Source organism: Chlorocebus sabaeus, chromosome 8, assembly GCF_047675955.1.
Source record: "Chlorocebus sabaeus isolate Y175 chromosome 8, mChlSab1.0.hap1, whole genome shotgun sequence".
NCBI classification, from domain to species: Eukaryota; Metazoa; Chordata; class Mammalia; order Primates; family Cercopithecidae; genus Chlorocebus; species Chlorocebus sabaeus.
In genome coordinates, this window is record NC_132911.1 from 146286123 (window position 1) to 146356283 (window position 70161).

The 70161-nt window shown below is 55.6% G+C and overlaps 2 protein-coding genes and 1 long non-coding RNA gene across 10 annotated transcripts in view; 1 reads left to right on the plus strand and 2 right to left on the minus strand.

Moving 5' to 3' along the window:
* Positions 1-17580: 17580 nt before the first annotated feature.
* On the minus strand, positions 17581-21074 carry ARC (activity regulated cytoskeleton associated protein). Its single transcript, XM_008001679.3, has 3 exons — positions 19011-21074; positions 18639-18783; positions 17581-18388 (listed from the first exon to the last, which is right to left on the minus strand). The coding sequence occupies exon 1, from the start codon at positions 20805-20807 to the stop codon at positions 19617-19619; it is 1191 nt and encodes a 396-aa protein (XP_007999870.1). The 5' UTR covers positions 20808-21074; the 3' UTR covers positions 17581-18388; positions 18639-18783; positions 19011-19616.
* A 22938-nt stretch (positions 21075-44012) lies between these two features.
* LOC140712341 (uncharacterized) lies at positions 44013-49171 on the plus strand. Its single transcript, XR_012093871.1, has 2 exons — positions 44013-44691; positions 48948-49171. It is a non-coding gene; the product is annotated as an uncharacterized lncRNA (long non-coding RNA).
* Positions 49172-50611: 1440 nt separating this feature from the next.
* Positions 50612-70161, minus strand: part of JRK (Jrk helix-turn-helix protein) — a 27443-nt gene continuing 7893 nt past the window's right edge. The window contains exons 1-3 of one of the 8 annotated variants that reach the window (XR_012093777.1): positions 65353-67014; positions 58090-58129; positions 50612-54624 (exon numbers count right to left, since the gene is read on the minus strand). Coding sequence is in view for 4 of the 8 variants with exons in the window: in XM_073018436.1 (XP_072874537.1) it covers positions 66907-66996 (90 nt within the window). In the remaining 4 variants the exon portion in view is untranslated. Of the gene's footprint in view, positions 58130-65352; positions 67015-70161 lie in introns of those variants that run through there. The other 7 variants (XR_012093775.1, XR_012093776.1, XR_012093774.1 and 4 more) reach the window with 7 other exon arrangements.

Genomic DNA, 70161 nt, shown 5'->3' on the forward strand with positions numbered 1-70161 from the left:
ATTATTTTAATGACTTTCCTTTTTCTTTGACACACGGAGCCAAGGACCGCCTTGGCACAAGCTGCAAGTTGCCAGCCACAGGAAGGAGCATGACGGGAGCCGTGGTGGGGAGGAAGGAGGTATTTCCTCTCATAGTGGCCTATGCACGCGCTTGGCCTCCCTAGAAGTTGACAGTCACATGACAATTCCTTCATTTCTTCCCTTAGCTGCCTCTCTGTGGCTGGGGTTGTACCCACCTATCAGCCAGGCACCTATGAAAGGACCAGCTCACTTACAGAGAAGCTACCTGGTCTTATCCAAACCTCAGGACAGTCCCCTATTCCCAGGGTAAGAGGTCTTCCACAGCATCTGTGGCCCAGGGCCATCTGGCTTCTTGGTTACCACCAAGGCTGGGGAGCTCACTACCTCTATAGCATGTGTATAGGCAGGGGAGGGAGGCAAGGTGTGGGCAACATAAAACCCCAGATTCCCCCTCAATGGTTGTGATCATGAAAAACATCTCCACAAAGCCACAGAGGTTTTCAGGAAACACCTTTCCAAGCCCTTCCTCGAATGGAGATGGGATAGGCATGGGCAGCCTCCCGGAGTCCCCAGGGCTAAAGTAACCCTTTTGCACAGAGGAGACAGTAGAAAGGAGACAGTAGAAAGTGTGTTTCAGAGAGGGGCAACCATTGCCCAAGTTCACCAGTGGAGGAATTGGAATGCGGGTCTGAGCACATCCAAGGGAAGAAAGGCAGGAACGGCAAACCACAGTCCCACCCAAGTCAGCAACTGCCAGGACCAGGGCCCATCGAGGCGGTGCTGGTGAAGCTTGCTGGGCTCCTGGCCCACCCTGTTCTCCCAGAGAATCCAGTCAGGTGTGGGGACCCCCAGGAGAGGCTGCCTGCACAGTGCAGTGTAGTGGGATTCATGGGGGCCATGGGGGAGGGGAGGGAGAGGTTTGGTCTGCAGTTGTACTGGGGATTCACCTTTTTTCTGCCTTCCTGGGCAGGCAGGACTGGACTGGGCTGTGCAGTATGAGTCATTTCTGGGTTTTCTACACTACTCCATTTCTGTGTCCTCCTTTCCACCAATACCATACAGTCTTCATGGCTGTAGCTATTTAAGAAGTCTTGAAATTGGGTAGACATGTTCCTTCCACTTTATTCCTCTTTTCCAAAATTGTTTTAGCTACTCTAGTTCCCTTGTCTTCCTGTACAGATTTTAAAATCACCTTGTCTGTATCTACAAAAAAAGAAAGAAAGAAAGAAAGAAGAAGAAAGAAAGAAAGAAAGAAAGAAAGAAAGAAAGAAAGAAAGAAAGAAAGAAAGAAAGAAAGAAAGAAAGAAAGAAAGAAAGAAAGAAAGAAAATCTTGCTGGGATTTTGATAGGAATTTCTTTAAACCTGAATATCACTTTGGGGAGGATTGACCTCTACAGTATGTTAAGTCCTCCAATCCATGAATATGGTATTTCCCTCCATTCGCCTCATCTTCTGTGATTTCTTTCACAAGGCTTTTGTCATGGCCATGTTTCACTAGGTTTGCACCCAAGCATTTCATTTTTATTTCAGCAGTTGTAACTGGTATTGTATTTTTGTTTCTGTTTTCCCCTTCTAGCATTTAGCAGTACAATTTGTTTGTATATGTTGATTTTGTATCCTGCAACCTTGCTGAACCTGCCCGTTAACTGTAGGAGTTTTATGTAGATTCTTTATGATTTTCTGCACAGATAATTGTGTCATCTGCAGACGCAGACAGTTTTTTGGGTTTTTTGTTTGTTTGTTTGTTTGTTTTTGAGATGGAGTCTCACTCTGTTGCCCAGGCCGGAGTGCTGTGGCGCAATCTCAGCTCACTGCAACCTCCACTCCCAGGTTCAAGCCATTCTCCTGCCTCAGCCTCCCTGCAGTAGCTGGGACTACAGGCACATGCCACCATGTCTGCTTAATTTTTTTGTATTTTTTGTAGAGACGGGGTTTCACCACGTTGGCCAGGCTGGCCTTGAACTCCTGACCTCAGGTGATCCGCCTGCCTCAGCCTCCCAAAGTGTTGGGATTACAGGAGTGAACCACCACGCCTGGCCAACACAGACAGTTTTAAATCTTCCTTCTCAATCTGTATGCCTATGATTTATTGTTCTTGCTTCATTTTAGTGGCTAGAACTTCCATTACTGTGATCAATAAGAGTTTCTGATCTCAGGAGGAGAATATGCAGTCTTTCATCAACAGCGTGATGTTTGCTGTAAGTTTTTTTTGTTTGTGTGTTTTTGTTTTGTTTTTTGTTTGTAGATGCCCTTTTGTCAAGTAGAGAATTTCTCCTCTATTTCTATTTTTTTCTAAGAATTTTTATCAAAAAATGTCGGGGCATCAATTGCTTTAATGTTATTATACAGCCTGTTCATATGGTGGGTTTCGTTGCCTGAGTTTCAGATCGCGCCAACCTTGCATCCTGAGTGAGCCGCACTTGGTCACAGTATTTGATTCCTTTTACCTGACATTGCGTTCTATCTGCAGTATTTTGTTAGGGATTTTTGCTCCTATACTCATGAGGGTTATCAGTCTGTAGTTTTCTTTCTTTCTTTCTCTTTTTTTTTTTTTTGTACTGTCTTTGGCTTTGACATTGGGGTGAGATTAGCATCATAACATGAAATAGGGTGAGTTTCCTTCCTTTTCTTTTTTCTGGAACAGATTGTGTAAAATTGGTGCTAATTCTTTAAACATTGGGTAGAATTATCCAGCGAAACCATATGGGCCTACAGATATTTTTTTTTTTTTTTTTTGGTGACTTTTAAAATTGTGAGCTGGTTTTAATTCCCTACTGGCTACTTCATGAATTAATGGGTTAAAAAACCTCGTTGAGAAGTGTCCACTTCATATTTAAATGGATCAGGATTTTAATTTTTAAAAAAGTTTTTCCTCTCACATCTCTTCCCTGGGCAGGGGTGCCTGGCGGGGCTCTGAGGAGGCAAGTGGGCTGGGAGGGGCTAGAGCAGGGCTTCCCACTGGGCTTTGGGCCGGCAAGTGGCTTCAACCCCCATCACCTGCATCCCACTTCCTCTGGTCCTCAGCTCCCTGGTCAAAGGCTGCAGCCTGCTCATCTTCCCCTGGCCTCCTGCATCCCCACCCCAGACTCCCTTGGCCAGCCCCTCGGCCCTCCTCTCAACACATTGCAGGGCAGGTGCCCTTGGCCCTGTGCATCCCCAGCCTCCCATAAGAAGGTAGCACCGATACCTGGGGGTGCCAGGCTCGTGCTTGGGCTGTGGACTCGCTTGGCTGGCCCTCAGTTCTCTGCAGAGCCTGCCTGGGAGCTCCAGGACCCTGGCACCCAGGAGCCGCTGACAGGGGCTTCCATGGGGGCTGCTGGCACCAGGACCGGGTTGCACTCACCAGCTGGGACATGAGGGTGACGGTGGCCTTAAGGGTGGGGGCATTCAATGGGTAATCACCCAGGACCGCTCGGCTTATCCTAAGCAAGCACTGTGGGTTTTTCCTGTTATCATTACTGGCCCTGTTCTTCTGGCTGACCCACAAGCTCCCAAGGGCAGGGACCCCTCGCCTGACCCCTCCTGGGGAATGTAGAGGTAGAAGATACATGAAGTCATGGCCGAAGGCTGCCCTGGGAGGGGAGCAAGTGACTTGAAGGTGCCTGGAAATGGAATTGCAGACTAGAGTACTAGGATGGAGGAGAAACTCCAGAGTGGGGGCTCCAGGAGGTGGACTGTCTAGGATCAGGAATGGGATCGTGCAGGGTGCTGGGGTGATGACCCTGACCCCAGCACTGAAGGGGAGTGAAGGCAGGGCAAGAAGCAGGGTCGTCTCTGGTACCCAAGGCCCCTCCGTGCCCAAAGGAGCGACACCAGGGCGCTATGGAGGGCAGGGCTAACAGGACAGAGGCAGGCGCTGCAGGGACTGTGAGAGGAGAGGGCGGGTGGACTGAGGACCCCACCCTGGCAGCCCCTGCCCTAGGGGAGCTCGAGGCAGCAGGAGGGCCATGAGCCTAGGTGGGGAGAAGGTTGCTAGGGTGGAAGGTGAGCAGGCACTCTGGGGTCTCTGGTCCAACAGGTGCGATCACAGGACGATGGGTTTTCTACCGAGGGGGACGAGGAGAGATCTCTGAGTCAATGGAAGACAGGGGCCCTTTGACAGTGGGTGGCCAGGATGCTAATGCCCTCTCTGGTCTGCCCAAGCTCTTTGGCCCTTCAGCTCTGCCTGGCATGGAGACCGGCCTTGGCCACCGGGATGCCTGGGACATGGCAGGCATGGCAGCCCCCGGTGGGGCGCTATGAACAGTACATCTGGGGACAGAAGCAGGCTTGTGGACAGTGCACTGTCACTGGGCAGGCCCCAAGGCATCTGAAGCAGGAAGTCCCCTACAGACCCCTGGGCACCAGCATCCAACAGAGCCAGTGTCCAGTGTCCAGGACCCAGGCACCACTGGACACCATGAACGAGGGTCCACTAATGAGGCCTGGCCCAGAGAGCCCCCCCGTTGCCCTCCCATGCTGAGGTGTAGGGGGACACTCTCTGAGCTAAAGGGTCATCCTCCAGAGCAGGGGGCTGCAAGCAGCTGGGGCCAAGCCCCTCCTGGTCCTTTGGCCTAACCCTGAGAAAGATTGGGGTTCAGTAGAACAAAAAGCGCCCCAGCCACCATGGGGAGAGGACCCCAGGACCGTTTTCCCTGACAGCCAGCTCTGGACTGTCCATCAGGGTGTCCAGGTCAACAGAGGACCAAAGCGTGGGGCTGTGTGGCCTCCTGTGTGGGGAGAGGATGCCTGAGGCAGAGGGCAGGCCCCCAGGGTCTGGCGAGAGTTGGGCCTAACTGATCAGCTCCAGCTGGCGTTTGGCTGGATAGATAGGGATGCAGACTCTGTCTTCCTCCTGGAAGGATTCAGGCTGAGCAGGCCTCAACATCTTTAATTCAAGCTCCAGGGGGCAGGGCAGCCGCCTGCCAGGGCTGCTGGGGAGATGGACCCGGGAGACAGCCATGGCCAGAGCAGGAGGAGCCACCCACAGGAGGTGGCTCAGGCTGCAGGCAGGACTTGGGAAGGGAAGGACAGGTTGTCTCAGGACAGGCCTGCAGCAGGAGCTGGGAGCTGGGGTGCCCACCCTGTCACACCCAGCCTGCCCTGCCTGCCCCTTAACCGCATTCCTAAGCTCCACACCACGGCCAGGCAGCGGGCAGTGTGGAGGCTGAGGAGGGAGGAGTGCGGCAGCCGTGGAAGCCCAGCCAGGGGCTCTCCTCACCCACACGGCTCATCCTGGCCCTCCCCAGCGAGATCAAGATCACAAAGGCAGCCCCCGCCCTCCTCTGGGGTTCGCCTGGACCCGAACCCAGCCCTGCACCCAGGAAGAAAGCTCAGCCCGGCTGGCTGGCGTCCCTGCCCCTCCCTCCTGCGGGTGGACAGCACCGCTGCCAGCTGAGGTGGCCATGATGAAAAATGAAGAGAAAGAGGTGAAACTAATTTGAATCATAGATTTTATTTAACCCAATATATCCACCCAATATATCCCAATATTTAATCCAACATTTCCCCACGCAGGAAGCATTCCAGCCTCTGGCTGGGCGCCATCAGGATGCTGTCAGGGCGGGAGTGGGGTCTGAGGGGGAAGCACGTCCTGGAGCCCGCCTGGTGGGGTGAGGCCCCTCTTTAGAGCCCCTCTCTGCAGACCACACCTCCGGCCCTCAGAGCCCTCCCACCCGCAGCCTGCCCTGCCTGCCCCTTAACCGCATTCCTAAGCTCCACACCCACGGCCAGGCAGTGTGTGGGGGCTGAGGAGGGAGGAGTGCGGCAGCCTCGGAAGCCCAGCCAGAGGCTCTCCTCGCCACCCACGCAGCTCATTGGGACTCCAGGCACGGAGCTCCCGGGGGGGCAGGAGGCCAGTGGCAGGCGGGGGCTGCTGTCAGCGTGAGGATACGCTGCTCCCGGCTGCGGCTGTGGCCTAGCGCCAACTCCACTCGGTCCCTGCCCCCACCCTCTCTCCCCTTTGCTTACCTGCAGGTGGCTTTGGTGACTGGGGAATGGCCCAAGTGCTGCCATTGCAGAGATGGGGAAACTGAGGTGAGAGGAGGGAAAGCCGAGGACTCTGCAGGGACCTGCATCCAGCATCTTCGGGGAGCCAGTCCCTGGTGTCACCGTGTGAATCTGACCATGCCATGGGCGGTAGCTCTGACCACCCCGTTTCACTGTGGGGAGGCAGAGGCCCGGCATGGGGAGGATGTGTGGCCAGCTCCCTCCCGCAGAGGTCAAAGGGGAGGTCAAAGGGGAGACAGCAGGGACAGAGCCCAGGCCATTGTGATGGAGGCAACCTGGCCAAAGATTACAGGGGTTGGGGCCCACAGCAGTGACAGCAGGGGGTGGTAGTGACAGGGCTGTGCCCTGAGTGGGGACACTGGATGCAGGGCAGGGATGGGTGTCTGACAGCTCTCCCTCCTCTGGACCCCGTGATTCCAACCACAAGACTTCAAGGACCCTTCACAAACACCCCCCTCTCCCCGCCAACAAACCTGCTCCCCTGCCCAGGCCTGAGACCCGTCTATCAAGGATGCTGCAAGGACCTCAGCCTGGTTCCCATAGCAACGCCCGGATGGTGGGGGAGGGGAGAAGAATGGAAATGCAGAGACACCAAATAAAGAACAACAACCTCATAAAATGAGCAGTCAGGGAAAGGGCCACGGAGGGATGGCCCCGACCCAGGCTGAGGAGGCCCCAGCAGGCACAGCCTCCATCACCAGTCATGTAAACAGCACTGGCAGGTGCCAGCCACTGCACAGGGCCTGAGACACAGAGGCCAAGGAGGCAGCCCCCAAGGCTGGTACACAGGGGCCTGGGAAGGGCTGCCAGACTCCAACAGTGAGTCCCTGGTTAGTCCCCTAGGTCTCAGCTCTAGAGCGGTGAGCAGACAGGCAACCCTGCCCACCTAGCACTGACCTGCCCCTCTCCATGACCGTCCCACGGGAGGGGCTGATCGCGTGAGACCTTATGTGACCCATGTGTCAGCCCTACATCAGCCCCAGGGGGAGGCACCCTTATCTTCCTGTTTCACCAGTGAGGAGGCTGAGGCTCCGAGAGGCCACACAGTCGAGTGAAGGGGAAGTGCCACAGCCAGGCGGGCCCGGGAATCTGCACCGTGCAGGGATGCTGGACAGGCGAGTCTGGCATGGAGCAGGCAGCGTGGAGGCTGTGCTGGTCCCCTACTGCCACCGAGCAAGCAACCACAAATGCAGGGGCTCAGACAGCACGCCTTTCTCGCCTCATGGCTCTGGGGGTCAGGAGCCCAGCCCTGGGGCTCACTGGGCTAAAATCGAGACGTCTGCAACCTGCGTTCCCCTGGGAGGTTTGAGGGGAGTGTCCTCTTGCAGCCACAGCAGGACCAGTCGTGGTCGCCTAGCAGCACCCGGCCTGCTTCATGCCCACACCCTGTCTGACTCGCCTCCCTCCTCATAGATCCTTCGGTCACCCTGGGCCACACAGATGATCCAGGACAACCTCCACATGTCAAGGTCCGCTGAGGAGTAGCTCGAGTTCCCTGCGCCCAGGAGCCTAACGTGAGAATGCTGACATTTTGGAGGAGCATTCTGACTACCACAGGGGGATGAGGGAGCTGCGCCAGGTGGAGGAGGGCAAAGGGCTCTGCCGCAGAGGAGACAGGCACAGCAGGAGACCGAGTCTGTCCTGGGTGGCTGGGGGTGGGTGTGGGCATGTCAGAGTGGGGCCTCAACCTCCTCCTGTGCCTGTAGTCTCGGGGAGACCGAGGATCCATGCCCAGCTGTGAAGCAAGTAATGTGTCCGGGGCTGACTTCCTTGGGACTCACCTGGATGGGAGCAAGCATCAGTGGGGCTTCCTGGAGGAGGCAGCTCAGGCTTTACCTGCAGAGGGTGGAGGATTGGGCTGCAGGGGGAGACACTGGTCAGAGGAAGCTGTGCTGAGAAAAGCCACTGGGGAGCCTGTCAGGGTCCCTTCTTGGGGCCTCAGGTGCTGTAGGAAGAGTGATTTCAGGCTGCCACGGTGAGGGGAGGGGCCGTTGGTGATGGGCTTTAAGGCCAAGCCAAGGGGACCAAAGGAGGCACGGAAGTAGGGGAGTCCCTGGGTACCGGACAGCTCCCCAGGCAGACTTGAGGGGGGCATAGGGTTTGGCAGCCCCAGAATCTCGAGCAGGTCCCAGCCTCTGCTCTGCCAGCTGCCTCTGCTGGGCAACCTCGGGCAGACCCTTTTTCCCGCCTCTGGCTGCGAAGCCTGCCTCACGACAGGCCACTTCCCACAGGTGCCTCCCTCCCCACCAGAAAGGACCTAGAACCCCCACCCACGCCCCATCTGTGCTTCATAGGGAGGCCCCGGACAGCAACGGATTCGCCTGCAGGTGCGGAAAGGAGCAAAGCCCAGTCGGGCTCCTCGCAGGCTGCAGAGGTTGGGGTGCCCCGGCCTCCTTCTTCCCGTGGAGAGGGCTCCAGGAGACGGAGGGGTCTGAGTGGACCACAAGCCTTTTGTTTCATCCAGGAATGAGGAGGCGGCTGGGCCCCATGTCCGGGGAGAACATGTGAACGGAGGAGGCTCCTGGACCAACACCCTCATCCACCACGCCCACTCCCAGGGCGTAGGTCCCATCGTCCCCAGGTCCCCTGAGTGTGGAGAGACATACTGACATTTTCCAGCAGGATTGCACCAGGCACCATGGCAAAACAGGCAAGATAATTACGGGGGATAAGAGAAGCTAAAAATAGCCTCCTTCCCAGCCCAGACTCTTGGCAGGGAAGATGCCAGATGAACTTGCAGGAGCCCAAGACCTGGGCCCCCAGGCAGGGGCAGCCTGCAGCAGCACCCCTCACCAGGGAGCATCCGGCAGCGCCAAGGCTGAAGAGAAGAGTCAGGGATGCCCAAGACATAGCAGCGACACCAGGGGTGGGGTGCAGGGAGGAGAGACAAGGGCACGGCTTCGGAGGATGAGCGGGAGCTCACAGGCAGTGGCTGTTCCCAGAAGAAGGGCTGGAGCAGCTTCATGGGTTCCAGGGGGCCATCCAGAGGTAGGCAAAGGTGGTGCCAGAGATCACCTTGAGGGCCTCAGGCCTGGCCCTCCCTCCAAGCTGGAGGAATAGTTGGGAACCGTCTGCAGGGCTCCCCCACCCCTGGTAGACACCCTGGGCTGAGTAGCTGCTGCCTCTGGGTGCAGCCGTGGAGCATCCCGCAGCACCTGTAACTGGCCCCACGTCAAGGCTGTGTACTGGGTGGTGGCTCAGAGAAAGGACAGCGGCTGGACCGACCCTGCTCTTTCTGGCTGAACCCCAGCTCCCAATGTGGCTCCTCCCAGCCCGACACTTCCCCTCAGGGTCAGAGCCAGGTGTCAGTGGGACCCAGCCATGGACATGGGAAGGGACTCAGGACCAGACAGTGGAGGAGGGGACAGGGCCAGGTGCTGGGGGAGGGGATACCCACCAGCCCCCGTTCTGTCCAGGGCTGAGCTGAGAAGGAGGCTGAGCTCAGAGGTCACTGAGGCAGGGCCTGTGCCTGAACCCCAGGGCTTGGGGAAGAAGGTGGTCAGAGGGAGGACAGAGGTGGCAGCGGGAAACAGCAGTTGAGGCCAGGCCAGGGTGGGTGCCAGGCTGGCTAGGCTGGGGGCAAGGGATGAGGGTGGGGGACCCGGGGAACCCGCCCCATCCTCCCCAGGAGCTTTGCTTTTAAGGGATTCTGGAGGGACCAGAGGGGACAGGGGAGAGTGAGAAGGGGGCAGGGGAGAGTGGGAAGGGGGCAGGGGAGAGTGGGAAGGGGGCAGAGGGAGAGGCAGGGCTGGGGGAAAGCGGGGACAGCAGCAGCCTGGGAGGGAGCTCCTCGCCCCAGCGGTGAGGCAGGGGAGGGCAGAGCCGGGCGGCCTGACAGCTGGAAATATGGGCTTTACCCAGAGGTGGTGGCCGGCCCCAGAGGGGCATGGGCCCAGGAGTTCCTCAGTCATCAATTTTAGCTTTTAAAGATGTTTTTATTCCAGGAGGGAGGTTTCCAGGAAACAAGCAAACAGAAAACAGACACAAAGGTGCCCCCGTGGAATGTTGCGTAGGATGGAGCCCTGCCCCGAGGACGGTGAGCAGGATGAGAGGAAGGGACGACCTGAAATTCCGGAGAATAGAGGTACTCTGTCAGAAAGGAGCATGATCACAGTCCCCTGCCATGGAAAGAATTTCACCCTGGTGTAATTTTCTTTTTTTTTTTTTTTTAGACAGTCTCATTCCTGTTGCTCAGGCTGGAGTGCAATGGCGAGAACAGGGCTTACTGCAGGCTCAACTTCCCAGGCTTGGGTGATTCTCCTGCCTCAGCCTCCCAAGTAGTGTAGCTGGGACTACAGGTGCATGCCACTGTACCTGCTAATTTTATTTTGTATTTTTGTAGAGATGGGGTCTCGCCATGTTGCCCAGGCTGGTCTCAAACTCCTGGGCTCAAGTGATCCTCCAGCATCAGCCTCAGTCTCAAACAGTGCTGGGATTGCAGGCGTGAGCCACCACACCTGACCTTTTTATATATATTTATGTTTTGTAGAGACAGGGTCTCACTATGTTGCCCAGGGTGGTCTCAAACTCCTGGCTTCAAGCCATCTCCCACCTCAGCCTCCCTAAGTGCTGGGATTGCAGGTGTAAGCCACTGTGCCCAGCTGGTGGCAATAAGTGAACACTGAATATTAACTTAGCCCCATGGTGACTTGGGAAGAGGCAGGGAGGGGAGGAAGTGCAGTCAGGGTAGGGGTCAGTGCGAGGCTGGCACACGCTCGCTGCTCCCATGGCAATTATAGAAATAGAGGAGCTTGGCCCAGCGGCCTTGTGGAGTGGGCAGACCCTTAGGAGATGGGGATGGGCAGGACCAGTACCCCCAGGAGGGCTGCTTTGGACTTTCTCAGTTGAAGTGCCCAGGATGTCAGTGTCTGCATCCAATGGAGGGTGGGCTGTGACCCGGAGAGAAGACCAAGGCTGGAGGGTGAGGGCACAAGGTCCTGGGGAGAGCCAACCCTGGTGTTCCAACACAAGTTCCCAGCACAGCTTCTGGGACGAGCACTCTGCAGCACCCGCGGTCTGGCTTCTGCCCCATCCTCGGACCAAGTTGCTTTCAGTAGGGTCCCCATGAGGTGGCCAGGGTCAGTACTGGGTCATTTGTGGTCATTTGGGCCAACATTGTAGTGGGTAAAAGAGAGACTGCCAACCTGGGCGGGCATAGCGATGCCCACTTAGGGCCACACAGAATGGAGACACAAGGACCCTCAAGGATGGGTCTGAGAAAGGACAGCTCAGTGCCCGCTGCCCACCAAGGCCCCACAGCTCAGCCCAGGCACACACAGACCGAGGAGGCTATCTTGTTATGCTGGTAATTTTATGCCTCTCCTGGGCCTCAGTTTCCCCACCCATACCAGGGATGCCACTGCAGCTCTGAGGCCCATCCCAGAGAGAGGTGGTGGTCGAGGGAGGGCCAGGGAACCTGTCCTGTGGCTGCTGCATCTAGGCACCCCCAGAGCCGGGGCTGGGTGGGATGCTGGCTTCATTCCTGGAAGAAATGGGCTATTGTGTGTCACCTGCTACCTACAAAAGTAGGGTGCAGCTGGGATCCCCACAGATGTGTGAGCCACCCTCAGCCACCCCTCCACCGAGAGATGGCCACCCCAAGACTCAGGTGCCCTTGTGGGAGGGACCTGGACTGCGAGCACGGCCGCTGGGGCAGGCCCTGGACTGTGTCTGGGAGGAGTGCTGGGAGGAAGCTTTCCCATCCTGTCTGTGTCTGTAATTAGGGGTCAGGGTCACTGGGTTGCCAGGGCCAGGAAACAGTGACTGACTGGAAGCAGGGGCCATGTATGGCCAATGAGAGGCTCCATGGGTAGCCAGGGCTAGGCATCCGTGAGACTGGGAAGCAGATTGCTTCTGGACGGGATAGGAAGCAGATTGCTTCTGGATAGGAGCCCTACCTTCACCCTAGGGCAGGCAAAGGAACAAAGGAACCAACTGCTCTCTGACCCTCAGCAGAACAGAGCCGTGGCAAATTCAGGGGTCCCCTTCCCATCGCCCAAAACCAGGAAGAAACCTTTAGACAAGGAACCTTGTCTAAAAGGAGGTGGCCCAGAAGGTAGAATAAGTGGAGGGCTTGGAGTCGGACACAGGAGGGTTCAACAATATCCTGTCAAAGTCATCATTTCAAGCCTCTCCTGGGCACCAGGCACGGGGAGAGGGAGTCTGGCTGGTTCCATGGCAATCATGGGAAGATCCCTTGCACCTCTCAAGCCTCAGTTTTCGTATCTGAAACATGGGGCTGTGGATGGGGGCCCCAGCATAAGGGAGCCTTGTTGTAAGGGGTGTCCTGTCATGGGGGAGCCTGTTCATATGGGGCACCTCAGCTGGTTCATATATGTGTGTCTTAGTCTGTTCTCTGCTGCTATAACAATACCACACACAAGATAATTTATAAAGAAAAGTTTCTTTGGCTCATGGTTCTGGAGTCTGAGAAGTCCAGCATTATAGTGCCAGCATCTGGTGTGGCCCTGCTTGCTGTGATCTTCCACGGCAGAAAGCAGGAGGGCAAGAGAGTGCACACAAGACAGCTCACTTTTATAACAAAGCCACTCCCACGATAACTCACCACTCCTGAGATAGTAACATTAATCCATCCATGGGAGCAGAGCCCTCAACACTGCCACAAGGCAATTATTAAATTCCAAAATGAGTTTTGGTGGGACCTTTAAACTATAGCATTCCACCTAGGACCCCCAAGGCTCCTGTTCTTCTCACATACAAAATGCACTCATTCCTTCCCAATAACCCCAAAGTCCTAATACATCCCCCCATCAACTCAAAAGTCCAAAGTCCGGTCTTTGGACAGGATTCTTCTGGGAAGGGAGTGTGTGGACACAGGTGCTCAGCACTCCAACAGCACTGAAATAGCAGAGTCAGCACCTGTCCTCCCTGTCACTTCCCCCTCCCAACCCCACCACCTGGGGGTGGCTCTACGGGGAGGGTCTGCGAACACCCAGCCTGCATCCCCACAAAAAGCCACCCTCAGCCACCCCTCTACCGAGAGATGCCACCCCAAGACTCAGGTGCCCTTGTGGGAGGGACCTGGACTGGGAGCAGGGCCACTGGGCAGGCCCTGGAGTGTGTCTGTCCTCTGGAGGAGAGCATGGCCCTCTGGACCTCACACGCTTTATAGAGAAGGGCTAGGTGGGAGCAGGGCTGGGGTGGGGAGCCCAGGACCAGGCTGCATTGAGCCCCAACATGCCCTCTAATGTCACCTGGCATGAGCCTCCTGATTCCGCCCTCGACCCTGGTACCTCAGCCCCACCGGAGCCAAGGCAGAAAGGGAAGGGCTCCTTGGCCTCTGGATGCCTGGCACTCCTCTCCATTGAACTTCCTCTTCCTCCTTATGAAGGGCCTTTCACCCTTTGTCCACCCTCTTCACTGCTTCCTCACCCAACAGCCACAGGAACCATGCAGCTCTGACCTGTCTCACCTGCCCCCGCCTGTTCCTCCCCGAGCTCCACCGAGAGAGATGGAGACAGAGGGCCAAAGAGCGGGAGAGCAACTGGACACTTGCCGTTGGCATCTTGAGGGGTGCTCCCTGGCTTCTAATTGGCCAAATTCTCTTCAGTGTTAAAATGCTGTAAAGTATAAAACATGTTATTTCTTGACAAAAATAATAATATTTCAGGTTTGATTCTTTTTTAAGTTTCTATACTAACTTGAATTCTTCCTGGAGTTAAAAGACCCTTGCCAACTAGAAAAGAGTCCAGCCACCTGGGAGGTTGGGAACAGTCCACACGACTGTGCCACCCTCACTTCCGACACCAACTATAGAAACCCAGGCTCCTGACAGCCACCTCAGATGTGATGATTCTCTAGGAGGGCCCCAGAGCCCCTGAAAGCCATTATACCTGTGATTATGGATTCCTACAGGGAAAATTTGTAAATTAAAATCAGCCTGGCAGGAGGATCACTTGAGCCCAGGAGTTCAAGACTACATTGGGAAACATAGCAAGACACCATCTCAGAAAGAGAAGAGGAGAGGAGAGGAGAGGAGAGGAGAGGAGAGGAGAGGAGAGGAGGGGAGGGGAAGGGAGGGGAGGGGAGGGGAGGGGAGGGGGAAGGAAGGGAAGAAAAGGGAGAGGAGGGTGGGGAAGGGAAGGGAGGGGAGGGTGAGGAAGGGAAGGAGGGGAGGGTGGGGAAGGGAGGGGAGGGGAGGGGAGAGGAGGGGAGGGGAGAAGTTTGCCAGTTGTGGTGGTGCACACCTGTGTTCCCAGCTACTTGCAAGGCTGATGTGGGTGGATGGCATGAATTGGGAGGTCAAGGCTGCAGTGAGCTGTGACTGTGGCCCTATACTGCAGCCTGAGTGACAGAGAGAGACCCTGTCTCAAAAACTATAAAAAATAAAACCAGAACGGAAACAGGTGCCTGGGACAGAGCCCAGGAGGGTCCAGACACAGAGCTCTCGGTTGTCCTCCCCTGGAGTCGTGGACAACGTTAGCCCCCCGCCCCTTAGTGATGTGGGTCAAGGCACACGGAGCATCGACATTCAGGGTAGCTCCTGCCTTGGGGTCTGTCACATGGTCCTGGTTGGCGCCCACATGGCTGAGCCGTCTCCATCCCTTCTGGAGGCAGAGCTGATGCCACATAGCCCAAGGCCTCCACTGAAGTCACATGAGGCCATAGGTGTGGCCCAAGGCCCCAGGTGGACAAGGACATTCTTACCAGGTCAGACGTTCGGGGCCTAGTGATGACCTCCCAGGAGCCCAGGGCAGAGGCCACACTCTCTTTGGCCGAGGTCACACTCTTCACACTCACCACCCTAAACAATTTTCAGTGTGGCTTCTCTCCACTGGTTGCCCACCTAGATCCTTCCTCCCACCTTCCCATACACATCCAGGCTTTTGGCACTGGGCAGGGGCAAAGGTACCATGGGTGGCCATGGCATTCCTGGGCTCAGCTTTACAATCGTGGCATGGCCCTCGCTGTCTCTTGTCCCTTCTGGGTAGCAGTCTGGAGTGTCAAGAAACGCAGAAGGTCTGGAATGAACAAGTGCCGCCCAGCTGCCAGCTGCATGCTTCCCTGAGAGGAGACTGTGTTCCACATTTGCAGTTCCTCTGTCACAGCACCCTTGCCTTACACTAACTCACACACTCTCCCAAGCCCGTCGCTTTCCCTGCAACCCCCCGTGGCACCACCAGCCCTCAGCAGTGACCCTGCTGGTACCGGGAGACTTAATCTCAGTTGAGCCTTGAAGGGCAACAGAGAGGGTGTCTGCCCTCTCCCCCTTGCACCAGCTCCTTGAGGCTGTCGGGATTTGATGGAAAGGCACCTGCCCCTATGGGGACCTGACATGGGCTCCCTGGCTTGGAGGCCTCCCACCAAACTGGGTCTGCGGGAAGAACATCTAGGGGCTTCCTGGGTGCTCCTACCCCCAGACTCAATTCTTCTCCCCAAACTGAGGCACAGACCTTCTCTGTGCCTCAGTTTCCCCATGCTACAGTGAGGGGGTGAGACCGAGTCGTCTATGATACCTGGATGGGCAGGAGCAATGAGGGGTAGGGAGGGGCTGATGGCAGGGAACACCCTGTTCTGGGATCTGGTCTTCAGGCTGAGAGACATCTGCACAGGGTCTGGGCCCCTCCGCTCCCAACCACCCACCTGCTCCAGCCTCCGGCCTCTTTTCTTGGGAACAGAGTGACACAGCTGAACCTCCAATTAACTGAAGGGTTCTGATAGCCTGTTCCACAATTACAGGGAGTAACTTTTTACTAAAAGGGAAAAGCATCAACAGCTTCCAGCTTTTCATGTGAGAAGTAGTACTTCCAAGACAAATGACTGCTTTCAGGCAGCACGGTGGTGCCCAGCTTCCTGTTCCTGCCAATTTCCTCTCCCGTTCTTCCAGCAGCTTTGTTATTTAAAAGAAATGCAAGGGAAGAATGGGGCGGAGGCGGCCCTTTCACCGTCGAGAGCCCTGCTCAGCGCCCTGCGCCACGGGTGACGACATTTCCTGGCAACAGGTGGCTCTCTCTGCTTAGTCTCCTCTTGTTTCCTGCTCTCCCCGGGCCCCTCACTGCTGCAGGAGCCAGCCGTGAGCTCAGTGCCAGGACCCCACAGGTGCAATGCACCCCGCCCCCCAGTGGGGCTGAGCGGGCACCACCCACCAGCTGCCCCCACAGCTTGGCCCAGGATCCCCAGGAGCAGAGCAACCCCATCAGAGGGGAGGGAACCTTCCAGCAGCAGATGACCTTGAAGGTTGTGAGGGTCAACCTGGCCGGGGTACTGTTCTCAGTACTCAATCAAATCTTAACAGAGGTGTTGCCCTGAAGGTCTGTCATGGGTGCTTTCAGGAAGAGCATCCTTGGGAACCTGGGTGGCCTGGTTCAGTCCCTTGAAAGGCCGTAAGAGCAGAGCTGAGGCTTCCCTGATGGAGAAGACATTCCACCCGCAGGTGCCTGCCTCAGCCTGTTCCCCAAGGTTCTGGCCTGCCCTGTAGATTTTGGACTGGCTCAGCAGCCCCTACGTTGAGTAAAACAATTCCTTGCAGTGAATTCGCTGTCTCCTGTTAGTCCTGCTTCTCATTGAACACTGATGGGCAGGGGCTGATCCCTACCCCAGGCCATCTCTTCCTTCCCCTTGGAATCCAGTGTCCCCACAAAGGCAGCAGAGATTGACATCCTGCAGCCCCTCAGAATCCAGTGTCACCCCAAAGGCAGGGGAGGCTGACCTCCCACAGCCCCTCGGAATCCAGTGTCCCCCCACAGAGGCAGGGGAGGCTGACGTCCTGCCGCCCCTCGGAATCCAGTGTCCCCACAGAGGCAGGGGAGGCTGACCTCCCACAGCCCCTCGGAATCTAGTGTCCCCTCAAAGACAGCAGAGCGTGACCTCCCACAGCCCCTCGGAATCCAGTGTCTCCCCAAAGGCAGCAGAGGCTGACCTCCCACAGCCCCTTGGAATCCAGTGTCCCCCCACAGAGGCAGGGGAGGCAGATGTCCCACAGCCCCTCGGAATCCAGTGTCCCCCCAAAGGCAGCAGAGGCTGACATCCTGCAGGGCATCAAGTTACCCTTGTTTCCAAGTTCTTCAGCACAGATGCTGTGAGGATGGCATGCCCTGTTTTGCAGATGAGGAAACTGAGGCTCAGAGAGACCAAGTTCATGATCTGGCAACCAGGAATGGCCAGGGTCCCCTCCCAGCTGGGGTCTGCACTGATTAGGTCCCCAGGGCTCCAGAGCCTGAGACAGCCGTGTGGGCCGAGCCCTAGTTGTAGTCCCCCCATGCACCTAGTTGTACACCCCACATGCCAGTAGGACTTACAAAGGGGCAGGCCTCAGCTCAGCACGAATAGGGCTCCCCCAGTTAGCAGTCACCCTCACTGATGGCCACCCCAGGCCTGGAGGCAGGGCTGAGCTAGGCCTAGTGGGCTGCAGTGTGGAGCCTGAAGGTGCTTCCTCTTGAGGATCCAGGACCCTAATGGAGGCTGCCCTGTTGGTGCTCCCCCGAGCCCCTGGAGACCTCGCACTACACCCATGGGGTCTCCAGGGTCACCCACTGGGCTGGAGGACCTGTGTCTGCAGCTCTACTCCGGCCCAGCCCAAGCACGCAGAAGAAGCAACATGAACACTCCAAGAAGTTTCAGTGTTTTATTAAAATCTTACAAAAAGAGTCTGTCTTTGGGGTAAGGTACACAGGGCCTGGACGGACATTTAAGGCCTGGTCTGTGCGGGGGTAAGGGGCAGGGGTCGGCCACAGCCTCATGAGGTTTCCAGGGTCTTCACAGGCTCCAGGGCTTCCCCAAAGCCTGTGCCAGCCTGTAAGGATCAGTTATGGCTTATGTGCAAAAATAAAATCTGTGGGGCTGGCAGGGTGTGGGCTGAAGATTTGTCAGAGTGGTCTGTAGGGCTGGTCCCCCAGTGGACAAGGCAGAAAGATGAACCCTGAGCCAGCGCCTGCTCAGGCTGCAGACGCTAGTGGCCCAGCAGCACCAGGGTTCTGGTGTCGGGGCAGGGCAGAATGCCTGGAGGAGCCCCAGGAGCAAAGGCTTCTGGGATCTCCTTCCTGCAGCTGGGCTCAGGGCTGCTGGGCAGGAGTAGGAGCTGTGGCCCCAGCCTTGGGGCTCATGAAAGCCTCTGGCAGAGAGGATGGCCTGGCAGCGGGCGGGGTTTCCCTGCTGGGAGGGAGGCAGGGCCCGACTCCTGCTGCAGTGGCTCTGGGGGCGGGCAGCTGGTGGCCAGCGGGGCGGGCTTCGTGGCAGGCCCTGGCCCTCACGCTGGCGCTTAGGGCTAAGCTGGGGCTCCTGCCCTCTGCTGCAGCTGACTCCTCTCTGTAGCACCCCTCTGGGCTGTCCCTGGACTTCGCCTCCCACGCAGGCAGCCTGCAAGGTGAGGGGTGTGTGATGCCCAGCACAGCAGCAAAGACTTTGTGGGAACCTTGAGACCTGAAAGAGAAGGAGAGAGGGCAATGAGGGACCATGCAGGACAGTAGCCAGGGCTCCACAGGGAGGATCTGGGGCTGGTGGATAGCGCTGGTCTTCCAGGGCAGAGGACCCCTGACCCTGTCAGGGCCTCCCAGCTTGCCTGAGCACTGGGGAGTGGCCTGGGCCCCAGGGTGTCTGGGGTCCGGGGAGGAGCTCATTTGGCCGGGACAGCTGATGGTGGGGTCTGGGTGGGAGGGTGGTGCCCTGTTACCTGTTGTCACTCTCCTGGCTCCGATGGTGCCAGCTGCTGCCTCAGCCGGATTTGAGGACTCAGCCCCTCTGGGACCCTCCGCCTGCCATGGGTGAGTCACGAGCTGAGCTCTGATTCTTCTCCAGGCGGGCGTGAATCACTGGAGCTGGGGGAGAGAAAGCGCGGGTCCATGTGGAGCTGGCTCAGCAAACTGCCCCTGCCTCCCACCTGGCCCACTCTCCCTGATGCCCCATTCCATGATGCCACCCCCACCCCATCCCTTCTAACTTGCTGGGGGCCCGAGCCTCAGTGGGCTCTCCTCAAAAACAGCCTCCGGGTCCCACTGGCTCTCAGATGCCCCACAGTGGGTGTTGCCTTGGGGCCGGGGCTCACCTGAGGGGCCAGGAAGCACCGGGACATCAGGTCTGCTGCTGCTGCCTCTGCGACTTCTGCTCTCCCCTGGGAGGAGGGGGAGGGGGCCGTGCTGCCTGAGGCTGGCCAGCTGCCCTGGGAGGCAGGGAGGGCGTCAGCTGGCTCTGCAGATGCTGGGAGAGGGCGGCGGCGCCAGAAGTCGAGGCTCCCTCAGCATTGGCTCTGCCCTAGCTTCTGCTCTGGGGTGTCCTATGAGCTTGGTGGCCGCTGGCCCCTGCTATCCGGACACTTGGTTTTCTGGATGTCCAGAGGGCCTGGGCATTGTAGCAGAATGAGGAAGCTGGGGTGTTCTGTGATGGCCTGAGAGTGTGGAGGGTGGGGTCCAGGCCGGGAAGACAGACAGAGGGAGGGTGATGGGCGGAGCCCTGCAGGGGGGAGGGCTCTTTGCTGCTGGGGTACGGTGCCCACATCTGGATGACACGAGTGTGTGAGAGTCCTCCCAGAGCCCGAGGGGGCACCCAGCTGGACCAGGGCTTCCCCTGCAGGAGTCAGCCCCGGCTCAAAAGTCCTGGTGGGCAAAGCCACAGGCTGGATGTGGTGGGCAGGCTGGGGGCTCTGGGATGCCCTCTACTCGGGCTGGGTCCGGTCACTGGCCACGGACTCGCTGTTGGGGGCAGGCGTGAGGGTCTCCGCCTCATCCTCCGCGGGGATGTGGGGGACGGCAGGCTCCGCCGCCTGCTCCAGGTCATCCTGCACCTCCATGCCCCTCTGGATGAGCTGCTCCAGGGTCTTGGGCAGCGGGTGGCGCAGGAAACGCTTGAGCTTGGGCTGCAGGGTGCCCACCACGTACTGGATGATCTCCTCCTCGTCCGCGTCCACGTAGAGCGTCTGGTACAGGTCCCGCTTGCGCCACAGGAACTGGTCCAGCGGCTCGCCCTGCTTCTGCGGCAGGTCCAGCTCACGCTGGATGGCCTCTCGGGACAGCGTGCCCTCGCTGTACTGCAGGAACTCCTTCTTGAACTCCACCCAGTTCTTCACGGAGCCCTGCTTGAACTCCCACCACTTCTTGGCCGGCCCATTCATGTGGTTCTGGATCTGGGACAGCCAGTACTCCTCAGAGCCGCCCACCTGCCGCAAGTACTCCTCCAGGTGGCTCAGGAATTCTCGAGGGTCCTCGAAGATCTGTGTGTCCACGCCAGGGCTGGGCTGCCCGTCCTCGCCGGGGACCCATGGCTGGTACTGCTGGGCCTCAGCGGGCTCCTGTCCGGGCAGCTCGCCAGCGGCCGGGGGCGGGGTGATGGCGTAGGGGCTGACGGTGTAGTCGTAGCCGTCTGCCTCGTGGCAGTAGCTCTCAGGACCCCCCACGCCCACGGAGACGGTGTGGCGGGCCGGCTCGCTGCCCACCGGGTACTTGCCACCCGTAGACTCCAGGCGGTCGGCCCAGCGCTCCAGGCGGTAGAACACCTCGCGCCACACGTGCATCTCACGCTTGACCCAGCGCTCCAGGTTGGCGATGGTCTCCTGGCAGCGGCACAGGCAGGCCTTGATGGACTTCTTCCAGCGCTGCGAGTCGCTCGTGGGCACGTAGCCGTCCAGGTTGCTCTCCAGCTTCCCCACCGACCGGTGCAGCCCCTTCAGCTCGCGCTCCACCTGCTTGGACACCTCGGTCAGCAGGTGCCGGTGCGTCCGCCGCACGTGCTCTAGCATCTCCGCCCGGCACTTCCCGATCTGCAGGATCACGTTGGGCTTGGCCGCGGGCCCGCCCCGCGGCCCAGGGTAGGCGTGGAGCCCGCCGCTTGTCCGGTGGTCCAGCTCCATCTGTGCGCAGGTGCTCGGGCAGGCGACAAACTCCTCGGGGCGGACGGAAGGAGGGCGTTGGGGTCCGGCGGTGGTGCCCGGCGGCCTGGGTCCCGTGTGGAGCTGCGGGGAGCGCCTGTCTGTCGCTGCGGGCCGGCGGCAGGGCTGGTGGAGCGCGCCCGGAGAGGCAGGTCCAGCTCTGCTGCTGCGGAGGGAGGACGCGGCGCCCGAGCTCTGCGCTGAGTCCCGGCCGCCGGCTCTTTATGCCGCCAGCGCTGCCCGTGGGCGGCCGGCTCGCCGAGCCCCGTTTCTCATTGGCCCAGCCTCAGGCTCCCCGCCAGCGCCCCGCCCGCGCCCCTGCAGGCCCCGCCCCGCGCCCACTCGGCTCCTGGGCGGCGAAGGTACTGGAGGTCCCACCCCTTGCACACATGGAGGGGCCGGGATGACTAATCCCTCCGCTCCGCACCTCCCACCCCGGGCGGCGGAGCTCATTCAGCCTGCGGGGACCGGAGGGACTGAAGCCGGGCACTGGGAGCCCCTCCCACGCCCCCTCCCGGGTGCTGGGCGGGCTGTCATCTCCTGCCTCCCAGGGTCCCAAGGTGGGCTTCCTCCCCTCCACTCGCCTCTCTTTTGGGGGGGCTGAAGGGGGCTGGCGCTGGCCACTGCTCTCCTGGGTCCTCACTGCCCCTGACCCTGTCCGCCCAGCTGTGCAGGATGTGCAGCTCAGCCCGGGAAGGACCCTCCCGATCAGCCTCCTGTGCCCAGGGACTCAGCAACTCTACACGCACACATGTGAGCTCCTAGATGCGGCTTTGAACTGCCACCACCCCTGCCTAGGCGGTCCCGAGTCCAGGTCTTGAGCTCTGTGTGAGGGACACACAGCCAGGCCTAGGTGCTCTCTGCCTGACCCTTGCGTTGGTGTGCATGGTGACACCTACCCGTGTGGCTGTGACTGGACAGGGTTGCCCTGTGCCCCCACACACAGGTCTCTGGTGAGGCCCAATACTTTTCTGTGTTCCCAGGGAAATCTGGAAGCTGCCACCTGGGGGGCTGGGGTTTGGAGGATATGGAGGGGACATTAGCCCCCAGTGAAGAGAACTGGGCCCTGAAGCCCCTGGCTATATCAAGAACCTGGCCAGAGGCTCCAAGACTTCTAAGAAGATGGAAGAGGGGAGGAGAGAGGGAGACAGGGAGGGAGGAGGAAGGAGGAAAAGGAGAGTGGGAGGGGGGAGACAAGAGCAGGGAGGAGGGAGGAGGGCCGGTGCTGGCAGCACAGTGCATCAGGAGAGGCAGAGGGAAGCCAAGCTCCATATAAGGAGTGGGGCTCCGGAAGCCGAGACTCCCTCCGGAGGGAGGCCCCTTCTGCCTCCCTGGCAACCTGGCAGGGGTAGGGACGCCCTTCCTGAGTTACTCCAGTGCTGGCTGGATAGGCATGGGTCTCAGGTCCTCTGATGTTACCCAGGCATGGGTGACACACACCATTCCCCACAGCCAGAGGGCCATGAGCACATCATCGCTGACAATCAGGACACCTTGTCCCCGCTGCCAGCTGCCCTTTCCCTCTCTCAGCCACATACATGCTGCACACTCATCTCCCCACTCACACCCCCACATACACACTCATAGCCCCCACTCTAACCCCACCCCACACACTCATGCCCTCACTCACAGCCCCCACACACACACACTCATGCCCCCCACTCACAGCTCCCACACACACACTCATACCCCCCACTCACAGCCCTCAGTTCCCCCCGTCTTATTAATACTCCCTGTGTTATTCAGGCACTCAAGGGCACACAGGTACCCACTTGCTGGAATCCCCACTCCCTTCCACCCTCTGAGGCCCCCCCACCGGCTCTCCCAGGGAGACCTCTCCCTGCCTCAGAGCCAGTCTGTCTCCTCCTTCCTTCCGCCCCTGGGGGGAATGTCTTTCTGTCAAAAACTCCCCAAAAATGGCTCTCCTGGCATTTCTAATTAAAGGTAAGTGGGCGGACAGAGAAGGGAGGGCGGAGGGGCACCACGGAGCTGGGAGCGGGGAGCCAGGCAGAGAAGCCTCCAGCACAGGGACCTTCCCACTGCTCCACTGCGGAATCCCGGGGAGAGGAGCTGGGTGGGCACATGCGGGACGGGCAGATGCCAGCAGCCTCGGGTGAGTGCAGCCGGCGGTCACCGAGGGCCACATGTCTGGGTTGGGGCCAGTCTGAGCCTGTAGGTGTTGTCTGGGTGCTGGGCACTGACCATGTATGTGTCCCTGTGAGAGCCAGCACTTCGGTGATCGGGGGCCAGCCCCGCCAGGGTTTATAAGCCCGTGTGGCCCCTGACGTCCCCGCCAGGGCACAGCTCTTAGGCCTCTGACCAGCAGTGGCCTCCAGCTGCCACCCCCACCTGAGGCATCAGCAAGCTGACAAGGAGGCAGGACTGGGGACATGTGAGCCAAGGTCACAGGAGGTGCCACTGCCTCAGTTCCCTCACCCGTGTGAAGGGAGCCAGGTCTGGAGAAGGGTGAGTGCCCAAGGTGGCCCGGTGAGCAAGGCAGAGCTGGGCAGGAGCCAGCCCCTTGGTGAGGAATCCTGGTGTCCTCTGCTCAATGCCCCATGGCCCGTCACCACCCCGGTCACCTGCTGAACAACCAGGCCAGAAGTGGCCAAGCTGAGACGGGTGGGAGAGCACAGAGCCTGCCCTGGATGGCACGAGGGCAGGCAGTGTCGGGGGTGCCACGCAGAGCCCCATCCTCCCCTCCCCATCCCCTCCAGCAGGGTCTGCAGAGGCTGTGAATGCTGGCCTGAGCTGACAGGTGACAGGCAACAGCCACAGCTGCCGGGAACACTTAATCGCTGCCCAATTATCGCCCCAGAAGCCCTCACCAAACCCCCGCACTGCAGCCTGAGGAAAGGAGGCCAGGCTGGCTCCCATCCACCTGGAGCGGGGGCCTCTCCCAACAGGGGCCTGCCCTGCCCCTCTCTCCAGCCCACCCGCACCCCCGCCCGTCCCTGACAGCCACTGGAGCCGCATGGCTCAGGGGTGCAGTTGGGGGAAGCAACAGGGGAAGGGGATGGAGGCTAAACCTGCACAAGGAGGTCAGGAGCACCTGGGGGACCCCCACTCTCAAAGCCAACCTGGTCTGCTGCTAGGTGGGTCTGACAGCTCTGAGGCCCCACCTGCCTGAGAGAAAGGGTCCTGCAGGGCAGTGTGAGGTAGCCCATGACCCCCAGGTTCTGTTCACGGTTGAGATCTCCACCAGGCTCACAAAAGCCTCAAAGGACCTCTTAGTGCTCCTTCCTGAGCCCCTGCCACCTAGGTCCCCAGAGGTGTGGGGGTACCTGCTCTGAAAGGCAGGGACCACCCTGTGCCCTGGACTCCCTTCTCCTTCTGGGGTGCCCAGCCACCTCTGCTCCTGCCTGATCAGAGCGAAGGGAGTCGGCTCTCTCCCTGCAGCCCCAGACCGTCTCAGCCCTGGCTGACCCACTCTGGCAGGGCCTTTCTGGATTGCCAGGCTCGTTCACAGGACAGATGCTGACCTTGGGCATCCTGCTGCTCCCCCAGGCTGGCCCTGCTGATCTCGGGTGCCGGAAGTTAGTGCGGCTCAGCAGGGAGAGGCAAACAGGTCCCTTCAGGCCAGAGCTCACCTCCACCCCCACTCACACACATGCGCACACACATGGGCACACGCAGAGGCACACACCTCCCCCATCTCCCCTGCCTCCAGGCTCTGTCCTCTTTGGAAAGAACCCAGACCGCCCCCAACTCTCCCTTAGCCCCCAACACCACCGTCTTCATAAAGGCCTTTCCTCACCTACCCACTGCTGGCCGCACACACCTGCCCACCCCACCCTTTGCACACATTCCAGGGCTCCTGCTGTCCTTCTGTGTGGACTGTGTGGAGTGAGGAACTGGCAGCAGGGAAGGAATGCGGCAGTCCTAGGAGTTGGTTTGGGCACCCGCCCCCCATATGTGACCACTCCCCACCCTTGTGGCCTCATCTGTCACCACCCACTGCCCGGTGGGGCTGGAAGAGAGGAACCAGGCTGCCCTATGCCCTCCAGGTGCCCACTGCTGGGCCAGGCTGCATGGCCAGACCTGGGGGCCAGTCTCTCAGCCACCTGCTCGCACCGGGTGTCCCTTGCTGTCCAGCCCAGAGCTCCACAGGCTACAGGAGCTGCTGACCTCCAACCTCGCTGGGCTCCTGGGCCCAGGTATCCTCTTTTCATGTGGCCTCTTCCTCACCAGCACAGGGCAAGGCTGTCCCAGCGGCCTGGCCTGGCTGAGTCCCTGCGCCACCCTACAAGTGGTGCCCACAGGTGAACACCTGAGTGTAAGCAGGGCCTGGCCCAGAGCAGGCACTGGCTAGGGTCTGAGGCTAGAAAGGTTCCTGTTCCATTCCTTTCTAGTCAGGAAACACTGGAGCCCCAGCTTTCCATCCATAAAGTGCGTGGCAATGCCAAGGCCTTGAGGGCTGGCGGGAGCTCCGGGGCTCCAGGAGCCTTGTCCCTGGCCTCATGTCACCTGGTCTGGCGAGGTTTCTCCCAGCTGTTCCTGCTGGAGCGTCTCATCAGCGCCACTCTGGAGCCTCAGAAGTGGTCAGGGGGGTCCTGCCCTCAGCTCCTCAGGAAAGGTTCTGGGGACTTCCTCACCCTGCCCACCTCCTCTGTCCTTCCTCACCCCGCCCTGTCACTCCTGAGGTGGCAGCACAGACCTGGTGACGAATTGCGGGAGATCTGGGTCCAGCTGGGAGATCTGGGTCCAGGCAGCTGGGAGGACACCTGTGCCCTGCTGTCTTCATCCTGAGGGCCTCCTGCAGTGGGGACGGGCCAGGGTAGGCAGACAGCAGAGCTGGGGGTGAGGGTCCCAGTCCACCTCCAAAGCATGGGCGGGGGGTGGTGCACAGCAGGTTAGGGTAGAGCCTGGGGAAAAGACCAAGGAGGCGGAAAGGACTGAGGTGGAAAGTAGAGGGGCAGAGGAGAGGCCGGGGCGCAGCTGCTCCTGCTTGGCCAGCCAGGTAGGTGCTCTCGCCTCAGCTTCCGCAGGGGTCCTTAGGGGTGGGAGGACCCACCCCAGGCTGCTGAGTGGGCAAGTGACAGAGGTGAGGTCCTCATCCATCAACCCACCTGCCTAACCCCAGCTGCTGCAGCCAGACAGCCTCTGCAAGAGCCCTGGAGGGGACCAGAGTGGAATGGGGCAGGGGTCTTGGGAGACCCCTATCAGTGATGGGAACAGTGCTTGGTGTTCCCAAGGTGGCACCAAGGGCCGGGAAAGACCCTGAGGGATGAGAGGACACCCAAGGAGTGGGCTGGCTCTGGCACTGGTGCAGAAGATGGAAGCTGATGGCCTGGGGGCCAGTTGGAGATGGGTGCAGGATAGGTGGGCCCAGGGGCCTCCTAGCCCCCCTCCCTCTGCAACCTCCCCAGCCCCCTGGGGCTGCGGGAACATTTTCTTTCTGATCCCCCCCAACCCCACCCCCCACCCCGCTCCTTCCTTCCTCTTCTCCTGTTGGCAGACTCTGTGCTGCTGCGTCCTTGTCCCTGGAACAGGCAGCCTGTTCGTTCCGGGCCCCCACACACCAGACCCTCCTCCCTCCTCCTTCCTCCTTCCTGCCTCCTGCCTCAGCGCCTCCCAGTCCAGCCTCCAAGGAAAGTTCTGTATTTTTCCAGTCAGCCTGGCCCAGCTGCACAGGCGTCCCCTTGGGGCCGGTGGGGTCACGAGAGCCCAGGCCTCCACCGACCATTGGCAGACAAGGGATGTGCACTCCTCACCAGCGCCACCCCAGCCATGCACGGAAGGGGAAATCGAGGTCCGGAGAGGGCCAGGGATTAGCCTGAGCCACACAGCAAGGAAGGCCAGAGCCAGGACAGGAAGTGTGTCTTGGGTCTCTGGGGTCTTGGGGAGACCTCCAACCTCCCAGAGGTGTCCCATGAACACTTTCATTCCCTGTGTGACTGTAGGTGAGTCCCCTAAGCCCCCACGCCCTCTCTGGCCTCAGTTTCCTCGACGAGGAAGTGCTCCGAGGAAGCTCCAGCTTTGCCCTGCCCAGTCGGTGGGTGATTCCGTCAACAAAAGTTCCCGAGACAGGCTTGGCAGGTACTAAGCCAGACAGAGGCATGACTCTGGGAGGGGGTGGAGTACAAGGAGGTGCAGAGCATCCCATAAAATAAGGGGTGGGCATCACCTTGCCCCCCACAGGCTTTGCCATCCATCAGCACCAGCAAGTCACCCCACTCAGAGCTCTGCAAAGAACACCCACAGCTCTTTTCTTCCGGGTGCTCTTGCTGGGGGGGTCAGGCTGGCCCCTCTGACTGGCACTGCCCACACTGGTACACGGGAGGAGGGCCATCTGGGCACTGCGGGAGCAGATCCTGGGTGCACACGGGGAGACAGGTGTGCTGGTGGGAACAGCAGGCGGGGCTGAGCCCAGGAGGTGCTTCACAGCGGGTTCCTCCAGCCTGGTCTGAGCACGGGACGAAGAACCATGCACCGTTCATTGTGCATCTCCACGAGGCACTGTGTGACCTCATATCAGTCACTCAGCCTCTTTGGCCCCACGTCCTTGTCCACAGGGGACAGACTGGACTGAATGGAGGCTGAGGTCCTTCTCAGCTTGGGCGGTGTGGCAGAGGGTGAGGAGGAGCCCATGGGCCCTGGATCACCAGCCTCCCTCCACCCAGAATGCCCCGTCCACGCCACTGCCCGCCACCCCCTGTTCAGCTGACAAATGTCCCAGTGTTAACACCTAAGCATGAAGAGTCAGCTTTGCTGTAAGTGTTGTCTGAACCTGAGCCCAACACCGCCACCTCCAGGAAGCCTTCCTGACCTCCTCGTTCCATGTTGATTGAGTCTCCTGCGTGCCTCGGTCTCCCCTGTGTGTGCTACCATTGGAGCCCCTGAGCACAAATGGAGTCTTCCTGCATGTCTGTGTGTGTGTGTGTGTGCATGTGTAAGTGTATGAGTGTGTGTATGTATGTGTGTGTGTATGTGTGTGTGAGTGGATGGACCAGGGTATCCTTTTCTTGCACACCTACTGGCATGTGCCCTGAGCTTGCCCTGGGCACATGGAACATGGTTCTGGCTCCATTGGAGATGCTCTGACCCCCGAGGTGTGTGAGGCCAGCAGTGGGTAGGTGAAGAAGGGCCTTTGTGAAGAGGGTGGTGTGGGGAGCCAAGGAGGAGCTGAGGGGCCATCTGAGTTCTTTCCAAAGAGGGCATAGCCTGCAGACAGGGGAGATGAGGGAGGGATAAGTCGGGCCTGTCTCACCTTGGCCAGGATGCCCACCTGGAGCTGGTGGGGAGGAGGGAGAAGGGAGGACAGTGGGTACAGAGGGGGCAGGCAGGTGGGGAGGACACCCACCTGGAGCTGGTGGGGAGGAGGGAGAAGGGAGGACAGTGGGGACAGAGAGGGGCAGGCAGTGGGGAGTGGCTTTTCTGGGTTTCAGGGCTGTTTAGGGGGCCAGGGCTGAGTGGGAGCTGGGGGTCCCTTGTGTCAGGTTGCCAGCATGGAGCTGGGGAGGAACATGAGGAGGACTTGCCAGGAGCCACTGGAGTCGGCCTGGGGGGATTGGAGCCTGGCGCTCCCCCACACTGGGTCCCCAGCCAGGCTGTGTGCCCACCCCACACCTCCCTGGACGCCCACCTGGCCCAGATTGTGCTGCAGGAACCCCGAGGGTGGCTGCCCCAAAATCAGGACGAAGGATTCACTGCCAGCTGGCCAGGCCGGACACCCCCAGAGCTGGGGGTTCAGGATGCCCGTGCCAGGGAGGGGGTGGTGTCCAAGACGGCACGCTGCCCCCACCCTGATGGCTGCGCTTTCCTGCTGTTCTCTGCATCTCCATTTAAATCTCTCCCTGGTGCCAGCCAGGCTGCCAGCATCCCCAGCTCACTTCCGGAGCCATAAAAGGAGAGAGACTGAGAATAGCGCGGCTGTGACGCCGCCAGGAGCTCCTCACGCATGCAGGCTCTGCGCCACCTGCCCGCCCGCCCGCTCTCTGAGGTGCTGGCCTGAAGGGACCCCTGCCCAGCCCCAGTCCTACCAGGAGTGGATGACCTGGGCCCCCGGCTGGGAGGTCAGGGGCCAAGAATCACGCAGCCCTGCCTTGGCTCCGATATGACACCGCAGGCTGCTAGGCTCCCGGAATTTGGCATCACCATCCCCTGCTCCCGGGCACTGGGTCCCACGAGGACATGGCCGCACAGGAGGGGTGCAGGCAACAGAGCGGGAGGGAGACACCCCTCTCCCAAGAGGTCCCGGCCCTGCCCAGTGGCCCTTCAGGCTCCCACAAATTCCCAGGGACCCTTCCCGAGGCAGAGCAAGCTGGCTCTGCGGTGGACACGGCTTGGGGCTCGCAGATGGGGACAGTCGTTGCCTACTGAGCACCAGCAGGTTCTGGGAGTGGGGTCGGCTTCTCTGCATGGTCTTGCCTACCCTGGGAGATGAGGGAGATGCTGAGACCCAGAGGGCAGAGCCTCCTTCTCGGCAGGTCCCAGCACCACGTCCCCAGACACCATGGGTGCCCACATCTGCCCTGGGCACCCCCAGCTCACTCGTGAGGCTCAGCAGTGGGGAGTGTGTTGGGACACAGGGCTGGCGGCTTGGGCGGTCACGCTGGTCCCTGAGCTCAGAAGGACTGTGCTGGGTTTAGCGCTGTGTAATTTTGATTCATTTTTGGACAAAGGGCCTCTGTTTTCATTTTGTGCTGGACCCCAGCCATTATGCCACTGGTCCCTCCTACCAGGGTCTCCTTCCTGGTCCCAGGGTGGGGGTGGGGAGCCCGCTGTGCTTCGTGTTTCTGGAAAAGCAGGTGGCAGCAGAGGTCCTGCGGTGAGAAAAGGAGGGCCCTGCTGTGCACCAGCCATCTTGCTGAGTCTCAGAACAGCTGGGAGGGTGATCGGTGTCACCCCACTTTACAGATGAGGAAACTGAGGCACAGAGATGGCAAGGGGTGTGCCAGGTAACCTGGGTCATAGTGAATGACCGAAGTGTGATTTGTACCCAGGCTCTCCTGGCCCTGAGGCCACCAGTCCTCAGCCTGGTGCCATCTGCTGCTCCCAAGAGCCAGGCTGGGGTCCTCAGGAGCCCCTCTGAGCTGACCAGGGGGCAGTCTGCTGGAGAGGCTCAGCTGGTGAGAAGCCTGGGTGGTCCGTGAGGGCAGGACCAGGGCCGGTGCATCTTGCTCCCACGTGAGCCCATGTCCCTCTGTTGCATCTTGGTCCTAAGGTGCATCCAGTGGCAGACCTGGGTCCTGGGAGGGCATGGCAGGCTGAGGGGGCTGCAGAGCCCTGGGCGGGCTGGGGGAGCCCAGGGATGGAGAGGCGGCTGGCAGAAGCGCATCCATCTCTCTGACACTGCCTGATCCCTGCACGCTGGCGCTGAGCCTCTGAGCAGCCTGGTGGTGGGTGGGTCAGGGAAGGTCAGGTGGGGTCAGCACCCGCCCTGGCCACTGGGCTTCTCTCACTGTCTCTGGAAAGGGGCCTTCTCCTCTCCTTTTTTCCCTCTCCCAGGTCAGTGAACTCTGAGGCCCCGAAGGGTCAGCAATTGCTGAGATCACAGAGGAGGGGGTGCACCAAGCCTGCCCTCTGCTCCCCACTCCAGGGGCTATGAAACTCCAATGTCACAGAGTCCTCTAAAAATGCATTTATTCCTTCCTGGGCCAAGTCAGACCGGAGATCAGATACCCAGTGGAGGGGCAGCACCTGAGGGTGTGACCTGCCCCAGAGAAGAGCAGGGTGCCTCAGGGGCAGCAGAGGAAGGTGGGCTGTGAGTTCAGGCTGGGTCAGGGCACTGAGCCGGGCAGGGGCTGCTCTGCTCACAGCTGGCAAGCCTGGACCCATGTGCAGGTGTCTGCAGGAAGGGCTCTGGGACCCCAGGCCGTCCTCAAGCTCCCCAGACTCTGGCAGCTCGGGCTGTTCTCCTGGGCCTGGTCCTGCCAGCCCTCCCTCCGTCCGGGGTCCGGGGCTGAGCGGACGCCTTTGAGGCCTGCACGCCACCTGCTGGCCGTGCCCCACCTCACGCGGTCTCCAGCCATCCCTGACTCCCTTTCAGTGGTCCCTGTCTCTCCATCTCTCTACCTACCCAACCCCCACCCGCCCCCATCTCTCCCTGCCCCTGCCTCATCTTTGTCATGCCTCTCTGTCCCACTCTGTCCCCCTCTGTCGGTCTCTAACCCTTTCTGTCCCTCTCTGGCTCCAGCCCTTGGCCCTCCCTAAGGACAGTGGCCATGCTCCTCACCCCAGAAAGAGGAGTGGAGAGGGGAGGCCAGGCCCTTTCAGGGCGTCCAGATGGAGGCTGTGTCCATAGACTATGGACCCCAAGAGGAGAGGGGGAGCAGGTGAGGGCCAATATGGGGGCAATTGTCTCACTGCCACAGACACCCTGTCCCCAGAGCTGGCGGTCAGGGAGAAGGCACAGGGCCAGAGGGGTGCATACCCCTTCAGCTTCACCCTTGGATCTGCACCCCACCCCACAAGCATGCCCCACTGAGCTCCAGAAATGTGGGCCTCTCCACAACCCCCAGCAGCCTCTGCAGGCCCCAGACCTACTCCTGGAGACTGAACCCCACCTGAATGTGCCCCTTTCCTTTCCAAAACCTTCAGGACTAAAGCCTCAGCCCTCCTCCTGTCCTCCCTGCCTGGGGGAGCTGAGAACAAGCACCTGAGTGTCTTGGTTTCCACCCAGGCCTCCCCTACCCTGACAGCCCCACCCCTCATCCCGGGGAGCTCCTCCTTCCTAGAGCCCTGAGGCGTTCCTCAGGGCCTGCCTGCCACCCACGGTCTCCCTCAGATCTGAGATGCCCCGTTCCAGGGTCTGTGCAGGCCTGGGAGATCTGGAGACCCTCAGGGTGGAGGTCAGGCTCTCCCAGACACTAAGCTTGGCCCTGGGAAGTCAGGTTTCCCATATGTGGGACAGAGACCCAGAGACTGACAGAGAGAAGGGAGTGAGACGGGCAACTGGGGCAGACAAGCGGCTTCTCAGTGCCCAGGCATTGCCTGTCCCCCAGAGCACAGGATGGGGACACGGAGAGCCCAGGGCCCCCAGTCCAGCCTCAGGAGCCCTAGGAGCCCACCCTTGCCAGAGGCGGAAGGCTAAGGTGTGCGCGTAGCCACTGGAGAGTGCACTGTCGCCCAATTTTCATAAGCAGGAGCTGCTCCAGGAGCTGTGAATCTCCCAGGAGCCCTGTGACTGGCCATGGGAGGGGCGGGCCAGACCCTAGATGCCTTTCTCACCCAGAGGCGTGCTCACCAGGGTCTACTGCTCTCCCCCGAGTGGCTCAGGCTCGGACCTGAATGTCCCATTTATGAGTTGCCATAATTATTGTCACAACCACTTCATCCCACCCCACTGCCAGTCATCACCTGCATCACCACCATCCAAACCACCAACTCTCCCACCACCACAACTATCACCACTACCACCACCATCATCCCCTCAACTGCCATCAACAACGTGGCCTCCTGGCACTATCACCACCATTATCATCTTAATTGCCATCAGCACCATCACCACCATTCCAACTACCATCATCACCATGGCCTCCCATCACCACCACCCCACCACAGCCCCTTCCACCACAGCCATCATAACCACACTCTCCACACTACCCCAAACCATGAGCACCACCCCACCTTCATTCTTGTCACCAACATTTCCACCCAGGAACTCCGTTACAGCCCCACCACACCCACCACCTTACCTGTAAACTTTGTATCATCATCTCCACCTCTACCAACCTCATTCTCTCCACCACTACCCCAGGCAGTCCTACCACCACCAGCAAAACCACCACTTCAACTCTTCATCAATGCAACTGTCACAGCTAGCACCACCAGTGATTTCCATCACCACTGTGTCTACCGCCATCAACCATAACCCTGACCTCCCACTGTCACCCCCCATAACTGTGACCTCCCACAGTCCCCACACCATAAACATGACCTCCCACTGTCACCACCTTCATAACTGTGACCTTCCACTATCAGTGCTTCATAACCATGACCCCCCACTCTCACCACCTGATAACCATGACCTCTCACTGTCACCACCTCATAACCATGACCTCCCACTCTCACCACCTGATAACCATGACCTCCCACTCTCACCACCTCATAACCATGACCTCCCACTCTCACCACCTCATAACCATGACCTCCCACTCTCACCACCTCATAACCACGACCTCCCACTCTCACCACGTCATAACCATGACCTCCCACTCTCACCACTTGATAACCATGACCTCCCACTCTCACACCTCATAACCATGACCTCCCACTGTCACCACCTCATAGCCATGACCTCCCACTCTCACACCTCATAACCATGACCTCCCACTGTCACCACCTCATAGCCATGACCTCCCACTGTCACCACCTCATAACCATGACCTCCCACTCTCACCACCTCATAACCATGACCTCCCACTCTCACCACCTCATAACCACGACCTCCCACTCTCACCACGTCATAACCATGACCTCCCACTCTCACCACTTGATAACCATGACCTCCCACTCTCACCACCTCATAACCATGACCTCCCACTGTCACCACCTCATAACCATGACCTCCCCGTCACCACTTGATAACCATGACCTCCCAGTGTCACCACTCCATAACCATGACCTCCCACTGTCACACCTCATAACCGTGACCCCCCCACTGTCACCATCTCATAACCATGACCTTCCACTGTCACCATCTCATAACCATGACCTCCCACTCTCACACCTCATAACCGTGACCCCCACTGTCACCACCTCATAACCGTGACCCCCCACTGTCACCACCTCATAACCGTGACCTCCCACTGTCACCACCTCATAACCATGACCCCCCACTGTCACCACCTCATAACCGTGACCCCCCACTGTCACCACCTCATAACCATGACCTCCCACTGTTACCACCCCATAACCATGACCCCCCACTGTCACCACCTCATAACCGTGACCCCCCACTGTCACCACTACTCACTGTTATTCCCATCATCTACATCTCAGTCACCATCACCACACCACAGTGCTTGCCACTTCCCCCTCACTGCCACCACCTTCATTATATGAGTACCCCAACTCCAGGTTGCTTTCTGGCTGACAATGGATTTTATTGATGAGGGTAAGGTTTTGAGGGAGACAGTATTGGGTTCAGATTCCAGTCATGGTCATTATTGGCTATGTGTCTGTGGGCAAGTTTTTCAATCCACTTTCCTAAGGCACAGAAAGGACAGGATATCCCAATTCAGACCTTGTTTCCTGTAATAGGGAATCCCTGAAAATCACATATTGGCTGCCTAGCCTTCCAGAGGCAGTGGGTTAGGCTGTGAGTCCCTGCAGCCCCATCTCCTCACCCAGCCATGTGGAGGGTCTCCCAGGAGAACATGACTCATGGGATGGCTTGGCTGAGCCAGCGATCAGAATGATGGTGTGCTGTCACCAAGCCTCTGAGAGATTCCACTTCGTTTCAAAGATCAGATGAAACCCCAGCTGGCGAGCAGCTCCTGCACCCAGAGCTGGGTGTGGAAGACCCCGCCACAGTGAAGGCTTTTCAAGCTTGGCCTTGGAGGAAACTTGCTTCTAGCCCCTGTTTCTTCAAACAAGCTGTCACCAAAGACAGAAGTTTCTCTTTCTGTGGCTACCAGTGCTGAGGGGTCTGATGAATTTCAAATTTTTTCAAATTGAAATACCCATTTTGTGTTCTGACATCTGACTCTCAATCCTCTCAGTGCGAAGTTGCTGAGCAACAATCAAGAACCCGCCTGTGCTGCAGTAATCATCGCAGTGGTGACAGCGCCCACCTGGCAGGCGGACAGCAAGGATTAGGTCGGGCAGAACCTGACACACAAAGCACTTGCTCCACATCACTGTTCAACTGTTATTACAATGATTGTCACTGGGTGTGGGTTTGCACTGGCCCTGGGCTGGGTCTCCTGTTGAGAAAACTCCACAGCCCTCAAGCCTCCCCCAGCCCAGGACAGGCACATGGCACAGGCAGAGTGGCAGGAGGTTATGGGAGCCATGAGGAACACTTCAAGGGTGCTGTAGACCATGCCTGTTCCTGAGGCTCCTCCTGTGTCCACCAAGGGCCAGCTCCAAGTTCCTGCATGGAGGATGCCCTCTGACTCTGAGACACATGTCCTGCCCTGGGCTCCAACAGACCTGGGGCACCCCTGAATGCTCATTGTGCCACCAGCCCTGAGCACCTTGAGGGCATAGACCATGCCCTGCTCATGCCTAAATGACCAGCACCTGGCCCATCCCCCACAGGGGATACTCAGTGAGCGTGCTGGGGGGCAGGTGCAGGTGTCATACCCATCTACCTCACCAGGGGTGAGAACAGCAGCTGCTCCACTCCCAGGCTGCTTTGCTGAGCCTCTTGCCAAGTTAGGGGGACCCAGAACCACCCAGCCTGAATCTGAGACTTAGCCCTGGCTAAGCTCTACTTCCAGGATGGTGAGGGAACCCAAGAGTCCAGGAGCAGTGGTGGGCAGCAGCAGCTCAGTCTCTGAAACCCACACTTGTCAAGCTTCCCAAGGACAACGCTTTTTGCCCTTCTTGTTTCTAATTAAAAAGAATTAGTCAGCAGAGTGGCATGCTTACGGACAGTGCCAAGGGACATTACTGCATGGCTTTATTCATCAATGGGAGGGGCAGATGCCATCCTGCTGGAGACTGGCACAGAATTTCATTCTCTGCGACTAACTGCTTGGAAGCCCAAGCCACCTCCCAGCTGAACCAATGACTCATTAGACTTTTTTCTGACTCCTTCTCCCCCTCTCTCCTTCTCTCCCACCCTCCTTTCTTCAGGTTTGGCTGGACCCGCCAAGAAAAGGCATCATGCAGAAGCACTGTACAGGCATCGAACCCCCTCCCCCTTACAGGTGAACCTGCTGAGGCAGGGAGGGGCTCCCAGAGAGGAGGGGGCAGAAGTGGGCACAGAATCCAGGAGTGTGACTCCTCAATTAGGGAAGAGCCTGCCACACAAGGTGGGTTTGCCCCAGACAGAGAGGTCCCTGGGGAAGGGAGGTCTCAGGAGCAGGGACTCAGCTTTGAGCTCAACCTGGTCACTTTCCCTCTCTGGCCTCAGGTCTCTTCAATGAATACTGGGAACATTAAGCCATGTCACCTGCCCAGGGTACAATCTGAGGACAAGTGGAACATTCAGGAGTGGGGTTGTCATCTTCACTCCATCCTGGCTCTGGAGAAAACAATACTCTCTCTCCCACAAATGCCTACAAGAGGCCGAAGAGATGAAAACTGCCTTGGCAAGGGGTCATACCAGCCCTCAGCCCTGGTCTCTCTTTCTGGGCTGATAGGGAGGGGCCTGAGTCCATTCCACAGCCTCCATGGAAGGCAGCCTTTCAGAAACTAAAGGGAATGTCCCCTTCCAGCCTACAACAGGGATAGGGACTTGAAGAAGGCATGGTCTAAATCTGTGGACAGTCAGCTAAGCCAGTTTTAGGAAGAGCTATCAGTCCACTTGTGGCCTCAGAGCCTGACAGTCAATCGTCACTACCATCATTATCACCCATAACACCCACCTGGCCAACACCCTCATTGCCTCCACCAAAACCAAATGTCACCACCACCACCAATTCCAACACTGACACAAATGCCCTCGTTACCACCCCCAACCTATCACCTTTGACATCACCGTGATGGTTATTACTGTCATTACTCTCACCATCGTCATCACTATCTCAGATAATGATATCATCATTGTCTTCACCATCATAACTATTACCGTGATATGAGCATCAGCATCACCATTATCATAATCATTACTATCATTATTATTGATAGTGATATCACCATCACCACCATCACCATCATTATCACCACCATGACCATCATTATCTTCACCATTATCACTATCACCATCGTCATCATCACCATCACCATCATAATCTTCATCATATCACCATCATCATCACCACCATCACCATCATCATCATCAACACCATGATGGATAATAATATAATCGTTGTCTTCACCATCACAACCATCATCATCATCATTATCATCACCATCACCACCTCATCATTAACACTATGATGGATAATATCATCGTCTTCACCATCATAACCATCACCATTACTATCATCACCATCACCATCAACACTACCACCACTATCATCATCATCACCATTATCACCATCATCATCACTATCACTGTCATCACCATCATTACTATCACTATCACTGATAGTGATATCAACACCATTATTAGCAGCAGCAGCATCACCATCACAATCATCATCACCATCATCCTCATGAGTTCACCACCACTATCATGATTATCACCATTATTACCACTGTCATTCTCATGACCTTCATTACAACACCATTGTCTCAGGACAAAACCTGAGCGGCTCCTGAGGAGTGGATAGGGAGGTGATGGGCCAGTGGGCAGCTGTGAAAGCCTGGAAGACTCTGTCCCTTTCCTGTCTGTCCAGGCAAGGGTCAAAAGGCTCTGGAAGGAATACATCCCTGGGATCAGAGATGGGATGACTCTAAGGTGTGAGGTCCCAGGGAGTCAGGCTCCGCTGACACACCCTCAGCTAGTGAGTCGGATTCCTTGCTCACTCCTAGTTTGCTTAGCAAGGAGCCCTCATGTTGATTTCTTTTGTTCAACAGTGCTTTATTGGAGACTTCCTTTGGTGACGGGGGCACTGGGGAAGTCCATAGGTGACTCATCACACCCTGACATTGAGGAGTTTCTGGTTTGTTTGCAGGTGGCCTTTGCCAGAGATAAGAGGTGCTGAGAGCTGCAGGGGTCCAGGGATGGCTCACCCTCAGGGAGGCACAAACACCCTGAGAACTGGGACACCAGGGAGGGGAGAGTTGGGCAGGGACCTGCCAGCCACCTCACAGAGAAGAAGACTGGAGTCTAGGTGGGTGCCCCGAAGGAGCTCCATCAACTGTAGCCTCCTTCCAGTGCCTCTAGCACCCAGGACTCCCACCCTCTGCTGGCGTCGGTGCTCCCAGCCTGGTGAGAGCAGGGACCCAGGGCCCTTGATTCCAGCTGTGATCCCAGTTGGGAGGCAAGTCCCCTTCTCCACCTCTCCCCACACTCGCTCTCCCAGCCTCCTCTCAAGGAAAGCCCGCCTCTTGCTCCGGCAGAACAAGGGTGGAGGGCCTGGGTCTTCAACCATGTTGACCATGTTTATTCTGCTCAGGACCTGGCTGGATGACTTGATTCTACTCACCCCCCACACCCACCCCACTTCCATTCCTGCGAGGGGAGTGCTGGGTCCATCCCTGAGCAGAACAAACTTGGCCATATGCAGAAACATGAGAGACCCACGAGGAATCATCTCTCAGCACCATTTCAGAGGCAGACTCCAGAGGGAGACCACTCTCATCACCCAGGATCCTGCAGAGCGATGGTCAACCCTGCTGAGAACAGCCACTGTCTCAGGTCAAACTCCCTGGAAGGAGAGCATACAATGAGGCCTTTTGTTCAAGAGCTTTGCAAGGGAGTCTCTCAAAAGAAGCAGGGCTGTGAGGGGAAAGAACTGGGCAAGGCTTTGTTCGTAGCCAGAAGCCAGTTTCAGTTGGTCTCACTGGGGGCTCTGGGGCATGAAACTACTGAGTGAATGTCCCTGGAGGTGGAGGGCGGCTTACCCAATCCCATGCCAGTCAGGGCGACAAATTTCCCAGAACCGAGGAGTGCCAGACAGCAGGAACCGTTTGTACTCTCTCTTGGTTTCTTTAATCAGGAACTCATAAGGGGCTCAGCTCAGGGTGGCTCTGAGCTACAGTGGAGGTGCCAGCTGGGCTGGGTCATCTGAGGGTTCCACTGAGGAGGCGTCTGCTTCTAAGCTTAGTCACACAGCATCTGGCAGAGGCCTCAGTTCCTCACTGGTTGTCGACTGGGACACACACACACACGCACACACACACACACACGACAGCTCCCCGGGGGGCCCAGGGGCACTCTCAGACCCAAGTCGTTCCTGACCCTTCCTGGCCCTTGAGGGGACATCAGTGAGCAGCAAAACCGCCGAGGGCTCAGCGCCTCTCCTTCAGCACCTTGGACAGAGCTCGTCCAGGGCCGCGGGAGCGCTGGAGCTGTCAGGGGCGCAGGCAACAGCCCTGCGCTGTGTGGGCAAGGGGCAGGTGGCAGGGGCCCACCTCTCCAGGTGTTTCTGGACAGTCTGAGGGCCGGACCCCTCTCCCCTGGTGGCCCCAGGGCAAATGCCCCAGGGAACTGCGAGCGAAAGGGGAGTGCAGGGAGGGCGGGGAGACACAGCCATCTCGCTCTGGGGTCAGGGTCGCCTCCTCCCCTTGCTCACTCAGGCTTCTCACGGAAAATGGCAAGGATGGGGCCTCCCCTCAGAGGCTTGTCGGGGCACACCGCAGGGATGAGGTACAGTGAGGGTCACTGCTCTCTGGTGGTCTGCCCACCCCCACCCCTTGCCAGTTTCATCTGGTGAAGCCCAGGGTCCCTCTTCTCCGAGTGTGATGAAGGAGGCCCCGCGCACACTCACAGCCAGTGAGGCAGTGGCCACTGTCTGGGGCCATGGCCCTGGAGGCAAGGCTGTGGTGCTGGTGAGGCAGAATCGTGATGCCGGAGGAGGTAGCACCATGGTGCCGTGTCGGGGGACAGCATCCTAGAGGGCACTGTAAGGAGGAGGCTGCTGCTGAGGTTGCCGGGAGAGGGACCACCCCATCCAGCACCATGGCCCCGTCCCCATCCAGCACCATGGCCCCGCCCCATCCAGCACCATGGCCCTGCCCCATCCAGCACCATGGCCCCGCCCCATCCAGCACCATGGCCCCACCCCATCCAGCATCTTGGCCCCTCCCCCTTCAACACCAGGACCCTGCCCCATCCGGGACCACGGCCCAGCTCCAGTAACTCCTGGGAGAGGGAAGATCTGTGCCTCTTCTCTGCAAGGTTCCAGTCCCTAGGTTCAGCCAGTGTACCCACAGGGCCCCTTGATGCAGGGGCTGTCTGAATGGATACAGGGCAAGGCAGAAGTTTGCATCCCCTGAGGGCCACCACCAGCAGGGCATTCTGGGGCCATCCCACCCTGGGACCTCCCAATACCCTGCCAGTCCCTCTTGCCATGTCTCAGGACAGCCTCCTGACCCCTGTAGTAAAGAGGCCACTAGTACTAGCTGGTGACTGAGAGAGACCAAAGCCCAGGAACCCATGGGCTCTGAGGGTGGAGCCTGGAGTAAAGGGCTCTTTGTTCTGGTGCCCAGGGGACCTCCCCACTGCTGAGAAGGTGCAGCCCTGGGTGCTCTCCCAGGAGCCACCTGGACAGGCTGGGGGTCCAAACTTGGGGGACTTCAGCTGTGACACCTCTCCTCCCACTACAATGAGTCAGCTCCCCCGTCCACCCCCAGGACTGCTGCCTGTCACCCAGAGGACCTGCACCCTCAGTCAGTGTGGAGCTGTGGTGGGGGCGAGAGGAGAGGAGTGTGGCCAGGGACGGCACTGAGTCACCGATGGGGAGGAGGCAGGAAGACAGCTCTTGGCTTCTCTGGGTTAAGAGCAAAGCACACACCTGCAGACACCCATCCCGTGGTCTCACCCTCCATACAGTCCACAGGGGACGGGACCAGGGCTCAGTGCGTGCCTGGGGTTGGAGTAGAGTAAGAGCCAGGGCCGGGTCTGGTCCTCCTGTCCAAGCTGCCAGAAAGAAGCATCAGTTATTAGGCTCCAGCTCTGGTCTTCGAGCCTCTGTTGACCCATACATGTCCACGTTCCACACTTGCTGCAGGCCCTCAGGTGTGCCCTCCCAGCATCTGTCCCTGCAGCCATGGCCTCCATTCATCCTGCACGTCATGTAGGAAACACACTGCCTGCCCTGTGCCCGGCACTCCAGCCCCCCAGAGGAATTAGCCTGGTGCGAGCCCAGGAAGGAACAACCTTCCCGTTGACACCAAGGAGTCCGTGCTTGAGGTCTCCTTAGGGGAAGGGGGGAGCCAGAGGAAAGTGGGAAGATTTGAGGGTGGAGTGTTCTGGGCAATGACAGGGACCTGGGGTGGCCATGGGAGGGGACAGCAGAAGGTATGAGAGGGGGGCCATTGGAGGTCTGGAAGGAGAGGCGAGCTTTTCTGAGCTGTCCCTGGGAACAAGGACAGAAAGGCGAGGAGGAAGAAAGCAGGCTGCACAGGCCCTCCTCCCTGTCCCCCATGGGAGCCCCTGCCCGGCGCCGGGCCCCTGTCCACCTAGCCCGTCCTGTAGTGCAGCCTCTAATGCCTGCCCTTCCCTGCATTTCCTGGGCTCTCCCCAAGAACCCACCTCCCCAGGAGTTGGACCCAGGCCCCCGTCCCAGTGAAACTGGGGCCTTTGGGAGCCCCAAGGAAATGCGGCTCCCCCAGCCCTGCTGGCCCCTTGCTGCCCCAGGCCCCACCCCAGCCCCTGCCACAGAGGCCCCAGGCCCCACCCCAGCCCCTGCCAGGGATCCCTTGCTGCAGGCCCCAGGCCCCACTCCAGCCCCTGCCACAGAGGCCCCAGGCCCCACCCCAGCCCCTGCCAGGGGCTTCCTTGCTTCCTCCACGTCCCTCTTTTCCTCCGAAATTTGCATCTCACCTTCCTGCAGGGTCACCGCACTCTGCCTTCCAGAGGCCCTCTGGGATCCTCTGATCCTGGCTCCGCTGCCATCCCATAGGTCATACAGTGCCTGTGGCTCACACACGCCTTCACTGCCCAGATCCACGCCTGCCCGGCCCCTGGCTGTCCTGCTTCTGGGCTGATCTGGGAGGAAGCTGTTTTCTGGGTCGGGGGCACCTGCAATCCCTGAAGAGTCCGGCAGAGGGCACTGTTTCCTCCCCCGAGAGAAAACACAGCAAGCCCGGGTCTGTGTGGAAGGGGGTCTGTGCCAGTCACCCATCCGCGGGGTCCACACCCGGCAGCACAGCCCTGCTTCCAGCTGAGAGGCTATCCTGGGAGGGGCTGTGACCAAGGAGGCAACAGCCCCACCTGGCTGTCCGGCCTCTGCCTAAGCAGCAGCCAGTGATCTCAGACACCGGGAGCCGCCATGGCCTCCCACCCTCTGGCCTCTGCCTCCCACTGGCCCACTGGCTGCCCGGGGCTGGCCCACAGCTAGAAGGTCAACTCCTGCCCACGGGCACATCCCCTACCCAGCTCCCGCCCAGCCCTGGGCAGTCTGGGCCACAGCTGTTCCCCCAGGGTTAATCCCTGGCCCTGCTGCTGACACAGGGGCTCGAGGTGCTGAGCAGTATGCCTAGGGCAGTGGGGCCAGAAGGGGACAGCCAGACTGCCAGAGAGGGAGTGTGTGCAGAGGCTGGCATCCCGGGGCCCAGTTCCTGGCAGCCCCTGGCAGTCCCAGGAGACACTGACATGATGGGCATTTGTACCCACTGATGCTGTCGGATACCTGTGGCAGCCCCAGGCCGGCTCCTCCCAGGGTCTGTGGCTCCAGCCTGCTCTTTGACCGGGAAGAGCCGTCCAGGCAGAGGCCACTCCACAAGAGCGTCTGGAGTTGGAGGCCTGTGGTGGTCCCTGAGCTCCAACCTACTGTGCCAGGTGTAGACTTTTGGGGCATGAAATTTCTCAGGTAGGGTAGGCACCAGCCAGATTCGAGGGCCAGGGCACTGCCCAGCAACCCCTCCGCCAAGCGGCCAGAGAGCAGGACACAATGGCACAGCATCACCCAGAGTGAAGCCAGGGGTCCCTGGAGTGTCCCAAGTCCCCTGTGAAAGGGGCTGTTGTGGGGACACCCCACAGCCCACCACCTGGCCTTGCCCTCTCCACATCTGCTAAGGTGCAAATGTGACCCCTCCAAAACCCAAGTGTTACCACCATGACAGGATTGAGAGGTGATGAGTCAGTGAGGCTGCTCTCCTGTGGGCCCAAGGCCCTTACAAGGCTCCACACAGTGCCCCTGCCCTGCCCTCTGCCTTCTGCCATGGGAGGGCGCAGCAGGAAGTCCCTCCCCCAACCAGACCTGGTGCCCAGACCTTGGACTTCCTGCCTCCAGAGCTTTGAGAAATAAATCTCTGCTCTTTAGAAATTACCCAGCCCTAGGAATTTGTCGTTAGGGCACAAATGGACCAAGACACCCTCCCAACATCCCTGGTACCCCACAGGCCAGAGGAGAGTGGGGAGGGAGGCAGCCCTGCCCTAGGCTCCGGCAGGCACAGGAACCATGTGTTGGGAGGCCAGGACTGACTGCAAGCATCAGCCTTGGTCTCCCCACCTAGGCAGTGGGGGAGAGGACAGGACTTTGCTCCTCCACCTTGGGCAGAAGAGTCTGATTTTTTTTTTTTTTTTTTTTTTTTTCTTGAGCTAGAATTTCACTCTGTTGCCCAGGCTGGGGTGCAGTGGTGTGATCTTGGCTCACTGCAACCTCTGTCTCCTGGATTCAAGCAATTCTCCTGCCTCAGCCTCCCAAGTAGCTGGGATTACAGGCACCCTCCACTACGCCTGGCTAATTTTTGTATTTTTAGTAGAGACAGGTTTCATCATGTCGGCCAGGCTGGTCTTGAACTCCTGACCTCAAGTGATCTGCCTGCCGTGGTCTCCCAAAGTGCTGGGATTACAGGTGTGAGCCACCGTGCCCTACCAGGAGTCTGACTTTGTCCACAGCAGAGACCCAGCATCCTAGAGGTGCGTGCTGTGTGACCTTGGGCAAGGCCCTGCTCCTCTCTGTTCCTGGGGTGTAACTACCTGTCCCCGCTGCAGGGTTGTGGACAGCACTGACTGGGAGGAGGTGCTGGGGCTACCAGTGCTCCAGAGGATGGGGGGCGCAATTAGGCAGGGACAGTGTGGAGGGGAAGGAGGCTGCAGGAGAACTGGGGACCCGTGGCCCAGAACCCAGTAGAGCCTGAAACCCTTATCATCATCTTCCTGGCTCTGGGCTCCAGCTCCCTCTGTCTGAGGCCTGTGGGGCGCGCGCGCGCGCACACACACACACACACACACACACACATATCAAATCCCCTGCTCACCAGGGCCCCAGCCGAGCACAACTCCTCCAGCTGGCTGTTCAGCAGAGAAGTCCCAGCTCGGCTCAGAGGGGCTGGGCTTGTTCCCTCCCTGCCCTCCTACAGCAGCTCCTCTGCAGGTGCCAGCAGCTAGCAAGGCATGACGCAGGCCACTTACTCACCACCTCAGGCTGACTCACCTCCCAGGTACCCAGACCCTCCTCAGTGGAAGGAGGGCTTTGTGCTTGGGGCTGTGCGTCAGCACAGAGCAGCATAGAGCCCCTGACGTGCCAACAACAGTGGGAGGACGTCCTGGGATGGGCACCTTTGGGGAGCCCTTTCCAGGTGTGGGGGGCAACAGTGCATGGGGCAGAACCTCCCCCTGCCACCCTTCCCCCATGCACCCTTGTGGGTGGTTGCTGTGAGCTGGAGGGAGATAGTGAGAAGCCTGGAGGCCATGGGGACTAGGGGGGTGCCGGGAGAGAATGCTGACGCCGGAAACGTCCACGGGAACCAAGGGGGTGCCGGGAGAGAACGCTGACCCTGGAAACGTCCGTGCGGACCAAGGGGGTGCCGGGAGAGAACGCTGACCCTGGAAACGTCCACGGGGACCAAGGGGGTGCCGGGAGAGAACGCTGACCCTGGAAACGTCCGTGCGGACCAAGGGGGTGCTGGGAGAGAATGCTGACCTTGGAAACATCCAGGCTGTCTGGGGAGGTGAGTTCCTTCACAGGAAGGGTCCTGTGGTGGCCATGACCCCAGTGGCCATGTGGCTGAGGCCCTGAGCAGTGGCTTCATGACTGAAAGACCCTGAGCCCACCCTGAAGCCCCACAGCTTTTTCTCCACCTCAGAGACTTTCCGGGGCTCAGTCTTGCGGCGGCCCTCATGGCATTCGGGAGGCAGTGGGTGGACCATGAGTGTGAGTTAGGAAGCAGAACTGCCCACCTCCGCAATGGGTGCCCAGGAGAGCGAACACAGGACCTGCTCCTCCAGGCCTCAGCCCCCCTCTGGAATAAGGTGAGAAGACCCTCTGTCACAGGCTACCCTGAAGAAGGGTGCAGGAGCCCCTCGCAGCCTGGACCCCAGGCAGCAGAGTCCAAATCCAGACAGCAGGAGAGGAGGGCTCCACACACTATGGGAGGAGCCAGAATCTCAGTTGGCCTGCTCCAAGGGTCATTCACACCTGCAGCCCCACCAATCTGCTGCCCTCTCAGGGACCCTGTCCTCCACCTCTAAAGTGGGGATGCCAGGCAAGGCGGGTATGAAGTCAGGGGGAGACTGACAAAGCACATTGTGAACTCTGGTACTGAGGTCACCAGGGAGAGGCCTGGCCCCACTTCCTGTGGAGTGGGGAGACCTGGCCCAGTAGGTCCAGGAGGGAGCAGTCACAGCAGGCCAGCCAGCAAGGGCCAGGGTGCCAGATGTACAAGCATATGGGTGCTGAACGGACAGGCAGATGGGTGCATGGACGGACAGGGGGATAGGTGGATGGACGGACAGGGGGATGGGTGGATGGATGGACAGGCAGATGGGTGGATGGACGGACAGGGGGATGGATGGATAGACAGACAGGCAGATGGGTGGATGGATGGACAGGCAGATGGGTGGATGGGCGGACAGGGGGATGGGTGCCAGATGAACAGGCAGATGGGTGGATGGACAGACAGGCATATGGGTGCTGGATGGACAGGCAGATGGGTGGGCAGACAGGGGGATGGGTGGACAGATGGACAGGGGGATGGGTGGACGGATGGACAGGGGGATGGGTGGACAGATGGACAGGGGGATGGGTGGATGGACTGACAGGGGGATAGGTGGATGGACAGACAGGCAGATGGGTGGATGGTCGGACAGGGGGATGGATGGATGGACAGGCAGATGGGTGGATGAACTGACAGGGGGATAGATGGATGGACGGACAGGCGGATGGATGGATAGACTGACAGGCAGATAGGTGGATGGATGGACACAGGGATGGGTGGATGGACAGACAGGCAGATGGGTTTATGGACTGACAGGGGAATAGGTGCATGGACGGACAGGGGGATGGGTGCCAGATGAACAGGCAGATGGGTGGATGGACAGACAGGCATATGGGTGCTGGATGGACAGGCGGATGGGTGGGCAGACAGGGGGATGGGTGGACGGATGGACAGGGGGATGGGTGGATGGATGGACACAGGGATGGGTGGATGGACTGACAGGGGTATAGGTGGATGGATGGACAGGCAGATGGGTGGATGGTCGGACAGGGGGATGGATGGATAGACAGACAGGCAGATGGGTGGATGGACGGACAGGCAGATGGGTGGATGGACGGACAGGGGGATGGGTGGATGGATGGACAGGCAGATGGGTGGATGGACGGACAGGCAGATGGGTGGATGGACGGACAGGGGGATGGATGGATAGACAGACAGGCAGATGGGTGGATAGACAGACAGGCAGATGGGTGGATGGACGGACAGGGGGATGGGTGGATGGTCGGACAGGCGGATGGATGGATAGACTGACAGGCGGATGGGTGGATGGTCGGACAGGCGGATGGATGGATAGACTGACAGGCGGATGGGTGGATGGTCGGACAGGCGGATGGATGGATAGACTGATAGGCGGATGGGTGGATGGTCGGACAGGCGGATGGATGGATGGACTGACAGGCGGATGGGTGGATGGTCGGACAGGCAGATGAGTTTATGGACTGACAGGGGGATAGATGGATGGACGGACAGGGGGATGGATGCCAGAGGAACAGACAGATGGGTGGATGGACAGACAGGCGTATGGGTGCTGGATGGACAGGCGGATGGGTGGATGGACAGACAGGGGTATGGGTGGATGGACAGACAGACTTCTTCCACTCAGCACTGCTTGGTTTTCAATACTCAAACGGCCTGTAGATTTGTGTCTACAGCTTCAACACTGGCTCAGCCGGACGCTCATGGTGGAGCAGGAGATGTGGGGAGGGAGGGCCAGCACCAGCAGAGAAAAGGGAGGACAGGGCGGGCTTCTTGGCCCCAGGAGACCCACAGCAGCTGGAGCAGGTTTACAAACTAGATCTGACTGACACAACCATTCTTTTTAAAGGTTTTAACGGAATCACAGTGACATTTTGATCCCATTTATGAACTGGGAAGCCAGGCCCACCAGCCCACTGCACCATTTAATGTCAGCAAATAAAATTCAGTCAATAAGAAACCCCCGTGAGCCCTTTATCACGGCACAAGACAGAAGGGGCTCGGCATTGCCCATCGTGGGAGGAGGCACTTAAGGGCTGTGAACCGGGGCTGGGCAGTGTGGCAGCCACATAACAGTGGGGGACTCGGCATTGCCCATCGTGGGAGGAGGCACTTAAGGGCTGCGAACCGGGGCTGGGCAGCGTGGTAGCCACATAACAGTGGGGGACCCAGCCCAGGGCCCAGCCAAGGCAGGTGGCGAGCAGCCAGGGTGGGTCTGTTGGGATTCCATCCGGGAGTATCTATGGAGCACCCACTGTGGAAGGGCCTGAGCCAAGTAGAGATCAAGGGTGAGGGTCTCCCAGGCTGGGCCTTGTCTATGGGGAATCTCTGGGCTTCTGAGATTTGCTCTCAACCAGTCTCCCCCTGACTTCATACCCGCCTTGCCCAGCATCCCCGCTTTAGAGGTGGAGGACAGGGTCCCTGAGAGGGGGAGCAGATTGGTGGGGCTGCAGGTGTGGATGAGAGTCACAGCAGGCCAGGCAGTAAGGGCCAGGGTGCCAGATGGACAGGCGTATGGTGTTGAACGCACAGGCAGATGGGTGGATGGACTGACGGGGAATGGGTGGATGGTCGGACAGGGGGATGGGTGGATGGACAGACAGGCAGATGGGTTGACTCAACCAGCACAAAGAAAGGAGCTGCCAGGGTTCAAGCTTCCTTTCCACAGAGCGGGAGTAGTCTGTGTCGCCTCAAGGGTCTGGAGGAAAATGGCCCTGGGTCATTCCTGGAGAAGACTGAGGCAGCTGGCTGCAGGCTCCTGGCCAGCAGGGCTGGCTAGGCAGGGGAAGCTCTGTCCCTCCAGCTTCTGGCACATGCATGTGCATGTATGCATTGCCACAGTGCATGTATGCATTGCCACAGTGCATGTATGCATGTACGCTCCCACACACGAGCACATGAGCAGCACACACACGGACTGCAGACGGAGCCCCTCGTGGAAATGGGCACACACTCACATGCTCAGAAAGCCAGGGGCTCCCTCTCAAGTCACAAGCAAGGGGGTCTCTGCCCACCACCCCATGAGCGCAGGGGACCACCCAGGCCTTTCCTGGTTTCTCGCTCTGCACCAATGTCAGCGCGAGGATCAGGCCAGGAGCATACCCTCCATCAGGCCTCTCCCATCCCACTACTGCCTCCTTCCCCATTCTGGGCACCCACCAGCTCCAAGGCACCTGCAGCGCTGACCCTGGTGCCCCATGGAGGGTCCCCAAGGACAGTTGAGGAAAGGCACAGCCTCACTGCGTGCGGTCAGCTTCCAAGGAAGCCTTGAGAGTAAGGGGACACATGCCTGTCCCGAACAGCAGTGCAGAGACCCCACCTCAGCCTTCTCTGGGCTGCCCCCATCTCTTAGTTGTGACTCAGGATATCACCCAAGAAGCAGAACATGAATACGAATGAAAGAGGAGCCCATAGCATGCCGATGACCCCTGCAGATGTGTTGGAGAGGACAATTCAATTAATTAAACACCATGATTGAGTTCCATAAACAGAAAGACTGCTTATTTACTTAATTGTTGAGCTGCAATAAAGCAGTTTTTTTCAACTTCTGTCCTCTGCAAGCTGTGGATGCAGCCCTGCTCTTACATAAGCGACCCTCATTGGTGCCCCTCTGTGAGGGGCAGGGACCCCGCCACAAACAGAAAGCTCGTGTGTAGGCTGAAGGGGTCACAGGGCACGGGAGGGGCGCTGGAGGTTGAGGCTTTAGGGCCAGTGAGGAGCAGACTCTGGTTTTAGGAATAAACTGTGATGAGGCCACTGGCAAAGGTGGTGATCAGAAGGCCTGGGACCAGTTGCCAGAGGGAGACCCTGGCCCCAGGGTCCCGCAGAGCGGGGGCTGGGCTGAGCCCTGGGGAGGCCAGAGCATTCAGCACCCACAAGGGACCTCAGAGACACCCGGTATTCCCCACATCACACAAGAATCCTCTAAGGCCTCCCAGCTGGGGCTCCTCCCTCTTAGAAGCTGCCCCGAACTCTGTCCTGCTCCCCTCATCTTGAGCCCTAGGGTGGGGGTTTTGAATAATGTCTGTCATTCAGTTCAACAGCAAAGTATGGTGAGAGCTGGCGGCTTCATTTTTGGAACCGGTGGGGGGAGGGTAGAGAGAGAGAGAGAGAGAGAGGTTTGTGAGAGTCCTCATGAGACAGCTCATGATGGAAGTGAGCCTGAGCTGCAGTGAACCCTGTCGCTGAAGAGACAGCCTTCACTCTGGGTCTTGCAGGGGAAAATACAACTCTTTATTAAAATTTTTTGCCCTGAAAAATGGGCAGTGTGACTTACTTATCCTGGGTAAAGTGTGTTGCAGGTGGCAGGGCTGAGCCTTGGGAGGGTGCCCCTGTCCACAGGCCAGAGGCCCCTCTGTGCAAAGGAGCAAGTGAGCCTGGGGACCTGCCACCTCCCCATGCCTGTCATGGTTGCCACCCTGCCCAGTTCAGGGTGTCTCCTCACCAAGAGTCAGGGTCACAGGAGGATGAACCCAGCTCCTGGTCCCACAGATTTGGAGTCAGTTCTAGCGTCCCCTCTCCCTAGCCGTGTGACTTCAGCGGCCCCTGCCCACTGAGCTCAGCCCCCATCTACAATGAAGAGGTGACAGCAGCTGCCGCCACCACCCTCAAGTCCAGATTTCTCACCATCCCCAGCCTGGCCAGGCCTTCCTGCACTTCAGATGGCTGTAAGGATGGCACGGCGTCCAAGTGCAGGGCTCCCTGCCATGGAGTCCACAGAGTCCCCGGCTTCCCTCAGGGACCCCAGGGGAACTGCAGCACCACATGTGCAAGACCCGGGCTTCGGCCACCCCCTTAAGAGAGAGGACTACCTGGCCCAGTTGTGTCTGGGAAGGGGTTGCCAGTCCAGGGAGAGCCTGGGCAGTAGCCTTGGGGAAAGGTGGGCAGGTGGCTCTCCCACCCAGGGAAGGGCCGGCATCTGGGCCATCCTTATGGCCCCCAAAGCCCCAGACACTTCCCCTGCCCTCTGCAGGCAGCAGAGCCTTCGGCGTCTGGGACCTGGGCAGGAGGAAGAGAACTGGGTGTGAGAAGGGGAGGCCAGGAGGGAAGGCTGGTGGAATGGGGGCATCTGCTCAAGGCTCATCCCAGGACCTCAGAAGGGAAGTGGGGAGAAAATAGTTCCTTGTGAGGCAGCCCTTTTCCACTGGCCCTACAACTGCACATCAGACCCAGCCTCTGCCTGCCTATGGGTGTTCTGGGTCCCTCCCTGTGTCCAGCAGAGCTGACCTCTGAGCCAAGCCTGCAGTCAACTTGTCTAGGGTGATGATGAGGCTACGTGAGGGTGCTGGTGGCTCCTGTCAACCTTAAAAAGATCAGGAAGTATGGAATACGGTTAAATGTAGTTTATTTGCACACAATGCTTGAGAAAGGCCACCTGGGTACACAGATTCCAAAGAATGGAAGTTGGTGCTCCCAAGTGGAGAGGTTTAAGGGTCATTTATATAGATAACGTTTGGGAAGCTTAGTGGGGCTTCAACATTGTCCACACAGGCCAGCACATCCAATTAGGTGGGGCTGTGTTCTTTTCGGGAGAGGCATATTGAACACAGAGGATGGAAGAGTCATGGGGTCTTGTGCGCCTTCTGGTCTGAGTTGGGTGCAAGGTAATACAGAGGGAAAGGTTCACAACTGGGAGAGGGGGAGGGCTTATCTCTCACGTCGTTGACTATTAATTGTGAACCTCAAACACCTGAGACAGGTCTCAGTTAATTTAGAAAGTTTATTTTGCCAAGGTTGAGGACACACACCCACGATACAGGCTCAGGAGGTCCTGACGACATGTGCCCAAGGTGGTTAGACCACAGTTTGGTTTTATACATTTCAGGGAGATATGAGACACGAGACACGAATCAACATGTGCAAGATGAACACTGGTTCAGTCTGGAAAGGCGGGACAACTGGAAGCGGGGAGGGAACTTCCGGGTCATAGGTAGATAACAACAAATAGTTACATTCTTTTGAGTTTCTGATTAATTTTTCCAAAGGAGGCAATCAGATATGCATCTATCTCAGTGAGCAGAGGGATGACTTTGAATAAAATGGGAGACAGGTTTGCCAGAAGCAGTTCCCAGCTTGACTTTTCCTTTTAGCTTAGAGATTTTGTGGCCCCAAGATATGTTCCTTTCACATTTTCCCCCTTTTCTTTTTTAAAGTCTTTTGGAGAAAGCATTTTATAAGAAAATGAGTCTCTGGTCTCAGGTTTTGTCTGCTCTCTCATGGCTAGGATGGTTTATTCCTATACAGTTAGGTCCGGAGTTATTAGAAAAGCTCATTTTTAGAAGGTTGTGAAGTGTCATGTCCTGTGAAAAGAAAATAGGGGGAGGAGGGAGGAAAAACAACAAACAAAAGAACAATCTGGGAAAAATCAATATAGGCCACATTACTCTGAAGCCCATACATTAGTAGGCAGGTATGAAAGTGGCTTATGTATGTAAATAGGTTGCTGTTGTTTTCTTCTGAAGTTTAAGTTGCCTGGCTTCAGTCCACAGGGCTTTATGAAAGCACAGCTTAGTTTTCAGTAACTCCAAATCGGGAAAAATGGGAGAAAAAGACAGAAGAAAAAATCAAAAACATCATTTTGAAGAGTTGTAGCCAAGAAAAATTATAATTCAGTCAAAACTGTAGAAAATAATAAAAACTGTAAAACATTAGGCAAGACTAGAATCTAACAACAGGTATACTATAGGTTTTGCAACATAATTTTTCTTTCTCCAGTTTCCCATTTTTAATAAACACAAATCATGGTAGGACTAGTTTGCTTTATTATACTTGGCCTAATTATTTGTATTCAGTGCAGCAAGAAGAATAATTTTTTACATAGGCTTTTTTTTTTAAAATGGAGTTTTCCTCTGTCACCCAGGCTGGAGTGCAGTGACACAATCTCAGCTCACTGCACCCTCCACCAACCAGGTTCAAGTGATTCTCCTCCCTCAGCCTCCTGAGTACCTGGGATTACAGGTGCAGGCCACCACACCTGGCTAATTTTTGTGTTTTTAGTAGAGATGGGGTTTTGCCATGTTGGCCAGGCTTGTCTCCAACTCTTGACCTCAGGTGATCCACCCACCTTGGCCTCCCAAAGTGCTGGGATTACAGGCATGAGCCACCATGACCAGCCTACATAGGCTTTTAAATTGGCCTTGATGGAACTTTGTCTCAAATAAGACTTTTTTAAAGCTGAGTATAGTCATGGATTCGTATCATCAAATATCTATGAATTGGGGGATCCTCTTCTCTTGAGGTTCCAAGATAAAACTTGGGGCTGGTGGGCCTGTCAGAAAGTGGCATTCTTTTCTTACCACAGTTCAGGAACCCTGTACAGAGACTGGGTAGACAAACATGAGGCCAGTTTTCCCAAGGGGCTTTTATTGGCTCTGTAAGTCAAGTTTGAGTCCTTAAAGGAAAGCACACCATTCCAGTCAAAGCCTTGGTAGAATAACCAGTTTTTCCAAGTGTGTCCTCTTATACATGAAAAGAGATTCTTACTGCACTTATGTAAATAACTGTATTGCCACAAATAGCTTCCAAATTCTGGAGAAATCAGGAAGAGGAAAAACAAATATGTTATAAATTTTGTTCATAGGAATATACTAAATTGTTAAATCCTGTTAATCACTCAAAAGAAAAGTTTCCTTGGCTCTGAAAAAGCAAAGCAAAGGATTAGCAAAATTTTAAGTGAAAAGTCAAAAGGATTACTTCAGTCTTGTAATAGTTCAGTTGCTGTAATTAATTCCTGTTCTGCTTGATATTTCTGAACATTTCAGTTCTCCATGGGTCCTGAAAGTTTTTATTTTATTCTGATGTCACCATCTCCAAAGCTGTTAAAAACTTGTATGCAAGAGCACCTGTTGGAGTTTTATAGCTTTTTATAAAATCACCTTCTAAGAAGGACCAAAATAAGACAATTGTCTGTGAATGACAAAAGGTTTTAGGGCAGCCATAGTCAAAAGAACCATTGACAAGAAAATTCATTACCTCTGTGGCACACGATAATTTAACATAATAACTATAATTACTACTGATAATGTACACTAAGTCATATCAGAATTATAGGAGTTTTCTATGATTTGGGAATACATAACGATAACATGTTTACACAAACACAGCCCAAAGAAACCCAAACACCATTTCATATTTGACAACACTTCCTATATAATTTTTATACCAAATAGGACAAATTATGTCATTTTTGGACTTTATGGAACTTAATATCCTAAAGGATTAATTAGGTCAGAAAAAGACATAATTTATAATTTGATTTTGGAAAGTTTGTCAAATATCAAAGGTTTAAAACACTTGATATCACAGGCTATTGTAAAATAAGTCATTCATTTAACCAAAGTGCTAACTTGAGGATTTCAAAAAAGGTGAAAACCTTCATTCTTTCAGAGAAAACTTAATTTTCCAAACAATAAACCTTAATAAAAACAATAAGATGCCAATTACATTTGTTTTTCAAAATTTTATAAATAATAAAATTTTAATCTTGATCATAAGATATAATTTTCATAAGCCGTTTATAAACTTTATAGCCTTAACTTATTAAGGAGTTTGTTAATGCTTCCAGAAAACCTTGTTAATCTGACACAGGGGTCCATATGCTGGTTTTGCATCAGTGTGCTTTTGACATTAATGATTTATTTATAGAGAAACTGGCTTATTTTATCTCTCAAAGTCAGCCTTCACAATCTCACACACTCGCCTCTTCATGATAGTCCCTGGGCCTTGAGGAGTTGAATAGCCTTAATTTCTGACCTGATGTCTCAGAAATGCAGTTTATTTTGAAGGGCATATTCTACTGGGTCTGAAGATGGAGCTTTAATTCCTGTCAGTGTTTAAAATTTAGCAGGACTTGGTCTTCTTTTCAGATCCAGGAGTCAAACCCTGTAACTCAATGTCACAAGTACTTTAAATGTGCATACAGAGAGATACATGGATGTAATAACTTTAATTTTTTTTTTTTTTTTTTTTTTTGAGACGGAGTCTCGCTCTGTCACCCAGGCTGGAGTGCAGTGGCCCGCTCTCTGCTCACTGCAAGCTCCGCCTCCCGGGTTCGCGCAATTCTCCTGCCTCAGCCTCCCGAGCAGCTGGGACTACAGGCGCCCGCCACCTCGCCCGGCTTATTTTTTTGTATTTTTAGTAGAGACGGGGTTTCACCATGTTAGCCAGGATGGTCTCGATCTCCTGACCTCGTGATCCGCCCGTCTCGGCCTCCCAAAGTGCTGGGATTACAGGCTTGAGCCACCGCGCCCGGCCACTTTAATTTTAAAAAACATTAATCTCAGTTTTCCTATGCAAACCAAAACTTAATAATAGTATGACAACATGATCACATAAAAGTTTTTGCTTTTTAAAAAAATACATCCTCTTATTGTGACTTACACAGACCATTCATGACATGCTTGGACTTTTTGGGTTGACCTGAATATCCCTTTTTTATAAGCAACCACTCATTTTACTGTAGGACTAAATTGACCATACAGGATTCTGTCTCATATAAAATTATTTCTCTTTAAGCATAAAAGTTTGGAAAATTTGCAACCTGACAATGTAATAGAAAAGAAAATCCCATTTTCTGAGGAGAAATTCAAGCCAGCTGCAGAAACTTACATACGTAACAAGGAACTGAATGTTAATCTCCAAGACAATGGGGAAAATGTCTTCAGGGCATGTCAGAGGTCTTCACAGCAGCCCCTCCCATCACAGACCCAGAGGCCTAGGAAGAAAAAGTGGTTTCATGGGCCAGGCCCAGGGTTGCCATGCTGCGTGCAGCCTAGGGACTTGGTGCCCTGCATCCCAGCCACTCCGGCCATGGTTGAGAGGGGCCAACGTAGAGCTCAGGCCATGGCTTCAGAGTGTGCAAGTCCCAAGCCTTGGCAGTTTTCACATGATGTTGAGCCTGTTGAGTGCACAGAAGTCAAGAATTGAAGTTTGGGAACCGGAACCTCTGCCGACATTTCAGATGTATGTAAATGCCTGGATGCCCAGGCAGAAGTTTGCTGCAGGTGTAGGGCCCTCATGGAGAACCTCTGCTAGTGCAGTGTAGAAGGGAAATGTGGGGTCAGAGCCCCCATGCAGAGTCCCTACTGGGGCACCACCTAGTGGACCTGTGAGAAGAAGGCCACCATCCTCCAGACCCCAGAATGGTAGATCCACTGACAGCTTGCACTGTTTGCCTGGAAAAGCCACAGACATTCAATGCCAGTCCATGAAGGCAGCCGGGAGGGAGGCTGTACCCTGCAAAGCCACAAGGGTGGAGCTACCCAAGACCATGGGAACCCACCTCTTGCATCAGCATGGCTTGGATGTGAGAAATGGAGTCAAAGGAGATCATTTTGGAGCTTTAAAACTTGACTGCCCTGCTGGATTTCAAACTTGCACAGGGCCTGTGGCCCCTTTGTTTCAGCCAATTTCTCCCATTTGAAATGGCTGTATTTACCCAATGCATGTACCCCCAATGTATCTAGGAAGTAACTTAACTTGCTTTTGATTTTACAGGCTTATAGGTGGGAGGAACTTACCTTGTCTCAGACGAGACTTTGGACTGTTAACTTTTGAGTAATGTTAAAATTAAGACTGTGGGAGACTGTTAGGAAGGCATGATTGGTTTTGAAATACGAGGACATGAGATTTGGGAGGGGCCAGGGGCAGAGTGATCTGGTTTGGCCGTGTCCCCACCCAAAACTCATCGTGAATTCCCACGTGTTTTGGGAGGGACCCGGTGGGAGGTAATTGAATCATGGGGAAAGTCTTTCCCATGCTTTTCTCATGATAGGAAATAAGTCTCACAAGACCTGATGGTTTTATGAAGAGGAGTTCCCCTGCACACATTATCTTGCTCTTTGCCTGCTGCTATCCATGTAAGACATGACTTGCTCCTCCTTCCATTCCCCCACAATTGTGAGGCACTCCCAGCTACGTGGAACTGTAACTCCATTAAACCTCTTCTTTTGTAAATTGCTTCAGAGGGTGCAAGCCTCAAGCCCTGGCAGCTTCCACATGCTGTTGAGCCTGTGAGTGCACAGAAGTCCAGAATTGAAGTTTGGGAACCTCCACCTGGGTTTCAGAGGGTGTATGGAAATGATTGGATGTCCAGGAAGAAGTTTGCTGCAGGGGTGGGGCCCTCATGGAGAACCTCTGCTAGGGCAGTGTGGAAGGAAAATGTGGGGTGGGAGCCCCCACACACAGCCCCCACTGGGGCACTGCCTAGTGAAGCTGTGAAAAGATGGCCACTGACCTCTAGACCCCAGAATGGTAGATCCACAAATAGCTTACACCGTGTGCCTGGATAAGCCACAGACACTCAATAACAGTCTGTGAAAGCAGCCAGAAGGAAAGCTGTACCCTGCAAAACCACAAGGGCAGAACTGCCCAAGACCATGGGGACCCACCTCTTGCATCAGTGTGACCTGGATGTGAAACATGGAGTCAAAGGAGATCATCTTGCAGCTTTAAGATTTGACTGCGCTGCTGGATTTCAGACTTGCATGGGGCCTGTGGCCCCTTTGTTTTGGGCAATTTCTCCCATTTGAAATGACTGTATTTGCCCAACGCATGCACCCCCATTGTATCTAGGAAGTAACTCACTTGCTTTTGATTTTACAGGCTCATAGGCAGAAGGGACTTGCTTTGTCTCAGATGAGACTTTGGACTGTGGAGTTCTGAGTTAATGCTGAAGTGAGTTAAGACTTTGGGAGACTGTTAGGAAGGCATGATTGGTTTTGAAATGTGAGGACATGAGATTTGGGAGGGGCCAGAGATGGAATGATATGGTTTAGCTCTGTATCCCACCGAAATCCCATCTTAAATTAAAACTCCCACAATTCCCACATGTCATTGGAGGAACCCGATGGGAGGTAACTGAATCATAGGGTCAGTCTTTCCTGTGTTGTTCTCATGATAGTAAGTCTCCAGAGATCTGATGGTTTTAAAGCTGAGAGTTTCTCTGCACAAGCTCTCTCTCTTTGCCTGCTGCCATCCATGTAAGATGTGACTTGCTCCTCCTTGCCTTCCACCATCATTGTGAGGGCTCCCCAGCAATGCAAAACTGTAAGTCCATGAAACCTCTTTCTTTTGTAAACTGCCCAGTCTCTGGCATGTCTTTATCAGCAGCATGAAAATAGACTAATACAAACACATTTCTAAGTGTCTAAACTACAGTCTTCCTTAAAAACCAAGGGTAGTCTCTGTTGCAATAGCTATTTTAGTTTAAAAAAAAAAAACCAGGTTCACAATACAAAATTAAGTGGTTTAAGGGCTGAAACAAACTTGTCTGTTTAAATTCTTGGGGTTCCATAAGGAAAAACAGAGGTTTCTCCCCCAAAAGTAGTCTAGCACCTTCTCCATTTTCTTTAAGGAACCCCATGCTATTATAAACTATTTTAGGTTCCCTATGCAGCAAAGGGTGCAAGAGAAAGGAGAGACAGCAGAAGTAAATGAAGAAACTAGAATTCAGTCAACTGAGAAGAAAAAACTTTTGCTCAAAAAAAAGACAAGGTTCTAGGAGAGGAAAAAAACAAAAACAAAAACATGAAGGTCCTTTAAAACAAACACACACACACACATTTTGGATGTTAGCTTTAATTTATCTGACTTTTAACCATTGAGCTCCTTTTAAAAAAAAGTTTTTAAATCTCATTACCATATTTCAGCTAGGACAAATTGCTGCTATTTCAGAAATACCAAGTATCAAACCAGAAAGGACTTGATTTAGGAACCAAACCCAGCTTTCATGCTGGAAAAAAAAAAAAAAAAAAAGGAAGGCAGAACCTTAGCCATTAAACTGCAGTGTGGGGTAACAGCCATTGTTTCAGTTTGGCCTGGCTAGAAAAAAGGTGGTCTGGTTATGTAAATAAAGCCCCTTAAGTACTGAAAATCAAAATCAATTTTTTTTTTTTTTTGTGGGAATGTAGCCACTTCAGAGGCCTTGTTCCCCATAATTTGAAACTTTCCTTCGGATTTGATCAAATTAGATAGAGTTGGTCAAACCCAATGGGAAAAAGACTGAAACAACAAAAACAGAAACATACAACAACAACAACAATAATAAAAAAGAGCAAAGCAAAACAAACAATTGCACAACTTATATAATTACTGAGTGCTCTAACAGTAAGGAGAAATTAAGACCAGCTGGCTGTTAATTTTACCTTTAGCCAAGACAAACCCCAGTCCAGTTACTTACCTAGGAATGGATCTCAGGCTGAAGACTGCACTCCACCATCCTAGAAGTAGGAAAGAAAAAAAAACCTCATCTTCCCTGTTGGAAGTGAGCTCAAACTCCATAAAGGAGTTTACCTGCCTTCCATCGTCACAGAAGCAGGAAAAAACTTGCCTGCCTTGTTTTGGAAGCAAGTAAAACTCCAAAAAAAGGGGCGGGGTGATGGTGGGAGTTGTATAGCAAAATAAAACATTAAATCTCAACCAAATTTTGGGAGATCACGGATTCTCTGGAGGGAGTGCTTCCAGGCCTCAGTAAATTGTCCTATTCATTTGAGCCATAAAGATAACTCAAGCTGGTACTAAGCACTCACAGGAGATTTTTTCAAAGGTCAGGGGCACCTCCATTCAGAATCCCTTTGTGATTACCAAAATGTGAACCCAGAAAATCTGAAACAAGTCTCAGTTAATTTAGAAAGTTTATTTTGCCATGACACAGCCTCAGGGGGTCCTCACGACATGTGGCCAACGTGGTCAGAGCACAGTTTGGTTTTCTACATTTTAGAGAGATATGCCACACCAATCAACATATGTAAGATAAACATTGGCTTAGTCTGGAAAGGCGGGACAACTCAAAGTGGGGTAGGGGCTTCCAGGTCATAGGTAGATAAGAGACAAATGGTTGCATTCTCTTGAGTTTCTGATTAGCCTCTCCAAAGAAGGGAATGAGATATGCATTTATCTCAATGAGCCAAGGGGTGACTTTGAATAGAATGGGAGGCAGGCAGGGGCCCATTCCATAGGCCCCTCCCCACCAAACTGTCCTTGAAAAATCCTCACCTCTGAATTTTAGGGGAGGCTGATTTAAGTAATAACTGCCCTATGCAGTTTTCAGCTTGACTTTTCCCTTTAGCTTAGTGATTTGGGAGCCCCAATATATTGTCCTTTCACATAATCAATTTACAGAACAAGAAAAAAGAGAGAGAGAGGTGACCGACAGCCGGAGAAGCGGAAGCTGCAGCTGCATGGTTATTCCACACAGCCACAGTTCCTTCTAGGCTCAGTCATTTCTAGGGTTCCAAAAATTGATGATGTTTATTCGCTTTTTATACCCCTCTGCGTAGGCCCCAGTACTGGCCCTGACTGGCCAGGTACCCCACGCTGCAGAGGTGTATGCAGTGGCTCCCTACAGGCCTGGCTTGGGCCACATCCATCACAGGCAGACCATTGTGAAGAGACCTTTGCACAAATTTTAAGTGCAAGAGATCTGACCTAACCAACTCCATCTTGCCTTTAACCTCCAAACTGCCTTTGATCACTTCTGGGAGTGGGCCAAGCTAACTTTGGGAGACATTTAGTTAGTAATTTAAATGATAACAGCCCTTCCCACAACTAAACCACCTTTGTAATACTAATGAAAGGCCACCAAGTTAAGAGGATGAGAGGGGCCTGGATTCCGCTAAGACGTAGGGATAAACAATTACCAACTATTGTCCCAGAAGTTATAAGATTTGCAACTTCCCTAATTACTCCTGCAGATAACATCACTATTGTAGAACCTAGGATTGGCCTTTTAAGATGTATTTTCAGACAGGGTCTCATTCTGTCACCTGGGCTGGAGTGCAGTGGCAGAATCATGGCGCAGTGCAGCTTTGACCTCCTAGGCTCAAGCAATCTTCCCGCCTCAGCCTCCCAAGTACCTGGGACCACAGGGACGTGCCACCACTCCTGGCTAATTTTTTTTTTAATGTTTTATAGAGAAGAGGTCTCACTATGTTGCCCAGACTGGTCTCAAGCTCCTGGGCTCAAGCACTCCTCCTGCCTCAGCCTCCCAAAGTGCTAGGATTACAGATGTGAGCCACTGTGCCTGGCCACACTTTTGTACTGCTGACACCAGATGGCTCTCCCTGGACCAGCAGACCAGCAGCTCCTTGGTAGCCCTCATCCAAAGGTGGACTCAGCGCACAAGGACCTTTTCTACACCCCTATGATGGCACCCCCAGAAAATCAGAAGCACCCATTCCCTAGGCCCCTGCCCACCAAACTGTCCTTGAAAGATTCTCACCTCTGAATTTTAGGGGAGGCTGATTTAAGTAACAAGAAAACTCCAGTCTCCCATTTAGCTGGCTCTATGTATATTCAACTCTTTCTCTATTGCAATTCCCCTGTCTTGGTAAATTTGGCTCTATCTGGGCAGTGGACAAGAAGAACTAACTGGGCAGTTACAGTGGGGTTGACTGGCACATGAGAATGGTGGGATTGAGAGGCCTGGGAGCCTCCACCCTGCAGGGTCTGCTGATTGGTATCAAACCCAATAAACCATAAGGTCAGGGGAACCTGCAGGGGAGGAGCAGCAGGAAGGACACTGCTCTGCAGCCCAGCCCACAGCACCCCCACGTGGTGTCCATGGCCATTCTAGTGTATCCTGACCTCTCACACTGCTCCAACCCTCACAGCACACCTGCTGCCCTCCTGCGGTGCTGGCCTCCCTTCAGGGAAGGGGAGACTCTGGGCTTACAAAGATCAGGACAGCGGCCAGAGGAAAGATGTGACAGGCCCTGGCTCCCTCCCTCCTGATGTCTGCTCTCTCCAGCCAGACTCTAGCCACTCCGTCCTAAGGGTCCAGCCTGATTCTGTTGAGCAAGGAATGTTTGTGAGGCTCCCAGGCTGGAGGCCAATGTGGTCCCCGTGTCTTGGTGGGATCCTGTTGCCCCACCACCAAAGCTACCCCAGAACAGGCGATTCAAAGAGGAGGGCTGTACCCAGGGCTCAGAAGCACAGACCCCCACCAGCCCTCCTCAGCTGGCAGAGCCCGCCTGACCTCTCTGGGCCCTCCCTGGCTGGCTCAGCTCTCACTGGGCATCTGGAGTCCTCCCCACCCCAGATTCAGGCACAACCAGTGCAGGTGCCACCTGCTTAATGCTGTCCTGCCCAGGCACCCTGCCCAAGCCCCCGGCTACCCCCCAGCTCAGGGGCCAACGGGCGCAGCCTCCTGGGTGCTGATCTGCTGCAGCCGAGAGCCTTGAGCTGCCCCAGGCCCTCCTCAGTGAAGATGAGGCCACGAGCAAGCAGAGGACCCAGACCCCCCAACGGAGGTGCGTCTCTCAGCAGGCAGCTGCACTTCTGGAGAAGGTCAACTGCAGAAGCTCCTTGCCCTGCCAGCCTCAGGGTCCTTTCTGAGGCTCTGCCCGCCCCAGGGTGGCTTTGAGGAGGCCTCCCCTGCTCAGCCTCCTAGGGCGGCTTCACAGGCTTCTCGAGCCACCACTGGAGCCATGAGGGCTGCCCTCAGGTGACCACCCCCAGGCTGGATCCCTCTCTGCCTTTGCACACCCCCTTGAGATGGGTCCTAGTAGTGCCAGTTCTCTCTCCCCAGCAAGGGCTGCTCCAGGTTACTGCCCACCCAGAAATCCTGGGGGCCAGCACTGACTTCAGAGGTGGAACCATTCAATGTCCTCTGGTGGTGACCTTGCTGTGACTGCTGGCCTGGGGCCCCTGAAGAGCTGACACACCACAGACACCATGTGTTAGGCACTGTGTGAAGGTTAGCCCTGCAGAGTGGCCCCACACGATTCAGACACTTTTGAGAGTGAAAGGGGTATCAGCAATTGTTCCAGGACAATAGGTGCCACCAGGACTGCCCAGGGAAACCAGGACACAGCGGCACCACAGGCACATCCAGCTCAGCACAGCAGGAGGCTGGCAGACACAGCCAAGGCAAATGCTGCCAGAGGCCAAGAAAAGCGGGGAATCACAGGGAACAGGCAGAGGAAGGGATGCAGTGAGATCCTGTGCTGTGGAGTAAAATGGCTCCGGACTCCAAACTCTGTGTCCCTGACTATCCCTGATGCTCCTGAGCCTCAACTGCTCATCTGTACAAAAGGGATGGCACTAGTGACTCAGCCAGGTGCCAGGAAGATTCGATGAGTTAAGTGCCACCAGAATGTGGACAGCACAGGCCCCACTAAGTGTGTTCTGCCTCCTGTCGTCTTGGATCCTCTCTTCCTCCTTTGCTGCTTTTACACTGGGTATCTTCCAATGTAGCATTTTAATTTCTTTAATGATTTTTTCACTCTATTTTTTGAATTATTTCTCTAGTGGTTGTTCTAGGGATCACCATTTACATTTTATCAGAATCTACTTTGGATCTGCACTAATTCCAGTGAGAGACAGAAATGCCGCTCCAGTGCAGTTCCGTCCCCTTTTCCCTTCTGCGGTATTATCGTTACGCACCTATCACATCTCTAAATGTTACAAACCCAGCAGTATGTTGTTATTATTATTATGTAATGTTATGCTTTTTAAAGAAGCTGGGAGATAAAAGAAGACCAAGTACATATTTTTAGCTTTTGCTACATTAACTTTCCTTTTATTGTTTCTGATTCTGTTTATCTGTTCTGTGAATTTGAGTTACTATCTGGACTCACTTCCTAGTCAGATTATTTTGCTTCCACCCATCTCCTTTGGATTATTCACAAATACATTATATTTCTATATGTGATAGGCCCAACAATGTTATACCCATATTATTTTATATAACTGCTTTTTACATCAATTAAGAAGAAATGTGCATTTATACTGTTTTATACAACTATACAAGTACCTCTGCAAGTGTTGTTTTTAATGTGGATTTAAATTACCTTCTGGGGTCATTTACTTTCAGCCTGAAAGACTTCATCTTTCTGATAAGGTGGGCCTGCTAGCAACAAACTCTCTTGGCTTTTGTATGTAGTATCTGGGTTCATCTTTAAACTGCTTGTTTGTTTGTTTATTGAGACAGGGTCTCACTCTGTTACCCAGGCTGGAGTGCACGGGCCCCAATCTTGGCTCACTGCAACCTCTACCGCCCAGGTTCAAGCAATTCTTCTGCCTCAGCCTCCCAAGTAGCTGGGATTATAAGCGCATGCCACCATGCCAGGCTAGTAGACATGGTTTCGCCATGTTGCCCATGCTGGTCTTGAACTCCTGACCTCAGGTGATCCACCTGCCTCAGCCTCCCAGTGCTGGGATTACAGGCGTGAGCCACCATGTTCAGCTGCTTAAATTTCCGAAAGATAGTTTGCTGGATATAGGATTCTTAGTTAATGGTGTTTTTGTTTTTGTTTGTTTTGAGCACTCTGAATATATTATCCCTCTGCCCTCTGGCCTCCACTGTTTCTGATGAGAAGTCAGCTGTTGATCTTACTGGTGTTCTTTTGTAAGTGACAAATCATTTTTCTCTGTTTTCAAGATTTTATCTTTGGCTTCCAGTACTTTTACTATGATGAGTTTATTTGTAGATCTCTGGTTATCCTACTTAGATTTCATTGAGCCTCTTGAATTTGTAGGCTTTTTTCAAAAAAATTGGGGATTTTTCAGCCATTATTTCTTTAAACATTTTTTCTGCTCCTTTCTGTCCCTCCTCTCTTCTGGTTCTCCAAGCGTATGTTGGTGCAATTCGTGTGGTATCACACATTTCTCTAAGGCTCTTTTCTTCACTCTTTCTACTGTTCTTTGGATTACATAGTTTCTATCACTCTATTCTCAAGTTCACTAATTCTTTCTTCTGCCAGTTGAAATCTACTGTTGAGCTCAGCTTGCCTAGTGAATTTTTCATTTCAGTCATCGCACTTTTCAACTCCAGAATTTTCATCTGGTTCTTTTTATTTGAGACAGGGTCTTGTTCTGTCACCCAGGCTGAAATGCATTGGCACTATCACAGCTCACTGCAGCCTTGACCTCCCAGGCTCAAGCAATCCTCCCACCTCAGCCTCCTGAGTAGCTAGGACTATAGGTGTGTGCCACCATGCTGGTTATTTAAAAAAAAAAAAAAAAAAAATGTAAATACAAGTTCTCACTATGTTGTCCCAGGCTGGTTTTGAATTCCTGGACTCAGATGATCTTCCTGCCTCAGCCTCCCAAAGTGCTGGGATTACAGGTGTGAGTCACTGAGTCAAGCCTGTTTTTTTTTTTTTTTTAAATACAAAACATATAATTTCTACCTTCTTAATCTCTATTTGAGGTAATATTGGCTCACACCTTCCTTTAGTTTTACCCCCTTTAGTTCTTAGAATACATTTATGATGGCCACTTTGAAACTTTTTTCTTTTAAATCCAGCATCTTGCTCTACATAGGCAGTTTCTATTACCTGCCTTTTCCCCCAGTGTAGGGCCATACTTTCCTGTTTCTTTGCATGCCTCATAATTACCTGTTGAAGAGTGGACACCTTAGGTAACCATTGTAGCAATTCTGGATACTAGCCAGCCCGATCTTGGACTATTTTCCTGCTTTCTTTGCTTAGGGACCAGCTAGACTATTTTAGTGGCATCTATTTCCCACCCCACATCCCAGAGCCTCTGACTGCATCTCAGTTTTTCTCCTCAGGATCACCATCTTGGTTATGCCCTCAGTCGCCCTGGATGACAGTGGTTTGAAAGTGTGCTTTGTTTTCCCTGACCACATCCAGCCATTAAGCTCCACTAATGGTCAGCTGATTGCTCCACTGTTTTGAATGCTGCCCTGGACATAAATTGCTTTGCAGGTCAATCCAATCAAATTTGGGCTCCTTTGAAGGGATAGTTCCTGAAGTTAGTGTTTGTGATACTTATATGACCCCTAGCCAGACAATATTTTTGGCATAGATCTCCAATAAATCTACTGATTGACCACAGTTGCCTTTCTCCATCACTTCCACTGTTTTTGAGAGCACCCTTAGGCTGGAACTTCACACTCTTACAAATGCAGTTCCTGTGGGGAGGAATGTGGAGCGCTCTGTTCTATGGCCTGCTTCTCCAGTGGCTCTGCTGTTTGGGGTGGGGACAATGTTGTGTCTCCCCCTAACTTCGACAGCTGAGCATTTGATGGGAGAGGAGTCAGCAATCCCAGGTTGTCCGGGCTTGCCTCTCAGTATGGAACCCCCACTCTACAGGTGAGGCCCACCAAGGGTTGTTGCCTGCCTCCATCCCTCACACCCTAAGCTCACCTCGTAAATCTGCCCTGTGCCCAGCCCTGCCATGAGGCAGTTCTCCAACATTATGTCTCTGTGGAAGCCTCTGGGGAGGGCTTAGGAATTGCCAGCTCCTCTGGTGAAGTCACTGCCACATCCACGAAGCCCACAGAACTGCCTGGACCTGAAGCAGGCTGGAACCTCTGCTCTCTCCTTACAGAGATGGGGAAGATCAGACATAACTGCTGGAGCAGGCATGAAGGCACAAGGCCTGGGCCGACTCGCACTGCTAGATGAGTCCTATACTCGCTCACCCATCCTCTACAACCATGCTCCCCAAACCTTTTATAACTAGTTGTACTCACATGACTGGGACCTGGCTCGAGGGACATGAACAGAAGTGGTGTGCTTTCTGGAGGCAGACACAGTGGAAGGGACTGGAGCAGGTGTCCTGTAACATCTTCAACCCTGTGGTTCCCTTCATGAAATACACATGGCATATCTTGGTCTGTTTGCAAGGTTATAAAGTAACACCTGAGGCTGAGTAATTTATAAAGAAAAGAGGTTTATTTGGCTCACAGTTCTGCAGGCTGTACAAGTAGCATGGTGCCAGCATTTGCTTCTGGTGGGGAATTCAGGGAGCTTCCACTCATGATGGAAGGCAAAGGGGAGCAGCATCACATAGCAAGAGGAAGAAGGGAGGGAGGTGCCAGGCTCTCTTTAACAAACAGTTCTCACAGAAACTAATCAAGTGAGAACTCACTTGTTACCACAAAGATGGCACCAGGCTACTAATGAAGGATCCATCCCGATAACAGGAACATCTCCCATCAGGCCCCACCTTCAACACTGGGGATCAAATTTCCATATACGATTAGAAGGGACAAACATCCAAACTGCATCATGGCAGAAGGAGCCTGGCTCTGCCAGACAGTTGAGCTGTTTCATCAGCCCTGATTTCCCTTCTCAACTAGTATGTGTGCAAGAACTAAACTGCTATCTTGTGTACACAACTCTGCAGGGTCCCTCTGTTATTGGCACTGGGTAGGGCAGGGTGGGAATCCCCCAGGCCCTGGCCATGAGGTGCTCTGTATTTATCACCACTGTCCGGGTCATGGTGGGCAGTGTGGGTCTGCCTCCCCTTCTAGACCAGGTGAACCTTAATGACAGGTGCACGTTTTACTCATCCCAAGTCCCCCAGGAGCCTGGCCCATGACTGGAACTGAGGAGTTGAGGGCAATGGCAGAACTGCCTGGACCTGAAGCAGGCTGGAACCTCTGTTCTCTCCTTACTGCCTGTCTCAGTTTGGATTGCTATAACAAAATACCACAGGCTAGGTGGTTTAAACAACAGAAATTAATTTCTCACAGATCTGGGGACTGAAAGTCCAATATCAAAGGCACTGGCAGTCTGGTGTCTGCTGAAGGCTCTTTCTGATTTGCAGATGGCAGTTTTTTATTTTATTTCTTCCTTTTAGCGATAAGGTCTTATCATGCCTAGGCTGGTCTCGAACTCCTGGACTCAAAGCAATCCTAATGCCTTGGCCTTCCAGTGCTGGGATTACAGGCGTCAACCACTGCACCCAGCTTGAAAGATGGCAATTTTCTTGTATGATCACACAGCAGAAAGAGACCTTGCTCTAGTTCCTTCCTTTTAAGGACTCAATCTCATCGGGGAGCCCCACCCTCATGACCTCACCTAAGCCTAGTCACCTCCCAAAGGCCCCACCTCCTAATACCACCCTACTGGGGGTCAGGGTTTCAACATATAAACTTTGGGGGGGACACAAACATGCAGTCCTTAATACCATCATTACGGAGATGGACGCCACACACCGACCAACACCCATACCCTCAAGGGCACTGGTGGGGACAAAGGGGTCTTACCCAGCACTGCCAAGAGGCAGAAGTTCTCCAACATTATGTCTCTGTAGAGGCCTCCGGGCAGCACTTAGGAATTGCCAGCTCCTCTGGTGAGGTCACTACCACATCCTCAGGGCCCACAGCCTCCTGAAACAACAGAACTTTGCTGCTTCGTGGAGGAGCGTCCGTATGTCCACACCATGGGGGTGTGGTCACTTTCCTCTGCCAGGGAGAACGGGGAGGGAGAACAGGATTCCTAGTGTATTTCTTCTCTTTAGAACTGACAACCCATCAAGGTACAATGACAGAGAAAAAGGCTGGCCAGGTGCCAAGTCCTGGCTCAAGCATGGCAGCTCCTCCCACGGAGCCTCATGGCCACCCCAGAGGACAGGCCTTCCTTTCACACACATCAGAAATAGGGACCCCGAGACCTCGAGAGGGGAAATGGGCCCAGGGACATGCCTTGGCTTGGAGTGGCTTAGGACCAGGGCAAGACACCTGACCCCAGAGCAGACCATGCTCTGACACTGGGCAACACATTCCCTGCTCTGGACCTCAGTTCCTTTGGCTGCTAAGGAGGCCCAATAATCCTGGCCTGTGTGGGACGGGACTGCCCACAGACATAGACGGCCTTTGAGCACCTCGTATCTCGCTTCCCAGCCAGCCGGGGTGTGGAGATGGCCACGCTGACAGGTTCCCTGAGAGAGGGCCCAGCCATGGCCAGTGGGCCTCCCAGGAGGGCCTGAGCAGGGAGGCCATCACGCTGCCTTTGAGACCAGGACCCAGCAGGGGCCATGCCCAGATTCAGAGGCTCAGGACCACCACGGAACTGAAATGAGGTTCAAGGCCTCACACAAGAGTGGCCCCTAAAAAGGCTGGTAAAGGAGTGTTTTCACCTCTGTTTACAGTTGAGGGCACTGCTCAAGGTCATGCAGCTGGTGAATGGCAGGGAGTGAGCAGTGAACATGATGCTGGTCACCAGGAGCAGGTAGCCGTGGGTCTCCCTCTGCCCTCAGCAACTTCACACCTGCCCCTCCCTGGGCCCCAGTCTCATATCTAAACATGAGTGACCCCACCTCATTTAATGTTATCATCACTGCCCTGCAAGGGAAACAACAGATGTGTAGGGTCTGAGGGTCCATGTGTGGAAGCAGACACCAGAGCCGAGTCCACACGGGCAAAGGAGCAGGCGTGCAGGGCCGGGAGCTGGGGCTCACCTGGGAGGCTGGTGGCTGCAGCTCCTGGCCCTGCAGACAGCCAGGCCTGGGGTCTACAGGAGCTGGACAGGGAAGAAGACAAACAAGGCCTCACGGGTCCATTCTCCCCAGCCTCCCAGCAGGCAGCTGAGCCCAACGCAGTGCCTGAGAGCTCAGCCCTTGTCAAGAAGAGTCCTCGAACCCACAGGGGGCAGTGGAAGTGCAGAAGCCCTGCCCAGGCCCTGTCTCCCAGCCCACCACCCACCCCTCACGGCTGCCACACCCACCAGCCCGTGACTGTCCACATCCTGACCCCTACCTCATGACCTCCCCGACCCTGATCTCCACACCTGACCCCAAAGCACATTACTATTTTTATTATAGATAAGGCCTCTCACTCTGTCACCCAGGCTGGAGTGCAGAGGCCATAACTCACTGCAGCCTCGAACTCCTGGGCTTGGGGATCCTCCTGCCTCGGCCTCCTGAGTAGCTGGGGTTACAGGCAAACACCACCACACCTGGCTCATTTTCTTTTATTTTCTGTAAAGATGGGGTCTCCCTATGTTGCCCAGGCTGGTTTCAGACTCCTGAACTAACGTGATCCTCCTGCCTTGGCGTTCCAGAGCGCTGGGATTTCAGGCAGAAGCCACCACCCCCGGTCCCCTATAAGTACATGTATGTGGGGCGAGGTGAGGTCCCTGAGGTGCAGTGTGGATGGGTCTTGATTTGTCCCAAGTTTCGCTGCCTTGTGCCACAGCCTCCCAAGAAAGGATGCAGTCCACACCTTCTGCAAATCCCTGCCTCAAACCCTGTCCCTCCGGAAGCACATCCAGCCACCGGGACCCTGAACCTCCTCCAAATGGACTTTAACTGGGGACAACTGATGACAGTCCTCCAAAACCCTGTCCCTCCGGAAGCACATCCAGCCACTGGGACCCTGAACCTCCTCCAAATGGACTTTAACTGGGGACAACTGATGACAGTCCTCCAACCCCAGGGAGCTGAGGAAGCCATGAGCAGGGGCTGTGACTTCCATTCTTCCAGTCAACCTACCACTAGCAATCACTCATTCGGCCCGCTGGATAAGAACAGTGGCCTGCGGCATCAGGGGCAGCCCAAGTGGTCTCCATCGCATGCTCAACCATGGCTGAGCACAAATGAAGCGTATGAAGCCACGCAGACGGGCCCAGGGCAAGGCCCGCTCTAGATCCTCCTATGCAGGAGACAGACAACCTTCAGGACAGCGTGCCGGGGGTGCCCAGAGATCCAGGCTGGCACAGGCAGGACAGGTGTTCTGTAAACCAATCTAAGGTAGAAGGGGCTGAAAGACCACCTACCCATCCCAAGCCCTGAATTCACCATGCCACCCTGAAAGTATGGCCTCTCCTGGGCACCCTGAGGGATGGGAGCTCCCAGAGTGGAGGCTGCCTGTCCCAACTGAAGACAAAGGAGCACCCTCAGGCCTGAGCCCTCAGGGGCACCACCAGAGAAGAATGTGGTGATACAAAGAGGTTCATTCCACTAGCAGGCTGGAAGCAGCCACAGAGGTCCCAAACCAGATGTCGCAGCACCCGCTGCCCCAGTAGCCACTGAAGAACTGAGGCCATGACCTGTAGGGGCACGGTGAGAAGACAAAGAGTGGCTCCAGCCCCGGGTTCACAGATAAAAGGGAGAGGCATTTAAACGGGACCAGAGACTTGCGCGCTCTGCTCTGGCAAGCTCCAGGGCTTCCCAGGGGCCTCAGCAGCCCCAGAAACGGAGTGAGGAGACACAGCCTCACAGGGCTGTGCTGTGGTGTCTGGTGCAGTGGGGCTCCACCTGAGAGGGCTTGGGGAACAAGATTCTGAGGCTAAAACATTCGACCACTTGAGCTTCTGAGACTGGTCAGGAAGTGAGAACAAAGTGTTCGGAGGAAACAGCAGTCTCCACGAAGCATTCTGGGGGACAGGATGGAGACAGGAAGTATGCAGCAGGCAGCCGGGCCCAGCAGCGCAGAGATGAGTAAGCTCTGGGCTCCCTAAAAACCTCACTCCAGGGAGACCTGCAGCAGCGAGCCCAGGTGAGGAGGGGCTGCAGGAGGAGCAGGGCCCAAGTCCCCTGGGTGGCACAAGGGATT

Excerpts from the sequence above, each read along its gene's own strand:
- ARC (XM_008001679.3), bottom strand. The coding sequence starts at position 20,807 with ATGGAGCTGGACCACCGGACAAGCGGCGGGCTCCACGCCTACCCTGGG.